Below are 60948 nucleotides of genomic sequence, written 5' to 3'. Positions count from 1 at the left end.
TGCCCTTGAAAAAGTCCCTCTCCACCTTTCTCACAGGTCCCCTTCAGGTTCTGGGAGGCCACAGTTAGATCATCCTGAAGCCTCCTCTTTGCCAGGCTGAACAACCCCAAATCTCTCAGCCTTTCTTCATAGGAGAGCTGCTCCATTCTTCTAATCACCTTGAAGACCCTCCTCTGGGCTCACTCCAACAGATCCACGTCCTTCCTGTGCTGGGGACTCCAGAGCTGGATGCAGCACTGCAGGTGGGGTCTCACCAGTGCAGAGCAGGGAGAGCAGAGGGGCAGAATCTCTTGCCTTGCCCTGCTGCCCACACTGCTTTGGATGCAGGATAGGACTGGCTTTCTGGGCTGTGAGTGCACACTGCAGGGTCATGTCCAGCCTCTCACCCCACAAGGTTATATAGGATTGGGCACTGGTACAGTGCTTCTACCCAATCTGTCATCAGCTCTGTTTTTCGTCCAGCAACAGATACTGACTTTACCAGGAAAATTAAACAAAAGAATCTTTTATCTCTGTATTGAACCTTCAGCAGTTGCTATAGCAATAACATTTCTCAAAATGCTAAGTTCAAAGTAACAGCTACCTTTGCTCTTGAGACTTCATCTTTTATATTTTTCAATTTCTCTCACACTCTGTTTAAAGGAGCTGTGAGTCTGTGCTCCCATCACCAAAATATTCAAAGTTAATTTTGAAAAGAAGAAAAAAAAGGGATTGACCTATTTTCCCACTTTTTTTGCACCTCCCACTGTTTTAGCACTTCCATGACACATTAGTGATACGATGTGTGTACTCTGACATTCAGTGAGATGCTGTAGGACACACACTCTGCTGTACAGAGGCTGGATACAGGCTGTAAGCTATACTCTGCTGGCAATACCTCTAGGCTGGCAGAGATGAGAATCTGACTCTCTCTGTGCAGTGTCTTTGTAATTCACCTGGATCAGGCCTTTTATATATCATCTAATGCAGTCTTCTCCTTAATGTTTTCTCTTTCATTTTTTTTTTTTTTAATTGGTTTGTGTTTCTCTTTTCTGAAGTTCCAGTTCAGAACATACTTTATGTCTTTCTAAGGCATTAAAAGATTTAGGTGAAATAGCTTGGTTATTTTTAATTCATGTCTGAACAGCCAAAAATTCCCTTTGTCAGCTTAGGCTAGCAACTTGTTAGCAACACAGACACTGTGGTGCAGCCGTAAAATAAAAAATATTTATGAAAAACACATGTACAATGTGTTTTGATTTTTTTCCCTTATCAGTACTAGAGCATCACATATCAGATGCTGCCTTGGATCAGCGCCACTGGGGACCCTGCAGGTGCTGAGGAGTTGGTGGCCTTGGGCAGGGGCAAGTGTCTCACAGGGCTTGGAGACCTCCAGGAGAGCCTTGGCAACTGGCAGCAGTGACCTGTGGGTGCAGAAGCTGCCCTGGCTCCTGCTGAGCTCAGCGCTGTGCTTCACTTTCCTTCCCTGCAGCCTTGCTCTGGGCAAGTTGGTTTTCTGCCACTGTGGTCCTGCTGGTGCCAAGCATCTTATACTCCCATCCATGTTCTCCCTCTCTGCTATGTGGAGGTGGGACCAAATGAATAGTTTGGTTCTTTACCACGTTAGAAAACAGAGAACTAGATTTAATGATGAAACTGGTAGTATGGAAATTGGAACATGACTAAACTATGGCCCACTGCTCTCTTCTCTACTGGTATTTAATCAAGAGTGACATCACTGAAGACTCGTCACTAGACTTATCAGAATGATTTCAGCAGCATCATTCTCTGTGAATCCTAACAGGAAGTGCAATACATTATCTTTATAACTAAAATTCATACTTCATCTTTTTCACTAGTTCTGCAGTTAGATGTGTTAGACATTCAAAAAAAAAAGAAAAAAGGAAAAAAGGCACAGGCTAGGCAGGTGTCTCTGTCAGTGACCTTGTGAGTCAGGACTGGCTGCACTGACATTAACAAAGTGAAGCTTATGTGTAGGTACTCTGTACTCTGTATTCTGCAGAACAGAATAATGATCTGCAGGGATGCAGGTTGTGGCTGATAGTTGGACTAGATTATCTTAATGCTCTTTTCCAACTTTAATGATTCTAAGATTCTGAAAAAAAACCAAGATTAAATGATGTCTGGAATTCTACCAGCTAGGTCATCACAATTCACTGAAAATCCCTCAACTTATGAAGCTGAGCTATATATTTGCTGAACTTTTGGCAGACAGGTTCTGTTTTAAGAGAATTATTGATAGACAAATTCATCCCTGTTGCTATTAAGCTGACAGCAATATTCTTTGGCACTGACATTTCATGCCCTGTGGATATTAATTAAATTACCATCACAGGCCTTTTAATTATCCATATTCTTATTACATTGATTTGAAGTGAGATAGGAACTATGGTGACTCACTGAGACTGTACACTAATGTTTGTAGGCATTGTCTGTGAGGAAAATGGAATTTGAATGCATGCCTTTCTTCTTGCTATTAAATAGGAAGTGAATTTCATAAACTCATTTGTGCAAGGAATGTAATTTCTTTGGGAAGAGATCCTGTAGCTTAGCATTTGTTTTTTACCTGCAGAGCCATCAGGAATTCTAAGTGGAATATTCAATAACAATAATATACAGCATGGATGACATTTTGGAACCTGGATTACATTTTCCATATCCTATGCAGGGAGGTACCACAGGAAATGATGCTAAGAAAAACATCCACAGATGCCCATGAAAGTTGGTCCATGCTATGGCTTTCATGAGCTTTGGTGGAATATTAAAGAACATAAAATCTCAGGGTGAAATTTTGTGGAAATTAAGCTTTTTGCAGAGGCTAAGGGTCACTTTACCAACAGAGTCTGTGATCTCTTCTCCTACTACATTAGGAATGAACTGCCTGTGCACAGGCCAATGCTGACATGGTGCTGCCATGTCCAGCCTTGTACCTTTGCTGATCCCAAAGCTGCCTTCCTGACTTGGCTTCCCAGCTGACCTCAGACCTGCCTTGTCACCAGAGGTTTGTCTGATGATCAGAGAACAGTTGGCCAGACCTGCTCTTCTGCCTCGCTGGGGTGCCGTGGGACTGTGGTGTGTCGGTGACGATGCTGCCCAGTCTGCCTGGCTGTCACACTCAGCTCCTGGCTCACTGCCCCTTTCAGAGCTGCCAGCTCTAACTACTCCCTGACACAGAGGTTAAATTTGACTCAGTTTTGTTGTCTAGCTTTCATTTTCATTATTTTTAAAATTAATTCTTAAATTCCTTAAATTAAAAGCCCAAATAGAATTGACTTTCCAACCTTTATGGCATGTGAAAGATTTAAAAATCAACCTCTGAGTTATTTTTTTCCATAAAGTTATACTGAATTTTGGTTCTGCTTTCATTTCAATGCTACTGTGAAATTTCACATTCTGTTGCAAAATGCATAGGTCAGCAGTGGAAAAAATTCATGATGAAGTAACTTGCACCACTGCTTGCATAATTCTTCCTTCACAATATATAAGAAGGAACTACAGAAAAAAAATCCTAAATCAGAAACACAAACCCACATCAAAACAAAATCCAGTAAATGGAAACAAAAAAGAGAAGGGAACATCATTTTCTAGAGAGGAAGGCAACAGCCAGAATAAAGACTACCCACAGGATCACAGGAAAATTTTGGTTTGAAGGGACCTCAGGGTATCTCAAGCGCAACCTTCTGCTAAAGGGAAGGTCAGCTACAAGGCCAGATGTTGCTCAAGCTTTGATGAGTTGGGTATTGGAAACGACTGAGGATGGAGCACACAGAACATCTTGGTGCAACCTGCTCCACTGCTTGTCAGTTCTTCATAGCTCAAAAACTCTTCCTTGTATCAACCCTGACCCTTGCTTCAAGTTATACACGTGATTTCTTGTCCCTCCTTGTCCTGGCTTCAGCACAGGTAAGGTTAAGTTTCTTTCAATAGCTGTTACAGTGTCTTGAATTCAGAATGTGTGTTGATAACACACTGATGTGTTCTGTGTTTTGTTAAGTGTTTATGATAAGTAAAGGACTTTTTACTTGCCTCCTGCTCTGCCAGTGAGGAGGTTTGCAAAAGAACTGGGAGAGGGCATAGCTGGGACAGGTGACCCAAACTGGCCAAAGGGGTATTCCACATAATAAAATGTCATGCCCAGTATATAACCTGGGGGAAGTCACCCAGAGGGTGGCTGATCTGGGCTCAGGAAGTGGGATCTGGAACTGGTCAGTGGGTGGTGAGCAATTGTGTTGCATGTCACTTGTTTTTTCCCTTATTATTATCATTGTTATTATGATTGACCATTATTACTGTATTTTTAATTTATTTTTGATTATAAAACTGTTTTTATATCAACTTACAAGTTTTACTTTGATTCTCCTTTCCATTCCACTTGTCTGTGGAGAGACAGAAGGGGGTTGAGCGAGTGGTTGCAGGTCCCTTTATTTCCAGCCAGTCTTAAAACATATCACTCCTGCTATGAGCTCTTGTGAAGAAGCTCCATCTTCTCAATAACCTCTTTGCAGGATTTCAAAGCTGCCATTAAGTCCCCCAAAGTCTTCTCTTTTCCAGGCTGAACAAGTCCAGCTTGCTCAGCCTGGCAAGGTCCCATTTGTACAGACACACACAGCAACTCATGAAAACAATGGAAATGCTCTTTGCAATGGAGAAATTTTTAATTTACACACAGAGGGATCTTCTCATAAGAAATATCTTATTGTTTGTGACCATTTTATGCACATCCTCCATACATAATGTCAGACCTAAAAAGGTGCTGAATTTGTGTCTTTCCACCACACAAATGGCTAGAGGGCAATTTTTTTTTTTTACGAAAAGAAAAATTCTTTCCCTATGAAATAAAAAACCCACCATAACCAAATATTTTTTTTTTCTGGGAATTGAGAAAAAGCAAAAAAATTGTGAGAGAAGAAAAAAATGTAATGTTTTAACTCTTTTCAGAGGGTCATGTGTCTGGATGGGACAGGGAACCAGGAGGCCAGGCAGCTGTTTCTGGGGCCTGAACATGAACAGGTCCCTGAGTTAACAGTTGCACTTCTGGTTTGTGCTAACATCAACTCTTGCAAAATGTGGGTTCTTTTGCTTCCATTCTTACTGTTTCTTGGTACATTCACATTCTTTGCTGGTTTGCCAGTATTGCTGTCTGGCCTGTTTAATTTTCTTAAAACTGGCAGACTGAGAGCCCTGGAACCTCTAGCTGAGGCCTCCATGTGCAGTTAAGTAAATGGATGCAAACCTTAATTTATTGAGTCTGAAAACGGAACCACATCCCAGATTTCAGTCATAACAAGCAACTCTAAAGGCTGGCCCTTTACATTACTGAGATGTGAAACCTCACTTTTCTATCTTTCTCTTCCTCCTCTGCATGTATCAAGGAAAGTTTCATCCAAGTTAAAGCAGTGCTGGCTAGAATTTGCTTCTTTATGGGCACTTGAATTAATGAATCTTCAACTACCTGAAACCCAATACTGGTATTGTAATGAAACTGCATCACATACAGTTATACATTAGAACATATATTTTTCAAAGAAAACAGAAGCTTAAGGGCAGGTAAGTGCCCGTACATAGGAGGTAAAATTTTTTTTGAGAAGTGTCTGCTCTCAGGGGTATGCTAAAGAAGAATTTGAATCTTTAATGAAACACAAGGACCATCACAGCAGCATAAATGACACCATGAAATTACAGAGAAATTTACCACGCTCCCTCTGTCTCCTCCTTTGCTAATCAGGACAAAGAGGACTCCAGCTGCAACAGGAGACAGTTCTGTGGGGGATCCTCAGTAATTCTGTCAGCATGTCACAGCCATCCTTCTTAACTGAGTGCTTGTTCCTTATCACTGATTTATGTACCGTACGTGATTTAAACTTATGTGTTGATACTCCATTGTTTTCATCGACCCTATATGAAGTTCTTATTGGCTCCAGCTACAGGTTTTGTTTAGACTGGTATCTCTGAGTTTTGGGGCATTTCCTAGGTACAGACTGGAGAGGAATTTTTCTTTCTTTTCCTTTCAGGTTATCCAGTTTTCTTTTGCATGTGCTCATTCAGGAATTTTTGACAGACTGTGTTTCACAGGCAGTTCTGTAGGTGGTCAGTGCAGTGGTTTTTGTAGCAGAACTGCACAGAGCATATTCTTTGGCTTGGTCTTCCTCACGCTTTCGCAGGCACAAGCAACACCTGAGCAAATTCACTATGTCTGTTCGTGCGGTTTCACTCACAAAGCAGTACAGAATGGGATCCGCAATGCAGTTCAAACTTGTTAAGGCCTGTGTGACTCTGTAAACCTTATACATCAACAACAAAAGGTGTGGGTCAGAGGTGGAAGGTTCTTTGATGCTGCGGATAAGCAATACAACGTGATAAGGAGTGAAGCAAACAAGGTAAGTAACTGTGATGTTCAGAATAAGTTTCCTCACTTTTTTCTTTTCTTCATCTACTGTGGCTTGATTATACCTCACCACTTGGTAGATTTTATGGTAGCAAAACACAATGATTACCAAAGGGACCACGTACCCTGAGCATATCCGGAATAAATTTATGTTTGCCTGCCACCTTTCCAGGGGGTAGCTGTCATAGCATAATGTATGATTAGTGAAATTGCAAGGATCATTGAATACTTCTTTGTACACCAATATGACTGAATTAAAGATGCTTTCCAGAAGCCAAACAATTATGCTGACAACCAATGAAAATCTTCTTGTGCGCAGGTACTGGAGCTTCAAGGGGTGAACTAATGCCAGGTACCTGTCAAGAGAGATGCAAGCAAGGAACGCAGTGCTGGTGTAGAGATTCATATACATAAGGAAGGCAAAAATCTGACAAAGCAAGGCAGAGAGCCTCCAGTCATCTCCATGCCAGGCATAATCAATCCACAGCGGCAGAATCAAAGAGTACAAAAGGTCAGCCAGGGACAGGCTAAAGATGTAGACTGCTAACTCATTCTTCTTCCTCACCTGAATGCAAGATACATACAGGGATATGCAGTTGATGGGAATACTGATCATCATCACAGTGCTGTACACAAATGGAAACAAATACTTATCCAGGGTGTGATCATCATGGCACTCGGTGTTGTTCATTGTCCACCCCCGTAGTAAACTTGAGATAATTCCAGCTTGGGTGCAATAAAACCCCTTGTCATCTGTTAGTTCTTCAGAACCTGATTGACAAGATTCCAGACCTCTGTTACCAAAAAGAAAAAATGTCAGCTATAACATTTCTGTTGTTTTTATGGGATTCTTGGTGTGTGACTTTTTTTTTTTTTTTAGAAGAAAGAAACCGTGCTTTTAGGAGATCAGAGGATATTAATGCTCCCAGAGTTAAGATTGCATAGGAAGAGGAACCCAAAATCTAAGGTTGCCAAGGTCAGTTAGATGGAAGCTTCTACAGCAGAAGCAGGATGAATAGTTAAGATACTTCTTCTAGGAGTGGAGTGGTGTCCTGCAATCCTGGGTCTCTCTTGTGGGAGAGTTAAAGGAGATCAGAAAGTGAACCACAAATAAAATAATAGATGTGCACTTTCTATTTTCCTGGTAAGCACTGTTTTGGGAATATGAATATGGTAGATTTCTTATCCCAAATAATCTCCTCCCCTCCAAGGCAATGGGGAGACAAAGATAGAAATACAGGCATTCAGGTACCACTGGATGTCGGGATCTGCTCAGAAGAGGAAAATGTGTATCTGGTATATTTCCCTACTGCAAATCGCTCTTGTCTTGTTTGCGTCCTCACGCACCCCTGCTTCCTCTCTCCTCCTTTGTATGTGATCCCACATGAACTTGCCGTCAGCTGTGCTCTTCCAGCACAACTCACTGCATGTACCAGAAACCCTGGTGTGAATCCTGCCAGGCTACTGAGTTCCTGCCTGCACATGACAATCTGCTGGGCTGAGCAAGTGAGGTGGAGACTGGGTACAGTTTTTCATTTACACTTCTTCCCTCTAGAAATTGCAGCTGTGATGCATGAGCTTATAAAGACATTAGCAATTAAACTTTTCTTAGTCACTTTCAGGACTGTGGTTATCAACAGCTTCAACATGAAAATATTAGTAAAATGGCAGGCCTGACTAAAGCAGTGGGACTGGAGGAGTTGTGTGTGTGAGCCTTAGAAACACAAAGAAGAGCTGACCTTTCAGTAAGAAAGGGTGTACAGCTGTAGTGGTGAGACAGCTGGTACTCACTGATTGTGTCACAGCTCTGACATTCAGCAGCTCCCTTCTCTAGAGAGCATCTAATTGTTACGTTCAGGAAACACAAGAATGGAAAATATTGGGTTCGGTCCAGTTATACTGTGAAATATGCCAACTGCTTGGGAGAATGCTGTGATAGCTCATCTGTGCTTAGAGCCTGGACTGCAGCAGAGGAGGTGAAGAACCTGAAGAATAAGTAGGTTACAAAATAGCACATCTACAACTGTTCCACATGGGAAAGAACTCCAATGGAATACATCCTGTCTGCAGAAACTTTTTAAAAATATGTGGTAAGAAAAATTCATCCTTTTGTAGGTTTGATATGTTTGTGGGTTTATCAGAAAAACCCAAACAGGTTTATTGCCTGTGCTGAGAGGTTATTATATGGATTTCTTGTCCACAAAAAAACCCTTTCATTATTACTCATAAAAAAAAGGAGCAGTGACAAAACTACCCAGAAAGCACATACTCAATTTTACCTGCCAATGCCTTATTTGGTCAAGTTGCCTAACTTAAGAGTCAGCGCTAAACTCATTCACAAGCTTGAAAGTCAAGGAAAACTCTTGAGAAGGACTTGCCAATTTGGTCCATTTGAGGGACTTTATCAACATGATGACTAATTAAAAAAAATGCCATGTCTATATATAAGATAAACATAAAATGTCTGCATTTCAGCTTGGTTTCATAAAACCACACAGTAAATGGGGCGGTATAAGCTTATCAGTATATGTGATATACTGATTTTTTCAGATTTCAGTAAGTACCACAAGATAAAAATCTAGCTCTAGAAATTGTATCCCAGGGTATTGTGACCCACTTCTCACCAAAATGAAATCAAATGTATGCAGACAGACCAGATGAATTAAAGATAAAATACCTACCTCTTTTCCTAATCACACTTTTCCTATGACAGGTCTCTTCAGGTCTGAGAGGGAAACGTGCCCTTTCAGAAGCATGTGTGTAATGCAGCAAGTGTATGAGGCAGTGTTTCCTAGTCTCATGACTGAGAAATTTGAATTCCTTCTCCCTCCCCCATAAACTATTTCTCTTTTGTTAACTTGTATTGCAGACTTGCCATCCTTATAAGCTCCCAACTTCTCTCTTTATTACTCACAACAGCTTCTTTTGTATCTACCCTTAGATCAACATACCAATTTCCTCATACCACCTGGGTTTTTTTCAGCTTTATCATTTTATCTCATTGTTTCTGAGAGTTTTGCTCTGTTGATCTTACTGATTATAAGGTAAAACACTTGTCCTTATATTGCTCTTCTCTGAATAAACCACAAGTTCTTTGCTTTGCTCGTCTGCCATCTGCCTTCAGGAACTCATGTCTGAAGGTGTAATTGGCTAATGGCAGGATGGGACACTAAAAATGAAATTCAAAGAAGTGAGTTGAGACCACATGAAAATTTTCAGCTCAGAAAGGTTTTTCTGTCCTTCATATTCACAAGTCCCTGTACCCCACTGCCTTCCTTTCTTAACCAGTATGTTCATTAGTTCCTATGAACGCAGCCCTGGAGGCTGTGTAGCATTCCCCAGGTAATCCATGTCCGAACTTTGATGACACATTGATGGCACTTACATGAGGACATGCTTTCAATGATGGGAATAACGAGAAGTGTGTCATTCTGGCACGTATTGATGACCTATACTTAAGTGTGTCAAAGAGCCAGCAAATGAAGCTTACCACAATGCATGCTGCAGTTTCTTTCACAGAAATATAAAAGCAGAAAGACCTGATTATAACACATTTCACTCAAATTGCTTGAGGCCTTATTTCAGAGGAAGTAGTCCATATCACACTTTTTGCTGAGTTGTTTTTCTGATAATTAGGACTTTGTAATGCAAGACGATTATTCTTACTTGAATGCATGACCTGAAGCATTCCCAGGTTTTCTCTCTGCTACTGAGTACACCTGCTGGTTTTGCCTAGGAGGATGGTATTGGCTTACAGCTATCCTAAAAAACAATATTTGATAATTTCCCCCAGTTATATATTTTTTTTAACCATCAAGGAATTTTGGTTTAATGATTTGATTCTCATGGTCCAAAACTACTATGACTAATTCCATATACTTGTGACTTATTTTATAGACTTGTTTTTGGATTATATGTTTCAAATAAAAAAAAATAAATTCTCAACAGTAACTTTTTCTTTTAGTCACATTATTCATTTATTATCATACTTCCTGACCCTGTCATTTTGCTACAGAAAATCCACTGTACAAGAATTCTGAAGGGTCAGTGAGACATAAATTTTAGAGAAATGAACTAGCAAATGTTACGCTTCAAGTACTGTATGCAAACAATTCTGCAAAGGACCCTTGTGAGATTTTCTAGAGAAAAGTAGTCATTATATACTGTATTTGTATCAATACATTTCTACAGCATCTTCTTCAGGTTCACAGAGAGCTTTATGTGGTCTCTCCTTTTATGACATTTTGAAAGTCGCAAAGTACAAAGCTAAACTTTCATAAATATAAATACAAAAGGATATTCCATACTCTTATCTGTAAAAAACTTTGTAGGGGAAGAAGGAAACAATGCTGTGTGAGCTAGAGCAGTAGCTGTGGTAATGGTGATACTGTATATCAAATGTAAGATGGAAAGTCAGATTGTTTTCCTTTTTCTCTTTTAGAAACTTTGACAAAGTAGTTTGCTTTGTGTTCTCAAAATAAGTTCTATTGCCAAGCTGAGTTCTTCGAGTACAGAAGATGTTCCATAGCTAATTCTTTTTACTGAACAAGATCTCCAAAGTCAATTCTGAAAGACTTCACAGTTTAGGAGAGTTGAAATACACCTTTCAGAAATATGGCATTTTTTGCTTAAAATTAACAGTATTTTTCCTCATGCAACATTAAATTTCACCCACAGGTGTCCATGAGATTCTGTAGAAACTCAAACAGGTCTAAAAGGGCTTTTTAACTAAGATATACTTTACGGACTGTTTCATTAAGCATAAACATTCACTTAATGTGAGAAGATAGGAAAAAAACCCTACAGGTTTTATACATTGTAGGCCATGCAAGCAAGTATTATTTTGCTGTATCATTAAATGTATCATGTTTTCTTCTATGCATACAGAAACATACAATATATTTTCACATACATGATATTTGGCATTCTAAGAAGCTACTTATACATGATATTTGGCATTCTAAGAAGCTACTTATACCAGAGTTTATTTTTCTGCTAAGTATTAAGCATTCTGCATATTAATATAAATAGCATTGGGTATCTTGCCAGCGTCTGAAAATACTGAAGAACACTAATAAAAGAGTTACTGGAACCGCTTGTGAGGCCTGAGGTACTTTTTGCAGTGAAGTGAGGGACAGCACAGAATGTTAAAAATTCACCCCCAAACACAGTTTTTCTCCATTCTTTCCCCTTTTGTAATCAACAGTATTTTGATCATGGCAATGCCATTACAACAAAAAATGAATCCAGCTTTCTTTCCTATTCCTAGGCACGTCTTTCCTAATTCAATCTTTTGATATCTTTAGCCTTAGTCTCATGTTTTGGTTGTGCTGGGATTGAAATAATCCTTCTCCCAAAGCAATCTTTTCCAGCCCCTTTTGTGCCCCTTCTTTCAGATGTATGATGTCAGCATGCCATTGGGGAGAGCTAGGTTGAAACCTGTCCCAGAATGGCATTGTGTCCCTGGCTCCTTGGATCCCGAGCGCTTACCTTGGCAGCCACGTGTCCCCTGCAGTGGCTCCTGTTGCACCATTGGCAGCATAACCTGTATCTGCCCCTAAGAAAAGTGTCTGCTACTGCTTGATCAGATACAAAGACAGGAAGCTGCTGTTAGATAAACAGGCAGCAGTTCACACATCTCTTGGTTTTGCTTCCTTTTTTCTTCTGTCCCAAATTCCTTATTGAACTAAGCTTATCCATGAGAAAAAAGATGATGAACAAAGGGTGGAAGCAACCTCAGTAGATGCAGGAATACTTTGAGAGACTTTATAAAAGTTTAATTTACAATATTGCCCAATTATATGAGCCGAGTATTTAGGTGTATATTATACACCTCTTATCTAGGAGACATTACATTCTACAGAGAAATCAATTCACAGAAATAAAATGCTGTGTTTTACTTGTGTTTACATGTGTAAATTCAAAATGTGTATGTTTTCTGTTGACTGAAGGATCTCACCTGCTTTTCTCTACAAATTGATCACAGAATCAAATAAGAATCCACTGAGAAGAGGTGAAAAATGTTTTACAATGACTTTAGGAGGTTGTGGAAAAAGAATTATTTTCATAATTTATGAGAAGTCCATGAATAGTTCTACTTAACAAAGGATAACAATATTTTATGCACTGTGAAAGGTTAAATATTTATGTATTTTTATATAACCTGAGGTTGGATGCAGTTTTCAGATAAGTGATTCTTTTAACAGATAATTCTATTCAATTAGACTGGTGGAAAGTTGTTACATGAGCATATTTCTCTTCCACCTCTGTGATCAGAATACTTTATTGTGTGTATTTTTTCTTAAATTCTGCTTGGAACAATACAATTCTGCTTTAAGAAAGTGGGTACAATTTCACTTGGTATGTCCATCTGTTGGGTAACACCAAAACTGACCGGTTTGATGATTCAGCTGCTAAGGAGAAATGAAAGAGAACAAATGGAAAAGTTCTAAAATTGGGGCATAGTGGCTTCCTTGAGAATACCAGGCAGCTCTGTAATATTAAACTACTGTATACAGAGATTTGGTTCCTTTTTTTTTTTTTTCAGTCAGTGTGACCTTTTAATCCACTGATTTTTAAGTACTGATCTGATTGTTACACAAAGCCTAAACTATCAAACACTTGTGGCCATTCTCAAACTGTTATAATAGCCTTTTCCTGTTTGGTGAATGGAAGATCATTTGCTTAGATAAATTTCTAAAATAAATTTCAGTCACACTTTCATTTTCACTTAGAGAAAAGTCATTAGACGAAGATCTGCTTTCATAACTTTACACGTGCCTTTTCCTAACATGGTACCTACTAAGTGTGCAGTATGCTGGTCCTGGTATTTTGTTGAGCATTTCTATACTTTGCCGAAGAAAAAAATCAGTTCTTATCATTATTAGAAATAAAGAAACATCTACAGTTCTTTGCTGTGATGACAGCAGAACTGAAAGATCAAAGAAAGCAAGAGAGATGATGTCTTTTATGAGTTCTGGAAATAAAGCTGTATGTTAAAATAAATTCTTGTGTCCATATGCAAAAACTTAATTTCTGATGTAAGCAGCACAATTTTCCAGAGTTTTTGTGAGCTCTGGACATACACAGTATCTCAGATCAGTCATCCAAGAACAACAGGTGTTATTAATGTTTGCTGAAAAAAAAAAATCCAACCCTGAAACAGAAAAGCATTAACAGTGGAAAACAATCTTACCTAGAAAAGAAGCATTAAGTAAGTCCTCAATATGTTTATTGGTTAAATTTGAGTTTACAAAGGATCCATGAACAAAGGTATTGTCAGGAAAATTAATCCACACATGCCAGAGGTTTATGTTCAAAAAGAGGACAGAGAAGTCCTGTAACTTTATTTGAATAAAGGGAGAGGACATGGGGTATTCCCCACGGGGTCTCTCAAAATTTTTAGGGGAATTTTTATCCTTGTATTCTCACCACATTTCCCTCTCCCTACTGGCTGAGGTACTTGAGAGGTACAAGCTTCCTGAAACACCTAATATCCCCTTTTAATGTATACTCCCCCACACCTTTTTCTTTTTCCTTGTGTCTCTATTATCTTTCTCTAAATCCAGACAAGCAGCACAGTCTTGAGTAACAGTCTGTGTCAATTAGTGGAATTCCTATGGAATTTATGGTTCCCCCCACTGCTTCTTTCACCCTGTCATAGCTGGCCTTATCTACCATCAGGCCCAGAATCTGTGTGTAAAGACACTTCTTTCTCATTCCTTTCAGTGTAAAGAAAAAAATGGTTCAGCACAAGGTCAAGATGCAGAATGAACATTGAATGTAAATATTCTTTTCCTTCCACCAAAGCCGATTCTGATAATGTTTTTCTGTACCAACTGTAAAGGGTGGGCACTCAGCACATCACAGGATTGCAAATATAAGTTTTGAAAAATGACGATTTTAGGATCTCATGAGTGAATATGAGACTGAATTTCACAGCTGAAGCCTTTTACATGAAGTAAATTGATGCACTGATCAATGAAACGATAAAAATGAAACAAATAATAATTCATAATGACTTTGCAAACCTTCCAGGTGTGCAAAACTGTACAGTCTGCTGGAATGAATCTGAAATAGGACCTGGAGCATAATGCTACCTGTGTCACTGACTCACAGTAGCCCTGAGGAAGTCACTCTGACTGTCTGCATGTAATAATGCTATCATATAGCTCATTTGGGTGTGAGCAGGTTCATTAGTTAATACTTGATATTGCTGTAAAGTGAAAAATGTTTTGCGAGTGCTTCGTATTGTTATTTAAAAAGAAATAAACAGGAAACGTCAGTCAGGTAATGTCATCACTGAGACATTAGATCCCTCAATGACAGTGGTAGACACACAATGACAAGGAGTGACCGAGGCTCGAAAAACAGCATTCTTTATGGTTAGAAACGTGCAAAACCGGGGCTTTTTCAGAGGTCTTACACAACGCAGGACATTAGCCACTGCATCTCCTCATGGCTCATTCCTCCTTTAGGCGCATGAAGCATCTCTACGAAATACAGAGGTCAACAGACAAGACAGTTCCCCAATCAGGATTTTTTACACGATAATTAAGCTGATTGCTGATCTCCGGGTTACTTTTCCTCCGAGCCGAATGCTTGTAGGAGCTGGAGTCTGAGGGCACACCCCGACATTCCTCACGGAAATTTTTGGCGTGCGGCTCAGCACCACCTCGGCTGCTCTCATTTTGAGGCGGCCGCCCTACAGCGCGCCCCTGAAGGCGTAAACAGGCTCGTTCAGCCCATCGTAATTTAAACTCCACTTTCAGCATCTCTCTCGGGTCCTGCTGACACAGTTTACGGATCTAATCCCAACAGGGATTCCCTGGGAAGGAAATTCCCTGGGAAGGACCTCTGCGGGCAGGGCCTGTGCGGGCCTGGCGCGGGGCCTGGGGCGGCTCCGAGCATCTGCCCCTGCGGCGATTAAAGATCCTCCTCAGGGCGCGCCGGAGCGCGCTCCTTCAAAGCGCCGCTTCCTGCCGACTCTTCGGGGAGTTTGGTGGCAGCCTGAGAGCGGCGCAAAACCAAGAAACTGTCGGTGCTGGGAGGGCCTGGAAATGAAAGACGCATTAGGAAACGCCGTTCTTCGCCCGGGACAAGTATCGTGCCTTGCCAGAGACCCAAAAAAGGAGAGTCAGAGACCCCGAAAAAGACAGTCAGCTTGACTCGGCCTCTGCACGCGCCTGCTCACGCTGCACTGAACTCCGCTGCCGCCGCGGTCCCACACAAACCCCGCCTCGCCTCACAGCCACGCCGCTTTCCCACACTAAGGATGGGCCCGCGACAGCTTCACTCGCTGCTCCGTGCCCAACTCCAGCATGGCGACACGCGCCTCACCAGCTTGCCCTGCCCTTTCTCAAAATGGCAGCTTGAGTTCAGCGGGCGGGGCTGCCCGTAAAGGCTGGGGAGCCTTCCTGCCCTCCTCTCCCTGGAGCAGCGTGGTGGAGCCGGGCGCTGCCGCCCCGCCCCGGTGCGGTCATGTGCCGCGCGTTGCCGGGCACTGCGGAGGCGCTGCAGGGACGGGGCGGCCGCGGGGGGCGGTGAGAGCGGAGCTGCACCTGGACCGGAGCTGCACCGGGACCGGGACCGGGATGGGCTGCGCAGCTGTGCTCTGGGGCACGATTCTGCTTGCCTGCAGCTGCGGCCCGGGGCCCCCCAGGGTCGGTGCTGCTCCGCTCTTGGCGGCCACCTACGTGCTGGACGACGCCAACGGGCTGGGCAGGGAGTTCGACGGGATCGGGGCAGTCAGCGGCGGCGGGGTGAGCGGCTCCTCCGGGGCTGCCGTGCTGGTACCCTCCCAACGCGGCAAGGGGCTCCTGGGCTGAGCATCCCCTCACGGGGAGCGTGTGGTGGCTTCGGTGGGGCCTGGGCCGGGGGTGTCGCGGAGGGGAGCCCTGAGGACTGGCGGGGTGTGGGGACACCCACACGGCGGGAGCGGGGCTCGGGCCGGGAGGCCTGGAGGCGCTGAGGGGAGCGGTGCGGGCAGTAGTCCGGCTGCGGGGGAGATGGAGCCGGGCTCCGCTCTGCGCCAGCCCTCCGGCCGCCTGCGCGGGGGCTTTTCGGGGTGCCCAGGGCCAGCCGGGTCTTGGGTGCTGGTGGAGGAGAGCTAAGCCAGGGTGGATTTTTAGGTAGAGGGTCTTAGTTTTACACTGCCCTGTGTTTTAAAATGCTGGACGAGCCGCAGCCGCTTGTCGTCTTTCATGTGGTCCAGGCATCAGAGCCGTGAGATTCCCGGAACTTTTACCTGCTGAGATGCTTTCTTTAGCCTCCTGCCTGTATGCCTTTGAGATCCCCGTGCTTTGGCATTTGGTGAGCAGGGAGAGTTGAGTAGAGCAGCCGATGTCCTGCTGGGAGGGAGCTGCCTTTTGCTTGTCATAAAAGCCGTATGATCTCTTTGTTTCTCTGTTCTTTGGACTCTGTTGGCAGTAAATTCCAGATAACTGGAGTAGAAGGAAGTTGCAACCTGTGAAACCAGAAATGCACAGCTGAAGGTTTAGAGACAATCTATGTCGGGGCTTAGCTGGGTTCCTGGTGCTATAATTATTTTTGTAGGCTTATTAGCTATGTGAAAGGCATAGACTGAAAAGCTGGGATGTACTTAAAGGTTTGAAAGTTGTGTTTCCACATTTTCACGTTTTCTTTCCATTTTAGGCCACATCTAGACTCCTGGTGAACTACCAAGAACCTTATCGCTCCCAGATTTTAGATTACCTGTTCAAGGTAGAGTTGGTTTCACTGCTACAATGTTTAAGTTCATGCAGAATTTCTTATTGTGTAATATTGGAACTCCTATAGTATATTCAATGCTGCTGAAATGAGACAAAATCCCATCTCGTAAAGCATCTGTTTTAATGTTGATTGTTATCAGAACCTTAAATTTTTGGTGTTTTGTTCAGGAGTTTGTTCAGGAGACTTTCTTCATATTGTTGTGAAAATTCCTTTTGTGTTTTCACAATGTGGTTTGAAAATATGTTTTCAAAAATGTGTTTAACCATATATTTGATCATCTGTGTGGGCTAAATCATAAGTCTTTTCTGATGGGGGGTTTAGTTGTTCGTAGTGATTGAAAGCAAGGGGGTCTTAGAGACAGTTTGGATTTTTTTGGAGTACAGATAGATTAACATAGCATAAAAATGACAGTGCAGACTGCAGGTTTGTAACAGCAAATCTATTCCAAATTAGTCTCAAGAACAACTGCAGTGGGTTTAGAAGGTATAGGAAGTTCATTGGTTTGTAAGCTGTGTTAGTTAGCAAGTGTAACCTGTGGAGTTACCCAACTTAATGTATGGTAAGATTATTGCAGTGGACATTAATAGCTTGTTTTGCTTTTGGCACTGTAAATTACTCTGCTGGAAGAGGATGTCATGTCACTTTCAAGTAATGCAATCCAGATGGCTGGAGGGGAACAATTTACTATGCAGTTTAAAGAATTAATTTTCAATGGTAGAGTAAGGCGTAATATGTGCCTGGGGAATCAAAGCTGGTTTTTTTGAGACTAAAGCTGTGTGTTACTAATATGAATGTTCTGATTAGGCATGTGGTAAAAGAAAATCTAGAGAGATCATGATTTTAAAAGAATTTTTGATGTGCTCTTTTACCAATGTTGATGTTACTCTTAAACTGTCATGTCTGGGAGGGGTGTACCTTGCCTCTGTCTCCTTGTCTTTTAGAGTCAGTCAACTTTCATGATGGAAATGGGAGAACAAATGTGTTAGAAGTTTAAAACAAAAAATGTCAAAAAGAGGAACGGTAAATTGGTAATACTTATTTTGCTGTAAAAAGCAAACAAAAATCCCAACTTGTAAGTCAAAAGACATGTCATCTGTGCTGCATTTTATGCAAATCAAATTGCATTCTTATGTCTTAAAACATTTTTTTAGATACCAAAATTATACTTGGGTCATTCCATGCAGGAGGCCAGCTTATTAGTGGTTATTAAGATAATGATTAATTTTAAGTTCTGACTTGAGCAGCTCTTAAGCCACTAATGGCTAGAAGAACATATTGGCAGTAGAATCACTTGTATGAGCTTGAATTTTGTATTTGGCTTCACCAGTCAGATGCCAGGGGAGGGGTATAGTGGACTAGCCAATTGTTTTCCAGTGATGAGTTTTTTCCTCTCTTGCCTGTTTGTAGTTTCCAGATTATTCCTGATCCGTCATGTATGCTCTTTCACATAACCTGTGTAACACTTTACAAAAATGAATAAAAAATACCAACTTCAGCAATTTGATTTTAAAAGGAAACAAGTTTGACTTCTAATATCATTAAAATACTGCTGCTTTCCTCATATATTCTCTTCTGCTTTCATAGTACTTTGGCATTTTCTTGAGCACAGCCTATTTAAAATCTGCATGGTTGTGGAGAAGTGTTGTTAATGGTGCAAGAGTCAATGAAATTATTGAAAGACGAGTGTACTCTTTATCCTGGTGGATTTTCTTTTGAAAAGCAGAAATTTATATAATCTCTCATTACATTTATAATGTAATTTATATTACATTTTATGCATATTATTTTATACATATTATTTTATAATATAATTTATAATTATAAATTACATTTATAATTAATTTTATAATGGTTTAAAAAAGTAAAACAATTGCAATTTCAGCATGCTCAAAATTATACACTTATCTTATTCTTCTTGTTAACAGCAGGATTCTATCTGTTCTTCTGTCTCTTTTTTCCACAGCCAAATTTTGGTGCTTCTTTACATATTCTCAAGGTAGAGATTGGAGGTGATGCCCAGTCAACAGGTATGGATTTTGCATGAGCAGCATTTAACTGCTCATTTCAGTGATGCTGTAAGTAAGGTGTGCTGCACATGGAGCTGAGGAATGGAGATAGCTGAACTGAGTTGCAATAAACCCTAATGCCTTGTACAAGAGAGATTTACACCAACATTCTGGAAGCAGTTCTCACTATCATATGGTTAATAGGTTGCATTCTAAAGCAAGTGAGTTCTTTTTTTTCCCCCTACCATAGTAGGTACTAGGTAGGTTTCTGAGCATTTCTCACACACAAGTTTTGCAATACCAGCTACTTAGTCTTAAAAGCATGAAATGCAAAGGCATCTGATCAGAAGCAGTTACATTTCTTTTGTTTAATTAGCTGCAACATTTCACTGGAGTGGCATTGGCTGGCAGTAGGCAGTATTTTTTTTCTTCCAAAGAAGGGTTGCAAATGAAATGTCTTGATGTAATTTGCCTAGCCTACCTACTATATTTACATACAGGAGAAACTATTTAGTAACTGGTTGTGACCAAAAGCTGAGGAGCAGAGACTGCAGCTTGGGTTTTTTTTATTTTTTTTGTGTGTCTTTTTCTCAAAGTAAATCTGGCCACATCAGGAACAGACTTAAAACCAGACACAGTTAATAAATAGAAAGCATAGAATCTGATTTTGTGTTGTTACATATGTGTATATATATATCTGTGTATATATACTTTTATGTATATATATATACATTTTTCCCCTGTAATGTCTATGTTTTGTATAATTAGATACTGTTTTTCGTTCTTGTGTTTACTTCACAAAAATTGACATGATGAAAAGTACTGTACTGGGTTTAAGAGCTTGGCCATGAATTGCTGGGTGGGGGTAGTGAAATCGTCTTCAGGCATGCACAAACCTCTTCAAATGTTCTTACTGCTGGCTAAGGAGAGTGTCACATACTTGTGTGATAGTTTCCAGTTCTGAAAAGGAGAACAATAAGATACATATATCTCAGTGCACTAGACTGCAGCTCTTCTTCTGGCCTCACAGGTGTGATCAGGAGTTCATTTGAAAAATGTGATACAGAGCCTAAATTTGGAATCTAGTTGTTTCATGTTCCTGACAAACTTACATGTAGCCAAGTGTTGGTAAGGTAAAAAAATGAATCCTGTTTTCTGTAATGAAATGTGCTGTTTCAGCAGGCTTCATTTAAAACAAAATCTCATTAGAAGAGCTCTCTGCACACAATTTAACATCAGTTGCATAATTGTTGCAGTCATGTACACAAGTTGCAACTTGACTTTTGTGTGTAAGGACTTTCCATGCAACACTGGTTCTTTTGCGCCTTTCTAGTTTGTTTACCTTTGCCTGAGGAAATTCAGCACGTAGCATTCAATTCCAAAAAACTTTTCCTGCAGTCACAGAACACAAAAAGTTGTAAACTACATATTTTACTGTAAAAATAAAAAACCACACACCCTCTTTCCTGTAATTGAAAAAAAATTCATGGTAGTTCTGTCTTTTCTCTCACTGGATTTGCCTTGTGCGGAAGAAACAAACTATAACCTTCTTTTATTTATTTTTTGGTTTAGAGATATCTTGCTTGTATAATAATTTCTTTTCCTCTTAATCTTAATGCTGTAACATTCATAGTGGTTGTTAATGTCAAGATATGAGACAATAGCAAATAAAAATTTAGTGTTATCATAGCTAGAGATAGAAAATGCGTAATAGCTAACCACATCTGATGTTAAAAGCCAGCAAAAACCCTTCAAAATAAAAATATTAAAATTATTCTAAGTTAATATGCTAAGAATGAAGGGTATTTGCATTTATGTCCCACTATTCCCTTGGCTTTGAAATACATACCAAGGAACTTGTGAACCATGTTGGAGATATGTGCTTGCATACTATGTTAATGAGCAGTGCAGAAAACTTCATGATGTGTAACAGCTTATGACACAGAAGATAATTGTGAGCTACCTGTCTCTTTCCTTCCTAGATGGTACTGAACCCTCCCATATGCACTATGAAAATGATGAGAACTACTTCCGGGGCTATGAATGGTGGCTGATGAAAGAAGCTAAAAAGAGAAACCCCGAAATTAAACTGATTGGTAAGTTATTTTGAGCTTTTAGATTTAAATGGCTTTTTATACCCCTGACTAAATTACCTGTCTGTCCCTTAATTAACATTTTAATTGGGAGATGTTTTGATTTTTCAGTAGACAAAGTAGAATCTCTAATATTTGTTCAGCTTGTCTTGATGCTTACCGTGTTTTACCCTGTACAATAGTACAACATCCTGACAAGAAGCACAACAAATATCTAATAATTTGTTTGTATTAAGTAAATAAAGTTTTTAGTGTATCGCAGCAATGAACATGATTGATTTATCATGAGAGATAAATTCCCAAATAATTGAGTAAAAAAAACTGGGAGGGATAAAGTAAATCTTACTGCAAGTATAAATGTGTAAATCTTTCACACACTGCATTTGATTAAATGTTCTTATTACAAACCAATCAAACACTTCCTCTTTACTGTAGTGATTCTGGTCTTCTGGTTTGTCCTGCATCTGTAGTTGAGTTGTAAGAGGAGTTTCCTTTCTTCCTGTTTTAATTGTGAATTGTGTGTGTGCTGTGACAATGCAAATGTGGAACCTTAGGTTGTTTTTTTGTATTTTGGAAATACAAAATGTATTTCACACGAAACAAGGTAAGGAATCTGTCGGTTAAAAGATGTCTAATTTCCCCACCTTCCAGTGGGCTTTACCATATCCAGCCATGAAGCAAGGCTTGGTGCAGGATTTGCCAGTCAGGTTCTGTTAAGCTTACCATTTATGACTAATTGTAATTACTAATTGTAATAATTAATAATCCCTCTTCCCTCACATCAACTTCTCAACAAAGGAAGGATGATTTACTTTTGAATTAGCCTATGGTATCATATACAAGTTGACTGGACACGTAGCAGCATCTGGTTAGATTAATTTGTTTTTCTTACTTACTGCAAGATCCAGGGAGCAGCTGAGACTTAGAAATGCTTTTTCATGATCCTAATCTTCCTTCCTCTCTTATGATCAGATCATCATGTCTTCTGAAATTCATCTCTGGGAGAGAAACAATTTTTCATGTTCTGGATTGACCCTTTGTCTTTAGCTTTGTAAATTTTTATCTTAAAATCTTTGGATTTTTAAACCCGTTAGAGCTAGTACCATAAAATTGACAGATTATATGCAGTCAGTTTTTCCCTAATAACAAATGTTTCCTAGCTCAGAAAACAAAAGTAGCTATTAATTGCTTGATCATAATTTGTATTAGACCATACTCTGCAGTAAGATAAGTTACATTTCATTGTCTTCACTGGAACCAAGCAAGTTTCAAGTGCATATCTGTTCCTTCATTTTAGGTAGAGAAAATTACAGCTTGCTCTTGAAGCTTGTTGAATAATGTAGAGCAACCACTTACCTTATTCATTTGGTTTTCTTCTCTCTTTCCAGGATTACCTTGGGCATTTCCAGGATGGATAGGGAAGGGAGAAAATTGGCCCTATGACTATCCAGATATCACTGCTTACTATATTGTTTCTTGGATATTAGGAGCAAAACAGTATCATGATTTGGACATTGATTATATTGGGGTCAGTAAAGAAAAATCTTCTGTATATTTTGTGTATATTTTATCTATCTTAACTCCTAAAATCTTGGTCTTGCCTCTCTTTATTGATGACTGGAGGAAGAGGAGGAGGATTGCAACAGAATTTTTTTTTTTGTAATTGCAGATTTGGCTTGTACTGTTGCTAGGGGAAAGGCAGCAGTTGTGTTAGTTTACAGTCTTCCTGAAATTATGGCTGTTAAAGTAGAACAAGTGTCAAATGGTTCCTACCTTCCCAGTTTTAAAACAAAGTTACCAAAGAATTTGAGAGTTCTTTTACCTTTTCTACCTTGTTTGTTCTGCTTGTGTTTCAGCAGTTATCAGATGACAAAAAACATCAGTTAACAGTTTGAAAGTCAGCTAACATGACTTAGCATAAAACATGGTTGTTATTTTGCAGAGGAGCAATCTTTTACAACTTTTTCCATTATTACCTGCATTATTAGTAGATAAAAGTGTGTATTTTACAGTACAACTACTGTGTTGTCCTATAGTGCATTATATGGAAGCAGTGAATGAATGTCTGAGAAAAAATGTCATAAATTGGAGATGAGATAGAGAAGCAGACAATCTGAAAAAACCCTTCAAGTTCACTATTTGAGCAAGAAAGTATGTCTAGGATTCCTCTAAAATAAATCCTGTACTTACTGGACACTTATTTTTGACTCTTAAATGTCTTGATATGAGAAGTTTAGCTGCGGAAAAGCTGAAAATCACTTCAGCAGTCCAGAACAAAGCTTCAAAAACTGTGGTTCCTATCCCTCAGAAGTCCGACCTTTCTGCTGCAATGTGGGAAGGTGTTCCTCACTAGTATCTCCTCAGGAATGCATCCCCTTGAGGCTGCTAGCTTATTTCAGTTAGATCAGTCCTGCACTGTGGGTAACATAGTGATACTTCAGCAATTCAGCTGTGGGGACAGGGAGAGCAATTGCTGTTAGATTTTTCCCTGCCCTGTGTTCTTTTAGTAGAAAGTAAGTTCTGCACTTCATGTATTTGAGTAATGTTGACTTCGGTGTTGTTACTTCACAGTGATTAGCCTTCTAAATTTTCTCCTTGTAAGAAAAGGGAATTTTGGCTTATCCAGATATGGTCTCATTTCTTTGTGGATCTGAAAATAAATCTGAAATACAGGGAATCAGTGAGAGGTCTGTGAAGGCTGAGAAGCTATCAAAACAATTTCAATGCTATTATGGTTGTACATGGTTAGCCTTTACCACTCTTTCTGCTGTAAGTATATGTTCTGTATCACTATTTGCTTTATGATGAGATGAGCCTTTCCTTAAGTAATGTTTTGATTGGCTGATTTCTGAAGTTTTATGTTAGCATTTATAGAAAGATATAGAAATATCAAAATCGATATTACTTACCCTATCTATAGGAAAGTGCTTGTACCTCACCGGGTAATCTAAACCTTTACTGGTGCATGTGAGTTGCAGTGTTCATGCTGTGGTTGGAAAAGAAAGAAACAAGATTTCTGCCTATGTCTTTTTGGTAGAAAGGCAGACCAGTGTTCAGGCTTTTGAATTTTGAGCTGTGTTTTGTTTAAACTCTCTTTCCATAAAAGATGAAAATTTCGAAATGAGTTAATTTTGTGTCTGTTTACTTAAAATATGCTGTATCTCTTTTGTGTTCAAGCTTGGATATAGTCCTGTGTAAATTAGAAAGAACAGTTATCTTTATCGATTTGTTCAGTGTGTGAGTTACTCTCGCGCTTATATGCCCATGTATTGCAACAGCGGCCCATTCATTAGGCCACGCCTTGAAGCCACAATGAATTTCTCAATGTTTCTAGCAAACTATAGGGCCATTGGTAATGTAACACTGCTGCCATTGTAGAGCTCAAGCAGCTCTAGCATTCTTGTCAGCAAGAAGGAAATCAGGGGACCATAGAGAAAGATTAACAAGCACCTTACTATGAACTTTCATAAAGAATTTTCCCCAGAAAAGCTGATAACAAAACCAACCAGCACTTCCCTCTAGCACACGGAAACCGTAGAGTTGATTAATGGATTCTATAATCTTACAGATATATATATATAAATGAAATCTTTAATTCTCCATTGACATATCCTGATTTTTCTAAATGGATTTTACTTTCTCTTTATAGATATGGAATGAAAGGGCATTTAATAGCAAATACATTAAGGTATGTATTATTTTCTTATTTCTGTGGAGTGCTTGTCCTACTGTGTGCAAACAATTAGCTTTTCTGAATTTGCGTAGGAAAGGGACCTTAATTCTGCAACTATATCACTTACTGAACTCTGTTTCTTGTGGTTGCATGCATGGAAAGATAACATGTTCCGATATTTAGATTGTTTATTTTGTGTATCTGAAACTGTTATTTTGGACTATTATTTTGGGCACGTTAGTGTATGCTAAATGCTAGGTCTGCTAAATGTTAGTGGAAGCTTTAATGAAAGCTAGTTGATGCTACTATCATACAAACTCAAATCATCTTTATACTGGCTTGGATATAGCTAGAAGCTAGAAGATCTAGAATTGCTTGAAATTCTGTCTCTAAGTTCTGTGATTACAGTGCCCTTAAATATTGCTATTAAACCACAGTAAAGGCTCTGTGTTTTTAACTTTGCAAAATTCAGTACCATTTGTTTGAAAAAGCTGTAGGAACACAGTATTTCACATAACCAACCTTGAGATAGCTCTAATATTTTTCACTACTGAATGCTCCTGCAGCCCACCAGCCCTGCTTTGAAAACTCTCTTCTGTTTGTTACATTGTCTTGCAGTGAAATCTTAAGCAAAAGCTTCTGCTTTGTTCCTTTCCTTGTTGTTGCTTTGAGACTAAGACACAATGGCATTACCTCTTAAAAACAAGCAAGACTCAGAGAATCATAGAATGGCTTGAGTTGTAAGGGACCTTAAAGATCATCCAGTTCCAATCCTCCTGCCATGGTCAGAGACACCTTCCACTAGACCATGTTGCTCGAAACCTCATCCAGCCTGGCCTTGAACACTTCCAGGGATGAGCATTCCCATCCATTCCCCCTTGTCCTATCATTACGTGCTTTTGTAAACAGTTCCTCTCCATCTTTTCTTGTAGGCTCCATTCAGGTACTGGAAGGCAGCAATTTAGTCACCCCCAAACCATCTATTCTTCAGGCTGAACAATCCCTAATCTGTGTCATGTCACCATGAGGCTTTCTCATCTGCTTGTCTTGGCTTCCTCAGTGGAGAAAAAGAATATGAACAAACTGTTGAGTCTAGGGGAAACATTCTACTTCATAGCTTTTTGAATACTGTTGAATTGGGACTGAGCATTTGGCTTCTAGAGCTGAATATTTAGTTTAAAATTTGACCTTAAAATCACACAAATATTTAATGAAAAGTTTTCATTAAACATCTCTTTTACCGTTTATTCTCTTACAGTGTCACTTGGCACCACTTCTCTCATCAGCACAATAGTTCTGTTTGCACTCTGCCATTTCACAAGAGGTCAATATACTGAAATGTACTGCTACACACCAAACTTTTTTTGTGATTCCTGTTAAGTACATCACAGATAAGCTCTTAGTTATCTGGCTAAATTTTTAGTTGTGAGATGTTATTCTAGATACTTCATCCACTGAGATGCTAGTTATGTTTCTTAATAATTAAAAAAAAAAGAAGAAAGAAATGGAGGTTCTAATGCTTCTAAATTCTTCAAGAAGACCCTGTTCTTTTAGTTATATGAATAGTGGGTGTGAGAGAGCTATTCTGCATGTGTTATTGTGGAATGCATTTTGGGTGCATGCAGTTCTGTGCCCTTGGTACTTCCCTTTCAGCATGGAAATTGTGCAGCCATTCATTTTGTTTTTCTGAGCTGTCTCTGTGGTTAGGCAATTTTTCTGAGCATCTAGGTAGCTACAATGCTTTAAATTACAAGGACCTTTTAATATTATGAATTTTGCTTTTGGTAGACTTTTTGTTTCAAAGGTTTCAAACAGCTGAACAGAACTTCATTGCCACTTTTCTTAGTAAGTTTTATGTCTTAATTAGTTTTAGATCTAGATTGTCATCAACATTTAGATTTTGATTTCTGTCCTTATTTGATTACATGAAAAATGGAAATGCTCCCTATTTATCTTCACATTGCCAGAGGGCTATTACAAGAAATTATTTAAGGGTTCATGCCTACTGATCTTTGAATCAAATTGAAAAATCTTATATGCATGCATGCATACACACAGTTCATCATTCTTTAAAATTGAAAAATGCATTGGGTTTCTTCCCAGATGCAGCTATATGTGCAAGCTGCTGAAAATATATTTTTTAATTTTTCTCTTTTTCTTTTAAATTTTTGGTTTGAGTTTTTAGATAGTACCAGCCCTCTATAAGGCTGAGTATGTTTTGTGTGGATAAATTTTATCTAAGAAGTTCCATGGACAAATGTGAGCTGTTTATCATCTTTAACGGTGAAATACTAAAGAGAAACTGGAAGGACAGGAATTCTTTTCTACTGGCATGTTTGAATTCAAAGTTGGTTGCCCTCAGTTTTGTTGTAAATATGCAATTCTATGCTTATTCATTGCTTTCCTTGAAAGTCAGTGAAATATGAGAACCAAGCAGTGGGTAAACTTAAATATTAAACACCTAAAACATCAAGGTTTTTTTTTTTTTGTTCAGTGAAATAGGCAGTGAAAAAAATGTTTTGGTGCTCTTCATTTGAATAGGACTGGTGTTTGGCAGAGATTTCTGTTCTTGTAGAAAGCTGCATGGATAGGTCTTTTCTATTTTAAAACTTCAATCCCTGTTTTTTCAATATACTTTTTTTGGGTTCAGGTTAACTTTTGCTTCTGATCACTTAGGGAGGTGTGTCCACTTCCATAATTCAGCTAGCTCTTATTTTTAGATTAGCTTAACATGACTGACTTTATGATAAATCCATTACTTTTGTGTAAGGAATTACATACGTGCCAGGGAGTCAGTATGCTGAGACTGTCCAAGTGGAGTATATATGTACACATGTGGTGTCAAAAGTTATCCAAGTGCTGAGAAGCTCATTTTTGTGTAATGACTATCTCAGTGTCAATGAGAACACTCCAGTTTAAAAAATACTTTCCATTAACTTTGTCTTAGTTGCCACCATAGCTCTTGTTTGAGATGGGAGAACTTTTCTTATCCATCCTGGTCTGTAAACAGAGGCTTTCACTGACTCCTTCCAAAGTTCTTGTTTTCAGTCTGAAATTTCATGTTGCCTCATTGATGAAGGCTGTATTTTAAGTGGTGTTATCTGTTACTAAGGTGCTTCGACATTATTTGGACAGACTGGGTCTATGGAACGTTGGCATCATCGCTGCGGATGGAAATTGGGACATCTCAAAAGAGATGATAGCTGATCCCTATCTTAATGATGCTATTGAGGTAGTCGGGTAAGTGTGGGAGAAGGGAGACATTTTAAACATTGCTGTTGCTTCCTATTTATAAGTCTCCATCTCCAATTTCAAGAGTCATATATTCTTATTTCATACTTCCTAGCTGTTTCCATTTTTTCCATCGTGTCCAGTGGTGATGGATTATTCTTTCTTGTCTTTCTCCTTTCAGTTTAGTACATGTGTAAGCTGACCTTGTCACTCTTCCATCATTTCTTTAAAGTGTCCATTTAGGGGCTGTGTTTTAGGCTTCTTAGCATTAGCAAATGACAGGAAACTTCTAACTAATCTGCATGTGCATGTTCCAAGTCAGAAAAACCTTAGGATTGAATTCTTGGTCTGCAACTGGTTTTCGTTTCGGTTGAACTTGAACTTTCAGAGTGGAACTTATCACCGTGGGCTTTTCTGTGGCTGCAGCTGAGATTTTTCTGGTCAGAGCTAGAAGAGCTAGAGCTAGAAGTTTCTTTTTATTGCTTGTATCTGATAACAGATAATATTAGAAATGCATGCACTTACAGTAACACAGAAGTAACATCAAGCACCTAAAGTTTGTAAACTAATACAGCCTATCTCCATTTTGGCAGCTGGGAATGCCTTCTGTTGGTGTTTCAGCAAATGTCAGTTCAACTGTTTGCCTCTCTTGTTCCATAATACACTTTATTACTTGATTTTGGCAATTTATTCTGCTGGTTTTGTTCTCTTTCTAATCTCTGGTTTCTCAAAATTATACATAGTTTTAAAAAAATTACATGTTCCCAGTGGAAATGTTGTGTACAGATACAAATTGTTCACTTGTGTTACATTTGTTAACTTGTTTATCTTTGTTGTTAACCTTACTGTGATAAGAACATTCTTGTGGGTCACTCGTGTACTGTTTATCCTCTGGGTGTAAGGAAGCATGATATGCTCTTCATAGTTTATATGAATGTGTGGTTCAAAGGTTATAGCAGGTCAGTTCAGCAGGGATTTTATAAAGAAACTGCTTTTGTATTTGTTGAGCTTGTAAATATCAATCATCTGAAAGTGGCTGCCTGAGAAATGCCAATTATAGTGTCAGTAGTGAGTAACTCATTTGGTTTAAAATAGACTTAAAAAAACCTTTCTTAGGTTAGGCAAGACTTGCAGCTCAGCAGGTGCATTAGGAAATGTTTTAGTAATTATTTCCAAGACAGTACAGCTTGAAGAATGACTGTGTACAGTTCTTGTTTCTTCAGGAACTTGGCAGAATCAAGGATAGAAGTACTTGTTTATGTTTGTGTCTTTAGAACCACAGACATGTTTTAGTTGTTGTTTAAAATGTAAGTTCTTTTTGTCAGAGGTTTTTCTTCAATGTGATACAGATTTTGCCTCAACTCCCCCTCCACCACTGATCACAAAAAATGGACAGTTAGGTTTTTTCTGTGCAGTGGTTTTGTTATCTGTCAAGAAATTAGGGTTACTACAAAATGAGAACAACATGTTTCTCAATCAATGCTGACTTTAAGGTACTACCTACCCCAGAGAGTTCTGCTGACCTAGTGAAAGATAATAGTATTTAGATGTCTGTCCTTCAAATGCTCAGGTTCAGAAAGTTCATAAACATTTTGTAGTTTAGCCATCAGCCCTGTAACATCTAAGTGGCTAATCTGCAAATAGAGTATACTGCATGAAATGTGATATGCTTTGTCTTAATCTGTACTTTCGTGTCTGTAAGAACAAAATGTTTTTAATTTTTCCTTTTCTTATGTATTTTGGAATTCAGTATGGTAGAAGAAGGTATCCTTTGAAGTCACTTTGTATTTGACAATCTTGTATGTATTGTTTGGTGTAACAGTTGTCCAAGTTGCAAAAACCTGAACTGAAGCATAGTAGTTTTTTCAGCTAGTGCTGAAGAAGATGCTGCCTTCCAAATATAAAGTTTTGACAATTTGAAAACCAATTTTTTTATTTGTTCCTTCTCTCTGTTCTTTGCTCTCCTTTTTTTTTCCAAGCTGTTGAGGTACACATTGGATAAGCATGGTCTGGAGCAGGTGAGGATCATAGCCAGCGATAGACTGTGGGAGCCCATTTCCTTTGTCATGATGATTGACTCTGAGCTCCACGGAGTGGTCGATGTGATTGGGTAGGGGGTTCTCTCTGTTCTTCTTTCTTGGTGGTTTGTTTATAGTTTGTCTTCATCTTATTTATAACTAACACAGCCAAAGCTTTACCTCTCTGTACTCTTACCTGCAAGGAAAGGATTGATACTATAAAACTTTCTTACTAACCCACATCAAATCACACAGCTCTTGTCCCCGTAACAGCCTCAACCTTTCATTAAATCAGGAGTCTTCTGTCATGTCGAAGATTCGTGTTGGGAGTGGTTGCGCTTTTGAGGGATTGAAGGTTTTTTGGACAGCACTGTTTATTCTGAGAGTTTTGGTTCCTCTAACTGGTATGCAAAAAGTGCTTTAGCTTTACAACTTAGTACACGGCCTTGTAATTTCCACTGGTTTGTTACTGAAATGTTTGTTATGCAGAAATGAATTTGGGCTGTGATTCTTCTTTGAGTTACAATGGTTTGATTCTTAGTTCTTGTTTTGCTTTGATGACAAATTTATATTTGGAAAAGATGCAACCAGCTGACTTGTTTTGCTAGTTCTGGGTTTTGTCATAATAATATTTTACTAGTAGACTAAATTTGAGATTGAATGACTTGTTGGCTGAATGGAAATGTGTATACAAAACATTTATTAACTTTTCTTTTTACAGTTGCTCTAAACTTTAATGACTAGGTGCCATAAACTTGCCCGACCCAATCACATGCTTAAAATGTGTCAGTTCCTTGCTTCAATTTGAGTCTTTTCCATTCATCTTTATATATCTGAACCATAGGAGGTGTAGAAATGAATGCTTTTTCTGCAAATACAGATAGGCAGTCATTGTCATCAACTTTTGCAATCAGTCTCTCCCCTCATTCTGAACATGAACAGTATCTTGACAGCTTTTCATAGGTGGAATCTTGGATCATGTCTGGATGAAACTCAATGGTTTTTACACTGCCTAAGTAAGCTGTATTTGCTTAACTCTTTATAAGTCTAAGTTTTACATCCCTACTCTGATTCAATCTTAACAGGGAAATTATTACACTCTCTTGTGTATTTCAGCTTTTAATGGGATATTAGCATTTAAACACATTTTCAGTAGCGTAGAAAGACAAATTATTCCTACTTTGCTTTGTTTTTGAAAGCTGTGCACTTTATGCCATTACAAAAACCTTTTGCTTGGTACTAAGGCAATACCTAGGTTTCCAAGCCAAAGGGGAAATACACAGTAAAACATACAGGAGAGCAAAATGTTGCTAAAATCCCTATTATCTGTCACATTTCCATTAGTGAAGCTATGTATGAAGGACTGCAACACTGGGAAATAGCTCATTGTCCACTACAGGGAAAATATTGGAAAAAAACCCAACAGTCAGCCTAGAAAAACTGGCGTTTCTTGTATTCCTGCCACAAATGTATCAATTGATCAAGTTGCAGGCTAATAGTAAAGGAAATAGTTTCATTTTAGTGTACGTATTGTGTTCAATAAATGTGCTAAGTGAGGAGAATCACAATCCTGTTTTCTGCAAGTGGTTTGAAAGGTTTTATTTCAGTCAGCAAACCTTGCACTGCATTTGGTGGGTCAGTGTCTTGATTGAGTATAATCAAAGTCTCCATTGGGTGAAAGGATCTGTCCTCATATTAAGGAAGATCTTGAAAAGAAAATTAGCTCTCATTATATGTTTCAAGTATTGTCAGTTTATACCTTTGTAACTTCTCTAGTCCAACTACCATGTTTTTTTGAAACCTGAGTTTATTAATAAAGATGTACAAAATCAGTCAAGTTCATGTTTTGTTCTAAGACATTCATGCAGCTAAATTCTTAGGATAATGCCTAGTGCTGTATCTTACTGTTGGTTTTACATTATTTATGGTTTTGTTTAAGGTAGTATGAGTTAGCATGTATTTTCTCTATTCAGCACATTATGGTAATGACCATATTAGCTCATAATGACAAATTAGCTCAATTTCAGGACAGAGATTTGCTTTAGCAAGCTGTGAAAATTGCATTGTATCTGTAATACAATCTAAGTTTATCTATGTGCTATCATGTAGCAGAAGAAATAATCTACTGATGTAAATACAATGAGCTCTAGAATGTTACAGCTCCCCCTTGTTCAATTTTCTTGTATTCCACTTGTGGTATTTTATTTTTCATTTTCAGTTTGAAGGAAGTGAATCATTACTGCTATATGTACTTCCAAAATTTGACTTTCTCTTTGTACTAAATGCTCTTTCTTTTCAAAATATTGTGTAGGGCTCACTATCCTGGGACAAAAACAGTGCAAAATGCTATATTAACTGGGAAGAAACTGTGGTCGTCGGAAGATTACAGTACTTTCAATGACGATGTTGGTGCAGGATGCTGGGCTCGGATCCTGAACCAAAACTACGTGAATGGAAACATGACCTCGTAAGTGTTGGGCACTGTTGCACACTTTCACAACTCGAAGTGTAGGAATTATTTAAAGTACTGTATAACACATCCGTCTGCTCTGGTGAGAAAACAGCTAAACTGAAAGTGACCCCAATGTGGTCTGAATTCAAATATAGTAAGATAGGAAGTCTGCTGTTCTGACCTCTTTCTGAGGTAGAAGTTCCACAAGTTTCAATGTATTCTTGTTCCCCAGCACTCAGTAGTTTATGCAGTTAATTTCAGATGCCTTTGAGTCTGATGATAATTATTAAAAAGAGAATGTTCTTGAGAAGAGCTAACAGTTAAAAACATTGGAGGAAAATAACAATGTAAGTAATTTATCGTATTTTTCTTAAGGTCTTTATCAGATTGTATGTCTTCAGTTAAACAGAGAATTACAGATGTAGTTATCTAGTTTTTCCATACAACTGCTTCCTCAGAATCAATTCTTAAACATGCTGTAGTGTTTTGATAATTTACTGTTTTCTGCACATTTTCTTTCCAAACTGAAAACTGTAAAAAAATGTTCTCTCTACTGTGAAGTTACATAACTTAGTTTTAGAAAAGAATAGAAATACAGTTCATTTCTGGTGCAACAACTGGCAATCTGAAAGAAAAGGTTTGGTTAAAGAAAAGGTAGGCATCAAGATATATGCAAAATTGTTCAAATCTTTCAGATTCTTTATAACTTCATTCTGGAAAAATAAAGAGAAATCTTCTAGTCTGTTGCTTCAAGTGGAGTGCTGGAAAAATTACTGATACTTGTAAAGGGAAATTTTTTTAGTCACCTGGTTTCTACAGATATTTTATCTTCTCTGCAAGCTGAAATTTTCAAACAGATGAATATTTCTTGCTTGAATTCCTGATCATTCTGCTTCCTTCTTAATCCTCATATACTTTAATATCTTTATTTGGGGTCCTTCTTTTTCCATTGCTTTGCTATTTTTCCAAGTCCTTTCAAATTATAAATGCCCCGTTTCTTTCACAGCCTGACAGCTAGGCGTATTTAGAAATTACTGTAGAATATTTCCAAGTCCAGGTGTCCAACAGTGAAGTTGTCTTGGCTTCTATACTGAAAACAAAATCTTTCTGACGAAGGGTAGCTTATCTTTCTGCTAAGTTTGTTTCCTTTGAAGTTGAATTTCCTACTTTTCTTTCTAAGTTTGAAATCAACAGAACAAGTTTGATGTGAGCAAGCTGAGTTTACAGTTCAAGAGTTGTTTATTTTATGATCATGTTTTTGTAGAATTCCAGGATCTCTTCTGTGTGTATGTATAGTGTGATAAGTCTGTGGCAGTGCCTTTAGAATGAGGCCTTTGTACTCACCTGTACACAATAGCAAAACAGATTGTCAGCTTTTGCCTTCTGCTTAACTGCTCTGTTAGGCTATATTTCCATATTTAAGGCCTAGAGGTCTTAAGTTTAAAGTCTTTGCAAAATATTTTCAGTGAAGCTCAAATCAAAGTGTGTGAAGTGATTATCCTTGTCAGGATAGAACAACAACTCCTTGAGGATGGCTGGTTAAAGTTGTTTTCAGTTTGTTACTTACATGGATAAAGATAAGATCTTTTTTTAGTGATGGTACTTAACTGCTTCCCTAAAAATCTCCACCCAAAACAGCTACCACCATGCACAGAAATAACCAAGCAATCACAGAGACCTGAACTGAACAACACCCAGCAAAAAGCTGTAGACTTCGCTAACAAACTTTTTTCCCATCAGAACAGGAAAAAATCCCAAACAAATGGAGTCTTTACCCTCAATACAAGTTTATTTTAATGTACAACTTTTTGTGGGTTACAGTCAGAGAATTTGTCACCAGTTTTGGAAGTTCTCAACATTGGAAGCTGATTTGCTTTATTTTCCTCTCCTGTGGGTTTTCTTTTTCCTTTTAGCTAGACAGATATTCCTTCCACCCTCCAAATTGTTTTCATTGTATGCTGGAAAAAAGGAGAAATGGATTCTTGTATTAAGTTAATTTAATACTGTCTATATGAATGAAGAAAATATTTTTCTTCTAGAACAATTGCATGGAATCTGGTGGCCAGTTATTATGAGGAGCTGCCCTTTGGTCGATGTGGATTAATGACAGCACAGGAGCCATGGAGTGGCCACTATAAAGTTGAATCTCCTATCTGGATTACAGGTGAAAATTTTGCAGTTATAAGTTGGTGATCTGACACTGAACATCACTGTACTTTCCAAGGTCTTTATTTATTTAGTGGTTTTATGTGTATTATTTTTTGTACCAAATTGAGGTAGATTTCTGGAAAGTTTTGTGAATACATTAAAAAAGAAGAAAATAATGTAATTTCAATAAAAAGCAGAAAGATATAATAGTAAGGGAAATATTTATACTTGATGTTTAGCTGTATCAAAAATTAAAAAGCTACTGCCTTTATAGTTGCTACTATTAAAATATTTAAATCTGAAGTGCCCATAAAGGTTAATGTGCTTTCTTGTTTCCTTTCCCTTTTTTATTTTTAATCTTTGAGTGTCAATCAATTCCATTTGGTACTTCTCAATTTGCAAAAATGGAACAAAGAACCTCTGTATTCTTTTCCTGCTTGACATTCTTGGCTTGGGTAAATCACCATTTCCTTGAGCCTGGGGAAAGGGAAGAATGTTCATGTGGTGTCCATGGGCACATGGTTTCACTGGCTACTCTGTAGTCCTGTGATATTTTACTGCCTTTGCCGCAGTTTTGTAGAGCAACTATGCAGTGCCATGAAGGAGGAACCAGACAAATGCTTTAATTTTTGTTCTTCTTCTAGTTACCTATAAATGTAAAAGCATTAAAGGAAAAATGGCCGGGTTTGCCATGTACAGAACAGCTGAACAGTTGTTCCTGTGTCCATATTGCTCAGGATTTTCATGATCTGCATCATATTCTTGGATAGTTTCACTTACTTTCTGAAAACCCTACTTATTTAGTTATTTCTCATGGATTTGCCCATCTGTGCTTTCGCTGCCCTAAATGTTTCCTTTATTTTAAGATAAAAAAAAAAAGGGAAAATCTAAACTGTGATGAATATTCAAATTGAATGGACATGATTACCTTATATAGTTTGTACTTAATGACTGAATAATTATAATTACTATCATTTTAACTGTTTTGTCTGCCACAGTGTTGATATTTTTAATTTTGCTGTAGTATAATTCTTTAATCTTTCCTCTTATATAAGTAAATATTGTTTTGGAAGTTCTATTACTTTCTTCCCCAAATCAGGTTTCAGTTTTGTCAGCATGTATGAGAAAGAAATTTAATTAAGCCTACAAATGGTACCATTTTTATTAAGTCTTAATTATTGTATTCTGATTTTTGTCTCAGCACACACCACACAATTTACTCAACCAGGCTGGTCATACTTGCAAGTGGATGGACACTTAGAAGGAGGTGGCAGCTTTGTAGCCCTGACAGATGGCCTAGGGAACCTTACCATCATAATTGAAACTATGGTATGTTCATCAGCAATTCCAGCGGACTAGAAAAGTTACAGGAAATGTTTTATTATGAAGAACCTGTCTTGATCTATGTTATTCAGTATCTGTGAATGTTCTTTGATACTTTGTAGCTTTATTTATGAGTTCACTAGAGGTCATTTTTTCTATCTGAACTTCAAGTGCCTAGTTGAGACTTCCTGGAGGCCAATATATATGCCATCTTTATCTTTTTATTACACATTATCTGTAATTGGATGACACCCTGGGAGGAAGTTATATCATGTGCTTTCTTAAAATCTGTATTCATAATAAAATTATTAAACTACTGTAATTGCAGCTATTAAGATAACAGAGAAACAAATTATTGCTCTTTTAATTTCAGTTCTATGCTGTTGGTTTTTCATGAATTTTGCCATTTGTTGCATTTTAGTAATGTGTGTCTCTTCTGTCTCTTTTTCAGAGTCATAATCACTCTAAATGTATCAGGCCTCCATTGCCAAATTTCAATGTCATACCTCAGAGAGCAACTTTCTACCTCAGAGGGTCATTTGTAAGTAGACTTTGAATACATTTGATCAGCCTTGTAAAATGAATTGCCATTCTTAATCAAATACATACAAGTCAGTATCACAGGTTAGCAAGAAATTAACAGTCTCCAGTATTGGAGGCTGTTTCATGCCTGGTGAAGTTTTAAGCGTTCTGTTTCGGTTTTACCATGAGATGCAATGTCATAACTGAAATGGTAGAATTGCTGCCTCCCAGTCTCATCATCTGTATATTGAAGAAGAAATTTTACAGGAGAGAAATGCAACTGAATTTTTCTTTAGAATTTATTCCAAGGCTGGGTGCTCTGACATGCTGACATAGTTCGTTGGGCCAGCACAGACATGATCTTTTTAGTTATCTGTTCATTTTCAGAATAGCTGTAGTTGATTTTATACTATAGATTTTGTTGTCGCATCCTGTGAAGAGATATTTGAGAATCTCCCAGTTGTTGATTTATTTATTTTCTTTTTTAATCTTGCTAAAGTAAATTTCCCTCTAATGTTTTCACAGTGTAAACCGGAGGGAGTCATTGTTAGTTGATTTGGATGATTCCTTCTCAGAAGCTGACATTTACTTATTTGGATTTGATTTTTATTTTTTGGCATCAGTAATTTCCTTTAGGAGGAGATAATTTGGATAATACTTTTGGCAGCAAAATAGTTCACTGGGGAAAAGTAGTTGAATGTCAATTTGGATACACAGCTCCCTTTTGGGGAAGTATCAGATGGCTTATCCAAACCAAGCTCTAGGTCTCTTGCTTTGTTATTGATGTTGGTAACTGAAAAGAAATTACGGGGGTTATATATGGTTGATAGGGTATTGCAGAAGGATGGAGACAAAGCAAAATACTTTGCTCAAAAATTAAAATCAAAGAACTAGCAACTAGACTGAAGGCCACATGAAAGTGAAACCAGTGGGATATTATTTCAGTCCAGTTACTTCTTGAAGGAGAGCTTGTATCCAAGGTGTATTGTTGGTGAAAGAGAAGCTAAAGATTGTGTCTGTGTTTGCAGTGCTTTCTGTCTTTGTAAGCAACATTAGGGCATGTTAGGACAATGCTTGATTAATGAATAATCTATAAAAATGTAAGGCATATGTAATGATTAGCTGAATAGAGTTGTGGCCTCTAATGTGATCAACAGCTTTGAAATAACAAAAATTAGACACTTATAGAGGACTGGTATTTCTCAAGGCATATGTAATGATTAGCTGAATAGAGTTGTGGCCTCTAATGTGATCAACAGCTTTGAAATAACAAAAATTAGACACTTATAGAGGACTGGTATTTCTCAAGTTGAATATTCAAGGTTGTTTATTTTGCTGTTGTTGTGTTTTAAACTGTATGGTGTGTTCCATTGTAGTATATGGTGGAAACCCTTCAAGTGTGGCACTCTAGACTTGATTTTGAATCTGGACACTCCAGTCTTTTCCAGAAACTCCGTCCTATAAAGGTAAGTTGATAGTTTTGATTACAGTCCCTCTGCAGTTTCAGATGTGTCTTTCCTCTTTGGTGAAAGTCCTCAAATTTCACACTTAAGCTGCATATTTAGGGCATGTTTTAATGCTGTTTGAGTGCAGTTTTACTGGCTATGTACAAGATTACCTGGAGGTAATAAAGAATTTGGGGAAAACGAGTTCTGAAAATAGTCCAGAGATATTTAAATGCTGTGGCAAGAAGATGGGATTTTTACTTAAATCAGAACTTCAGAGGATCTTCTTTACTTCTGGAACTTGGGTATTTTGTCATTTAGTGGGTAACCTTTGCAGCTTGAGCTTTCTTCAATTCCAGGTATGGAAGGGAAGATTTACTTTAGATCTAAAAGTGGATGAAGTCTACACTTTAACCACACTCAAGACAGGACGGAAATATATTTGCCCAGAGCCGCCTCCTCCTCAGCCCTTTCCTTCAAATTACAAAGATGATTTCAATATACGTAAGCCAGAATTCTCTTATCCAAAAACTTAATTCACACACAGATATAATTGTAACGTAGGAAGATAGTAAGTTATGTTATTTGAATCCTCTACATGAGGTAGCCTGAAGATCTATTTTGGTTTTGTTTATTTATATCTGTTTTTCCAACAACTTATACCTGTATGACTGTACACCTTATGTCGCTGTTTGACAGAAAATGATTCACATGGACACATCTCAATGTGTGATAGGAAAAAGAGAGCGATTTATTCAGTGATTCCAGTATTTGTAGATTCTCGACAGCGACCAGGGATTGGATAGTTAGGTTACCACCTTCCCAACCACACTGGTCGTGAGAAACATCCATCAAAGACATTTCTTTAATGGAATGTATAAGCATCTATGTTTATAGTTAGTTTCCTGGGAAAATGGCTAGAAACTATGAAAACAAGCTCAGAAGGCTTAATTCTTACAGCGACAACCTTACACTTGCAATGAAGTGTATTTAATGTAATATCTTATGTGGTGTTCATGTGTTTGCAAAACCAGTGCTTAAAAACTTCCATTTTGGGGATTGCTTTGATATAGCAAGTCAGAAATCTGGAGAAAATTTTCAGGGGAAATTTTTGAGAACAAGTATACTAAAGAAAAGTAATGTTTTAGAGTTGATGTGTATTTTATTTTCTGAACAGGTAATCCACCTTTCAGTGAAGCCCCAAATTTTGCAGATCAGACAGGTGTATTTGAATACTTTGTAAATGCTTCTGACCCTGGAGATCATGTGTTCACACTCCGCCAGGTGGTGGTTCAGCGGCCCATCACTTGGGTTTCTGATGCAGACCAGACCATCAGTGTCATAGGAAATTTTAAGTGGTATGTAAATACTATTTTGTAGCAGCATTTGGGGAAATGTCTTCCTCACCAGTGTGAGGAATGATAAGTTAATCTGTCTCAAGTCTCATTTCTCTTGGACAGAGGGCTTTTGCTTTTGCCTCCAGATTCTCTGTAGTCATGTAGGAAGGATGATTCAAGCACTTCTAAAAGTCATTGAGCCCTCCTCAGGGCCAAAGGTCAACTGTGTCTGTCTAAATGACTCTTAAAGGATGGAGAATCCACCACATTTCTTGGTTGCTTAGCCTAATGCTGCAGTGTCTTAGAATGTTTCTTTTTGCTTATGTCCTGCTGGGCATATTTGTTCAAGGTAATTTTTTACACTAATGGATCTGAGTTGGCATACTAGAAACACCAATGTGTGCCCTGAGTTTCTTATTTCTTAAACTGGACTAAGAAAAGGATTAATTTTGAGTTACATAATTTAGAATTATTTGTTAGCAGTTTGATCAGTCTCATAACTCTCAGACTATTTAGTTGATAATTCAGATGTATTTGTTGCAGACTGCCATCTTCTGAGCAGTTCCTAGAATTGTATGGATTTGATGCCAATGCTACTTCAAACTCTTTTATTTCTGGGTGAAAGTAACTGGTTTACTCTTTTGATGAAAGTGTGGTTACAGTTGCAATTCTTCCTAGGAGATAAAAAATTGCTAGGCGCTACAATGACGGGAATTCAGAACCAAGCATCATATTTTAGAATAATGTTTATTTAAAATTAATAAGTATTGGGAAAGAGCCTGTTAACTAATTATGCTTTTAATAGTAATAATAAACTTCATACTTAAAGCTTTCTCTTCTGCTTAGAAGTCTAGCCTAAATTGTTTTGATATGTTCTTTAAAATAGCCGTTCTGTCAGGTTTTTTTCACTTTAATTAAATCATTGATCTGGCAAATGCTTTTTTAGAACATGTTTCACACTTCTAATTTCAGGCCTATAGTCGTGATTGAATCTCTTTGGTCCAAAACCTGGAAAAATAACACCCTCTTGTACTTGGAGGCTGTTCTTCAGTTATCAGATGTTTTCTTTTGCAGCCCTCTGTTAAGAAAAAATCTCACATTCCCCCTATAATCAACTATCCCTCATTGAGTAAATCATACTCAGTGATTCCTATAACAGCTACATAGGACATATTTGAAAATTACTGTACTGAGATTCCTAAAAACTTCCTGTTATTTTATTTTAGTTCTGTTTCTTTGCGTCTTCATCTTGCTTTCAAAACCAAGCTTGCTTCCTGAATATTCAGTTTATTATTCAAGTTTTACTGGCCTGTAACTTTTCATAATGCTAGTCCTCAATTTCAGGCCCTCAAGTTTGTTTGCTTCATCCTCAGTTTAAGACTCAACTTGTCCCTGGCAGATATTTTCAACAATGAGCACCTGCTACTGAAATTCTGAGCCAATCTTGTGTTAGATTTCTCTGTGGGATGGTACTTCAGTTGTCAGTGGCACTTTATCGTGATTCAATTTCAGGATTGTTTAGTTGGTTTTAGTTTTAATTTTAAACTTGTGAATGTGAAAGCTTTTTACTCTCTTATCCTAGATTTGTTAGTGTTCTTCTCTGATGGTTTTATTGAACCTAGGTATATTCTGAAAGTATTACTATGTAATTATTTCTGTATTGCTTTGAGTCTCTTTATAATGGTTTAAGGAAAATGTGGGGGGTTTCTTTTTTGATAAATGGGGAGGCAAGAAAGTAATCCTGTTTGTGTAATGGCTATATTCAAGAATATGGAGCATTACATTAGAATTAAAACTCAGGTCACTCTTACTACTATGTTAGAGGTGAGGAGAAAAGTTGCTAGAATAGATATTCTCTGATTCAGTTATCAGCTGAGCTGCTGTCAAAGAAAGTCTTTTCACATTCTGTAAATAATTCTGGATAGTTATTGCTTAAGTAAGTGCCCTTGTGGCTGTATCTGTATTACAAGTGCTTTCAGACATGGGATGTAGATCAATTAATAGAAGGAGAGACTTCTTATGGTTAAGAGCCTTGTAGTGCAACTCTGGGGAGGAGGAAGTTGTGTAAATTTTCTAGGTGCAATTTGATGGTTCTGGTATTATTTCACTTTATTCTTTACAGCTCTCACTGCATGCATAATGCAGTGCTTTACTGTTGAGTTAGAGTATAATCTCAGGAAATCAAATAATTTCTGCGTACTGCCTACTCCAAAAAATTGATTCCTTCCTTGTTAAAACACTAAACTTCTCTTACAGGGTAAACATGACAGTCACTTGTGACATCTACATAGAAAAACCTCGTGATGGAGGCGTGTTTATTGCAGGAAGAGTTGACAATGGTGGGATATATGTGCGACGTACCAAAGGAGTTTTCTTCTGGGTTTTTGCAGATGGCACCTACAGAGTCACTGGTGACCTAGGTAAGCAGCTCTTTGCAAAAGTGGATACTGGCATATGGACATGTCATTTTGATAACTTGGATAAAAATGGGTAACACTCAGATTTTATAGTTCATTTGTCATGACTATGAATTTAACCAGTTGTGCTCTAATGATGGTCACTTTTCATAAGTAGAAAAAGCATCTGGAGGCTACTGGCTGGCCCATTTCTCAGGCTCAGCTTTCTGGAGTTTTTGGTTTTCCACTAACAAAGTCTGTTTTACACTAGCAAATATGAGCTATTTTGCTTTTCATAAATACTCTGATAAAATATTAATTACAGAAAGATTTGATCTGTATTCTTAAACTACACATAAAAAAAAAATCCTGCTTGACATGAAATGGCTTCTCTTAGAGAGCAGTTCATCTTACATCTGGCTTAAGTGATGATCATAAGTGGCCTCCTTTTTCCTCAAATTATGCATCCTCCTCTTAGTGTAGCTCAGTGGAGCGAGCACATGTTCTGCTTGTGATGCTAACGTTCTTGTGTGTTTATCTGTAGAGCACTTCACAGGCACATGGAAGAGTGTATGATAATACTTCATCAGTAGCTAAAAGTTCTTTTCAATTTGTTTTGGCAGAGTGGCATATTTAGTTGTTTAAATGCATTTCCTGTCATTTCATGAGTATAAATTAAAATTTTCAATAGTTTCTGATGAGTCAACTGTAACTTCCAGATCTACAGTATATCTGATCTTATGTTTTTTTTTGTGTATGTGTGTCTGTGTTCCTTTCCACTTTTACCATGGAGAGGTAGCATAAAGAGGGATTTACATAGCTTCTCTTAATGTACCAGTGCTCCCTATGGAAACTTTACAGTGTGTCATTCCATAAAAACTTAAGTTTCAGCTGTATGAAAATACATACTTGTGTTTAGGGTCAACTCAATTTTTTATTTGTAATAAGACCTAGCAACATTACCTGATTAGTTTCTCAGGCTGTCAGAAATAAGTTTTCCTGGATGAAATGAGTAGATTTTGATCAACCATCCTGTTATTTCAGGCTGAGACTCTTGTTACACAATATGATAATTTTTTTTGTACAGTTATTTTCAGTCATCTTTATATTTTTCTAGAAGGGAGCCTGAATGTTAAATTATCTTGCAGCAAAAACTGTCTACTGAATAAATGAGGACTTCTAGCACTTAATTTTTTTTCAGGTCTTCATCTTCCCTCCAGGTGTCATTCACACCCCACTTTTGCTTAGCTTAAATTTTGGGTAGAGCTAAGCAACACGACGGTGTGGCAACTCAAACCCTGTGATTTAAAATAGTTTCAAACAATACATAAACAAGAAGATCTATAGAATGATATATAGCTACTATAGCTATAGCTACTGTCACACTTTTTGAACTTGTACTCTCCATAGAGTGGATCCAAATCTCATGCCAAATTGCCAAGAGCATTGAGGATTTCAGTGAGAAAACAGTTCTGGCAAAACAAGAGAAGGTACTGATAATGCAGAGTCCAGGTTTACATGTTAAGCCTTCCAAATTGGTAAAATATCAATCCTGAAAACTTCTGAAAAATAGATACTATTATCCTTTCACTGGCTTGGTATTTATCAGTTTCAGCAAAGGGCTGAAGTTACACTTTGCTAACTTAAACATGTTTTGCAGCTGGAGAGGAAATACTAATGAAAGGACTTGCTGGTGTCCGGGATAATGCATGGCACACACTCACTCTCAACATTCAGGTAAGGACTCAGGCAAAAAGCTAGAAAACCAGTTTTGACACTTCCAGTCCTAAATGGTTTACACAACACTGTGCTATGCTATTGATGATGGCTTTGCATTAGTTTAGCCTATCAAAAATATAAACAATATCTTTTATATTAAACCAATGCTAAAATAACTATACCAAGTTCTGCTGCCTGTATTTTAAAAGAGATCTTGAGAATTTGTAGAAGGTGCAGAAAATAACTGGAAAGATGAATTGAAAGCTAGAGGTAGAAGGGTGAGTCTCATTTAATTTGATGGAAAGATGATGACCTGGCTTTCTGTTCTTAGGACAGTGAGTAAATTACTAAGGTAGCCTGTGTTACAAATCTGTCTCCCACCAGTTCCCTTTGCAGGCTAAGGCCATGTATGGGGAGCTAGTAAAGGACTGGGAAACTCAGGTAAACTGAGTTCCTTCTCTGCTGTGGTGGAAGAGCACAAGCATTATGTTACTGTATAGGTGGGCTGCAGTTCATGAGAAGCCTGTCTGCATTTTTTTCCTTCCTTCCCACTCCACCCTTTTTGACCACAGTGACCTGGGGAGGAAAGTAGCCCCAAACAGTGCTTTAAATATCCCTGTGCGATTCGATGGGTGTGACATTGGTGCAAGTACCTAAAAGGCTTGAAGTTCCTCTTCTGAATGCCTTTGTCTAATTTAGCCTTTGCAACTGCAACTGGTTTGAAATGTGGGGAAGCTTAAATCCTAGCTGGGGATATTTACTATGGAAGGTAATGCTTTTAAAGTTATGCACTGAGTCCCTCATGCTAAAATGCCACTGAGTATTAGAAGCTGGTTTTTGTCCCTCGTACTATCACTTTTGGAGACAAAGGGACACTTGTGCCTAAGGCATTCACCGGAATGGATGTTCAGTTTTGGCTTTGGTACACCTACATTTATGACAGTGCATGCCATTCTGTAAAATGGGCCAAGATACTGGGTTACTGAAGATGAACATTAATCACTTAAAACAGTGTTGGGAATTTTAAAATCACAATGCTTCAAACTTCCATCAGTGTTGTTAAAGTATTTTGTACCTAGTATGCCTTTGATGTAATGAGCGAAGTACAGACCCATCTTTATAATTCTCACACTGAGTCCTTGAAAGACATTCTTGGAATTTACCTGTAATTGTCTTTCAGATGAAGAAACACAGGTAAACTGAAGTACTTTTTCCTAAATACTGTTTAGTGGAATGCACAGGAGATAAACTGTAATTTTTCCTGAAACTGCTTTTAATTTCTACATCTTGAAGTGGCTTGAGTGATACTTGAAGGTTCTGCTATCTCCCCTTTCTTTTGGCTTAATGACTAAATTACATCTTTCTTTACTTTTGACTTCTGCCTAATTCTGCAGAATCAGTGCCAAGTGTATCATATCACCTTAAGAAAGTTAGGCTGTTTTGAAAGTGTCTGATATAAGGAAGAGGAAAACCAGTTTACCCTTCAGGTTCTACACTGAGTTAGCAAAGCTGTGAGTAGGAGAAGAGGAGCCTTTAATGTATTCACTGTAAAGACATTAGATCTATTTCAAAGAGCTGATAGACACCAGAGGATTCTATGCAATATTTAGATGCATCTTTGCATGAAAAATGTGTGAAATGTAGTTGAAAGTTGACTTGACATCCTTCTGCTTTGTCTTGTCTCCCATGTGAACAGGCTCAGTGTATACACAGCCCCTGGAAAACAAAGCTAACATTTTCTTTTTTGTAACAGGGCAACTCCGCCTCAGGACTGTTAAATGGTTATCCACTCTGGGAGAATGTCACCATTTCTAAACCGCAGAACGGCTGGGCTGCTCTCGGAACTCGCTCGTTTGAGTTGGCACAGTTTGACAACTTCCAGGTTGAAGCTTGCTGAGGTGGCTTTGGCATTTGGAGAACCTGGTTCTCATGTTACTTTGAAAAAGAGCCAAGTCAAACTTGGAGGAGAGCTGACTGCCAAACTGTGATTGATCTCTTGGCAAAGAGTCTGGATTCGGTCCGTGTTATTTGTTAAAGGTTTACTTGAGTAGATATCAACATGATTGTAGCTTTATCCCTGATTGCTGTGGGATTTTTGCCCTTCAGTTTTTAGGGGTAAATTTTAGTTCAAGGTAATGATGAAAACAAATTCTTGGATTTAGATATCTTTTAATAACAACATCTTAACTTACCAGCTCACTTCTAAGATAACTTTAGAAGTTAACAGAAGACAGATGCATCTTAAGCTGCATTTTTTAACACTTCCACTATTATGTCCATTGCTTTCACTGTGAAAGAAAGAATTAAATGCCAGTAAGCCTTATGAGCCAGTGGACCCCATACTTTTGTAGGTCTATCATTCTCAAATTTCATTTGGATAAAGTACCTAGATTTCCTATAGTAAAAAAAAGATGTTTTGTCTGTTTTTTTGGTGCAGTCTGTGACTAGACATTACAGTACTCCAAGTGCATTTGATTACTTCTTTCAGTTTCCGTTGCTAGCCCTAAAATATATCCTATTTTCAGTGGAATGGAAATGTGCCTTATGACTGATCAGGGAGTGCAGGATGTGGCTTATTTCTAATCTACCTCCTCTTTCCACTGAAAGGGTTGAAATGGATGAAAAGATACCATAACTTACAGTTTGTTGATGATAATATTGTGGGGTTTTTTGCATAGTGCAAAGAGTGAAAACATTGCATCATGGATATTTTCATGTCAGGAAACTGGCCTTTTGTTCCTAGAAACTTGGGCAAACATCTCTCTCTTTTGATGGTTTTAGAGCTTTGAATAGAAAATAATTAAAGCCTAACAATGGTATTTAGTTTATTATATTACTGTGGCACAGAGGTGATGTGGCTACTATCACTTCCTATAAAAGAAATTTTAAAAAAAAACCCAAAAACCAGTCTTGGCCTTTAAGAGTTTGCAACCTGATCATAAGGTGACATGGTGGACACAGAGGGAATGGTTTAGTGTGCCAAGGAGTGGAAATGACACAAGAGTCTCTTTTTAAACTTTTCCTAGCCATCATGGAGTGAAGTTCAGAGGATAATTCAGATCCTTGGGAATGGAGGGATTCTGTTTAGCTGTTGCTTCGTTTTATTTTTTTCCCAAGTTACTGTGTTATTAAAAAAAACAACAATTAATTGAGAATATGAAGTACTGAATGGGTTTTTCCTCACATACATTTGCAGTTCAGTCAGCCCCAGAATTTTTCATGTTTGTTATTGTTCAGTTTGAATGAAGATGTTTATTCCCATAACGAAAAATGCTTCCTGTGTCCATCTACTTTTCACATTCACATCCTGTTTAATTGACAAGCAAGTCATTCCACATACTTGCTAGGGCTCTACTCTAGCTGTATGAGGCCCTTTGTAGCAGGCAACATCTGGAGAAAAAGATTTACAGTGTACTTCGATTCATAGAGATTATTCTTCTGATCCCCTTTATTTTGAAGGCTGAGTCCAGTAATTGTTAGCTTCAGTCTTTGAAGCTGTCATCTTATATAAAGTTAATGTTATACAGATCAATCCTGGAAAATTTTTATAAAGTTGATCTTCTGTTTTCGTTTTTAGAGAAGAGTTCTTAAAATTCCATCTCTAATAAGTAAAAATGTTGTGTCTTTTAGCTGTTATATTAATACTACTTATTCATACTTGGAAATTTCATACATGACAGTAACCTTGGAAAATGGTTTAAACCACTAAACTTTAAAACTAGCAGAAGGCTTCCAAATGTGAAGTAACTGTTTGCTTAAGTGGGTGAAAAGTGAAAGGCAATTTTCCACGTATGGATCAGATCTATTCATTACTTGCTTGATTTCCTAAGGAATGTCACTGGTCACTCCACATGTGAAGAAATCTAATTTTAGGTCCTCATATTCAAGTAATATGAGTATAATAATCTGAGAATAAATTTATTTTAGCTGTGAGGATTTTCATTTGGATGCTTCTTGGAGTCTTCCTAGTAGCTTCTGTGGCTGCAAGCAGAGAGATCAGCAATGATGTAGTTATTCCAAAGGAGCTGTCTGTTTTTTTAACCTTCTAATGCACTAGTGTAATGAACTGTACCATTATATTGTGTACTAAACACAATGTATTTTATCACTGGAAATGTTGATTTTTTTTTTTTTCCCCTAATCTTAATTTACAGTGTTTGAGGATTAAAGTGTTATGAACAGAGTAAGTGATTTAATAGTGACATAATGTTATTCATCTTTATATGTCTGTAATTCTTCACCCTTCAGTAGACTGTAATATGTTTGGCAATAACAAGCTGTCTGGTTTTTCACTGAGGAGTGGATTTATGTTGTTGATTATAAATGCTAATCATTCCAAATGGACAAATAAAACACTTAAAAATGCTTTATTTGTGTAGAATGCTTCTGTAAAATGGGTCTTGGTTTTCTTCAGCAAGAGAGCTGACAAGTTTTCCATTGTGATTTCTGATAATTATGCTCGGCATTAACTTAATTGAATTGGAAGAGTATAGCTAACCAGTCCTTATTAAAAATACCTCAAAATCCATATGCATTAGGGCTTGTGCTATTGATAAAATGAATTTCTTATACCATTCAATATACACTTTGCTTCTTTCTGGTTTCTTGATTTGGATATTATTTTTTAATTTAGTAAAGGGAATTAAATTGTATTTCAGGACCAGTGATACAAAATTGTATCACTCATAAAACTAAGGTCTTATGAGATTTAGCTGAAAGCTAGGTTTGGAAACAGTGTTGTAAGGGTGTACTTCTGTTGTTTAAAGACCCCTTTATCTTGAATATCCTTTTGAATCTATCTTCAAACACCCTATTTTTGTTTTTTTAAGCTAAATTTTAGGGTTTGATTTTACAAGGAGAAATTCCATAGAACTAGTTACGTTTCCCAGTCCATCATGCCAGTAGATATGACTTACCCAGGCATTATTGCCTTCCAGTAACCAGGTACGTGCTACCACCTACACAAGCACTGCATCAAAATCAATTCTGTCCCTTCTCTGCCACCCTACCTTTTGAGGTTAGACATGAGCAGTTGTCGGGATTTTTTTTGCTCCTGCAAAACACTATGATTCCTTTGCTTTAAAATTACAGGAGACTCTTTAGGCTCCTTTTGCAGCTGCCTCTTTGTATCTGTATCAAAAATAAATATCTACTTCCAGATTTGAGTGGTGGTGGTTTGCTTTTGCCTTGTACAATCAGTTTTACTGCATCGTAACAACAGGTTGTTTTCACTTAATAAATGTTCATTGGTTTACCTGGAGTTTCTATCCAGAGTCCATTTTCTGAGGGGGAATGGGTATTACGAAATTAACCATCATAATTATAGCTGTCTGATGATTTTAGCAGTATGGCCAAAGACAGACAGTGCTTGGAGGCTTTATTATCCTCTCTTTGATGTTTTGGTATTTTTGTTTCTTTGTTTTTTGTTTGTTTGTGTGGCTTTTGTTTGTTCATTTGTGGTTTTTGGCTTGTGTTTTTTTGTTTGTTTTTGTTTGTTTTTAAACCCTTTGTAAGTACTCCATTCATACAAGTCTAGCACATGCTGGGAGTGGCAGACAGGCAGGTTGTAAAAATCCTCTAGTTTTGAAGACTTCCTAGGCTGGTAGTGGAATCACCAGGTAGCTTTTTTAGAATTCTGAGGGTAATGTGCATTGAAAAATCAGCATGAGCAAATTCCTCTTGCTGTGCTCCTTCCATTTATGCCCAAGTGTCGCTGAAACAATAAGGGTTGTGTTTCTAGAACTTGTGTTCTAAAAAAAGCCCAAAACGCCCACTAGTAATTGAGCAGAGGAAAATGTGTGCTGCAGCAGTGTTGCCAAGCTTTTTCTGTGTGCCAAGATACTTCTCTGCGGTTTTCATAATGGCTAAGAAAACAACTGTGAAACTCTGCTTTTCCCCTCAAGGAATCATATTTGGATAAGGTTAGAAACAGAGACACAACCCAACACCAGTTTTGTCAGGGGCTCCTGGTACCTTTGCAATGAGTGCATTAAACCTGACTCTTTTATGTACCCCAGGTTAAACCTGGACATGTCTCTGGAAAGCAGAGATGAAAGTATGCTAAAAGTATTTGTTGGAGTGTTGACTTTTTAATTTTTTTTAATGCTTTTTCTGTTGGTATCAAGTGTACCTGTCTGAGTTTCACTTGACTTAGTGCAGGAAAACAGTAATTTTTGGTTTTGCTGTGCTCACAGATGCATTTCAAAGACAATACTGTAGTAGAGGGGGGTTCAGTACAGAATTAACTTGAAGGTATGTAGCAGGAAACTGAACCTAGTGTGCAATATTATTCTAATTTTATGCAGCCATGGTCTGGGAATCCTTCATGGTCTAAAACAGAGGAGGTAACACCAAAATGACTATTAAAAAAACCAAAAAAAACCAAAACATCACCAACAAAAAAACCCAGACTGCACACATGCTCCCAGATAGTATAGGGAAAAGTTAAGAACAATCTGGATTTAACTTGGCATCCTATGCTCAGTTTCTGCTGGAAAATACAGCTGTCTTCCTTACTCTTTTCCATGGACAATGATTCAGTTAAAAAGTTAAAGTGCCTATAAAGAATACAAGACTTCATTGTTGCTAAAAGCAAATGTTTATCTAATTATAGGCACTGCTGTTTCCCAAAAACAGTAGAATCAGAAAAGCTTAGAAAACATGAGAATAGGTTATGCAGCTGAAAGGCATGTCTGTGATGTGTGAATCATTCCTGCTCCAGCTTGCAAAAGATTCCTTCCCTGTGAGCATAGCAGCAGAGCTCTATGGGAAGGGCAAATATTTCTCTGTTACTGCCACCCCCCTTCCAAGTTTTTGGGAAGTTTTGTGTACATTGGCCAATCTGAGATCACACAGGAATGACTCTGTAGCCTCTTAGCTTGATTATATAGTGTTAACAGAGTCATTTGAAGGAGCAGCTGGCAAGGGCTAGCAGCAAATCTTGTTAAGGATGTCCATATTCCCTTCTGATGTGATTGCTCTTGTAGTGGGAGCAATAAATGGGAGTGTTCACTGGCAGGAGATCCGGGAGGTTTTGTGCTGAACGGAGGTGCACACAAATGGCTCAGTGCAGAGATCTGTAAAGCTTCACTGGGATGCACAAGGTCTCTGGCATAAGCTGTCTATTTCCTGTTCAGTCTAAGATTGCTGTTTAATGGTACAACTGAATTTTTTCCTTGCTTTTCTTTCTTATGAGCTCAGCTGATCCTTTGTCCTAAATAAATTGTTTTGCCAGCATTATACGAAACGTGCTCTGTGCAGGAGGGCAAGCCTGTACCAGAAGGAGGAGGCTGAGAATACTCTGCTGATGATTCAGCCCATCTTGCTAGATAGACTGTATGTTTTTTGGGCCTGCCTTAGTAGAGTGCTGAGACAAAAGGCTGAGAGAGCTTCCACTTCTCTTTTGTAGGTGGCTATTCTATGGATTTTGAAACAAACAGCATCACTGCTTTTGTTTGTGATCTGTGTAATGGATGCAGGGAGATCATTCAGCCTTTCTTTCCAATTCAAGAAAAAAGAAAAATTCAAGAAAAAAATTGATACTGCAGAATGTATCTTGTATGTATTCAATTGTAGGATGGATTGAGTCCTTCATGAAACACCTGTGACTCTACCTTGAGAGATGAAGTACTTTTGTTAGATGAATGCTTTCATACAGATATATTAACGGTGAGCACCCAGTCCCCAGGCCAGTGGGAGTTTCTCTTATGATGTTACTTCACATAGGAGACTCATTTCAAATACCATAGTATGATAAAAATATTTTTTCTAAATATTAGTTCTAGTGGATCTCCACAACAAAAATTCCAGCCTCCCCATATGTAAATACATTCAGTACATACCTTGGTTTCATTCTCCTTTCCTGTTGGCACTTTTAAAATTGTTAATACTTAGAGATATCTGTTGCCTTTCTCAAGCAAATACTTAGCCACATGAAAATGCAACAATTTTCATCTTTTGAACAACTGAATCTTTTTACCTCTGTATTGCAGCTAAGTATATTTTGTTGTGCTGAATCTGAATATTATCACTTCACTTGACGTTTATAATAAATAAATAAATAAAATTAATCTATGCCAAGATCTGATGCAAGGAAGCATCAGAAGGGCCATGTAGGCATCTAAAATTTCCTGTAGTGTTTTAGCCCCCAGGACACAAGTCACCTTACCTGTATTTTTCATTTCTCCCACACTCTCTCCAGCGCCATACAGGGTGGCAACCTGGGTAACATTCTCAATGGTTGAAGGTGGGTTTTTTTCTTGTGTGTAACAAGATCACTTTTATTATATAATCAGGCACTGGAATATAATAGTCTGGAGGAGATTCTTTCTTTTCCTTTGACCCATGTTTCTTTGGTATTTATTTATTTATTTATTAATTATTTTTTCTTCAAGAAGCCTGATGCAGAGAGGGTGCTTGGTTGGTTTTATTACATCAAACTTGATTACAGTAATTCTGTGTTTAGCAATCTCCCTGATGAGCATATACTACATCCTCAGATGCCTTTGAAGACTTCTGCTGGGTTAGTTATCTGTGCTAAATCATTTCAGAAAGCAGTTTCTCTGAAAAAGTAGCTATTTTCTGCTACAGTAATATTCTGATTCTAAGTGTGGTGGTGTTTTCTGCCCTTTGATCTTTTTGCCTTGCATTTTGTAACTGAAATATCTTTTCCTTCCAATTTCTACCACTTCAAAAGATGGTGGACCACATTGCGCTTTAATCTGCAAGGACCTTGGCACCATGCAAATATTGCCAGTGTCCTCCACTGCAAATGAGAGAAACGTGTGTTGCATGTTGCATTTTTCTGATGCTCTAGAGACTCTCTAGGTTTTCTCTGTTGGCACAGTGCTCTGAAATCAGAATATAATGAATTTGCATATGAACCTGTACTGAGTTTTCAAAATGTACTCTTCTGGTTTTAAGTGATTATGGAGCACTGTGTATAGTCCTTTTTAAAAATTCACCATATTAAAATTCACTATAGTTTAAAATTAAATAATTAATAATTAAATTTATATAGTTGCCAGAGCTTTAAATGAATGGTGGATGGAGGTTTGGAGTACATTCTAATGTTGTTCCTGGGTTCACTTCACATGCCTCAGTTTCCTCACGAGGAAACACACAGGGATACCATGGCACTGAGCACCCTTGCTTAGTGGACCTGAAACAGAGCTGCTGCTGTAACTTCCTTCCTATGAAGACTTAATGCCTTAGTGGGGATAACGTTGATTGAAAGCTTGGTGTCACCTCCTGTTGAAATTGTGAGGAAATGACTGCCCTGAGAGCAAGCCACTGTGGGTGTGCCTCAGCTCTGCATTACAGCTGGTGGGGAAGGGGTGACTTTATTTTCATTTGAGTCTGCCACTGAACATGCTGCCTTTTTTACTCTTTGTATCTGCATAGAACAGGGCTAATGCTCTACCTCTAATGATGGTCACAGTATGTGTGGGGAATCTCTTCACAGAGTTTTGGGAAGGACTCCATTGATTCAGTGCACACTGGAATCCTGTGGGTTCACAGTCTGACCGTCTCACAGCAGAGAAAAAACAGGCAAGAGTGGTGGAGTCAGTGAGCTGAAACATAACGTCACTAACAGCTGTCCCCTACCTGCAAGGAGACCTTCTGGAAAAGGTGAGGGAACATGCTGTACTTCACAGAGCTGCCTTCTTGAGGAGCCAGTAGAATGGAGATGAGTAGGGTTGGAAGTAGCTTTGTTTGATACAGAAACACATAGTGGAATGATGTAAAGCTTGCATAGTGTCTTCCCAGGCTTGGATCAGTCCCTGTGTATTTAACATGACTTGAAAAGATAGGAGGAGTGTTATTGCATCTGTACAAGCCCGAGTCCATAATATGCTCCTCATGTCCAGGCTCTCTCCATTTTTTTAGTGAGAAAAATGATGTAAATTGTACCCAGCAAAAGAGCAGAACGGTAGGAGAGAAAAGCAATGCCAAGTCCACATTTCTATCTGCAGTCACCTTTCCTCAGTGTTGTTTTTCTGAAGCTAATGAGAACTGCTCACATTATTGTGTGACTATAGCCACTTCTCCTCTGGAGATCCAAGTCCCTGTGAAAAGTCTTTCAGTCCTAACCAAAACCAGATAAACAGCATTGCTATTCCGGTTCACTGAGTGTGACTGACACGGTATTTGAAATCACCACTCAGCCCAGACAGTCAGGAGGGGTAGCTCATACTTCAGGCTGCAAAAAAAACCCCACCTCATTACAGAAAGTCTGAACTGTTCTCAGAAAAAAAAAAAAACCCTAAAAAAATCTATAGTGGTATCACAAAGATTGGTTTCCGAATGAAAAATTGAGGTTTGACATGAACCTTAGGACTTTTTATCTTTTGTGACAAGTTCGTAAAGCAAAAGAGGCCCTTGCAGTCTGTGCTGGAGGCTCTAGATGGCAGCGGAGGCACGGCTAAGAGCTGTCTTGCTGGCTTTGGGGCCAGCTTCTCTGAGCCATGAAAAACAAGGAATGAAGGCAGCTTTACTTGAGAAGAAAGATAAGGTTGAGACTACGGGCTGCTGTCTGTGCACAAAACTCAAGGCTTCCCTTACAAGGAATGCTAATTCCTCCTTTAATAATTTTGCATCTCCTTAAGGCAGATTAACCTATAAAAACCCAAATGCTTTGTAAAGCATCTATTACCTACAGTGGATTGTCTGGATCAAAACCCTTAAATGAAGAAAAAGCCAATTTCCAATTGCTGCCAGTGGCTCAGTTTTTGTGTGAGTCTTGGTAATTTTTAACTCGTGTTCAAGCTAAGAAAGGATCTGCAGTGATTATTTTTAGAGTACAATGAGTTTGCTCTTCACTGCTACAGCCTATATCCTAAAATCTTCCGACATGCCACAGCCCCACTATCAGAAGGTCTCCCTGCGAGCTGCGTGCAGCTGCATCTGCTCTGAGACTGTCTGGGAGAGCTGTGCTCATGCACAGGTGGGATCACAGGGTGAAACCCCAGACTCGAGCAAAGCAGAATGCTGTGCAGGAGCTTTTTACAGTCTACAGCTGCAAGATGGTTATTTCCCAGCAGTTTGAGGTTTTCTGAGGTGTGGGGCTCATGTTTTCTGCTGAAGTTTTAAAATTTGAAATTGATAGCTTGGGCAGCTGCAAGGGATGGAGACACTGTGAGAAAGAAGCAGCATATTTGTACTGAGAAGAATTGTCATCCAGCTTAGACTTCAGCAAGGCAGTTCTTTACTCAGTGGGGTCTGGAGACAAGGAATAGCAGTACCCCTGTAAACATGTGGAGGTGGGACACAAAAATCACATTTGAAATTGGAACTGACTTTGGGGCGATGGAGAAACTTGTGAAAAGAAAGAAGCCAACAGTGTGAAAGCAGGGGAGGATGGGTTTGTCCATTATCAAGTGTCTCAGAGCACCATAATCTGAAATATGGGAGAGGTAAATGAGCAGTGATTACAGGGAAAGCAATTCACTCCCTCATGCCAGGTTTTCAAAAGCTTTATGTGCTGTAGGTTAATAGCCAGCTATTTGCTTTCACTCTGGATTAAGCCCCAGGCTTCCTGAGGTGATGTCCTTCCCTGTCCCTCACAGACTGCCACGGTCAGGCAGCTCAGCTCTGCACAACAGTGTGGGCCAGCTCAGCTCGGCCTCTCCAGCAGCACCTTACTCAAGGAAATCCTTAGTTATGGGTTCCCTGGTTTTCTTTCTGTACCTTTTGCATTATCCTAAGAAGAGACTACCTGGATGTATGCAGGGACTAGGAAGCAGAAGGTCTTTATGTAAACTAAAACAAAGATACAAGATCCTGACATGCCTGACATCGAAAAGTACTGCTATGCCTTCTCTTCAGTAAAATGAAATGAGAAGTGTTTCTGATTTTGACAGAGATTATTACAATACCTAGAGGATGTGTGAAACTGAAGTGGGGATTTTCTGTAGCCCTGCTTTTATGTAAGGCATCCATGAGGTTTGATTCTCTTAAAGGGTGGATATACCATTTGTGGGGTGAGGAGAATGCACAAGGCAAGGAACTTGGTGCTTACTTCCCTTATGTGGCTAATAAGACCAGTATTTCATGTGAGTTTCTGTGGGAGAAGAAGATTGTTTTCTCTGGGAGTGTCATGACCCTCTGTCTAATGAGAGGTAATGCTTTTTTAAAAACTACAGAAATTTTGATTATTGGTTTATAATCTTAACACTGTCTGTGTATTTTTTGGTCTGCTTTCTTTATGAAATTCCTCTGAGTGCTGGTTATTTTTACAGGCCTTTAGGAGCTCTGTGCTTCTGGATCATGGCTCTTTTCCTTGTTTGCTCTGACAGAAAGTCATCTTCAGGAACATCTCAGGTTTTCATTTTGCTTTTCCTTGCTATAACTTTAGTCTCCTGTGCAGAAGTGAGAAAGAAATGTGGTGACTGAACTTTGACAGGTTTTCCCTTTCACCCACAGCTCTTTGAAGGCAAATCGCTTACCAAAAACGTGCTTGGATAAGTGAAGGATATGCAAGAAACCAAAAGAGAGATCCCAAGATATCATGTGGCCTGTTGAGGACAGTGGTTATTTGCATCTATCTTTGGAGCAGGTGAGTAATAGGGCCCTGTCTCAGCCAGCAGAATAACACCAAGATGACTGTGCTTTGTATAACCAGTGCAGGCATGCAGCTTGGCAGCCTGTTAGCAATGTTTTGAGTAATTTTAAAAAGCTCCTTCTGCATTATTTAGTGAGTGAATTTTTTAAGACAGAGCCTTTAGCTCCTGAGAGAGAAGGAAGAGCCAGGGCGAGATGCTGCTGTAAATCTGTTCCTGCCAGTTGCTGGTGCTGCTCCTGTTGCTGGATTCCCCCCCAGTGATGCAAACCCAGCTGTTTGGGCGCGGTGCTGCGCTGCTGGTGGGCGCTGGGGCTGCCCTGTGCTGTAAGGCAGAGCACAGAGCGGTGGAGTTGAGGAGGAGGAGTTCTAGTGAGAGAACAGGTGCCAGTGCCTCAGAGGGCTGTACACCACGCTCAGCAGAGCACAGGCTTCGCAGGGCTGCATGTGGGAAACACCACAAGAGCAGAGCTTGTGTCAGCCCCTGGGCCAAGGGAGTGCGGTGAGCTTCCTGGGAACAGCTGGCTGAGGAACAGCCCTCTGCTAGCTGTGGGGTGTTTTGAGTGAGGGAATGGAGCTAACTCCCAGGGGGAGTGAAGGCAGGGGTGACCTTCAGCAGGAGCTGAGGGTAGTGAGCCCTTCTGCAGATTGTTCCGTGATTTCTGGTTAGGCTGCATTTGTCCGATCCTTACAACTCACTTGGGGAAGAATTCAGACTGAGAAGCCATATTAGTGCACAAAAAAATGTGCAAAAGTAAGTTAAAAAGTCTGATAATTTTCCCAGATTTTCTTATGCTTGAGCTGCATAAGAACTTGAAAATAGAAATTTTTCATTGTGATTCTTTGTTGAATCCATGGGGTGCATCTGGCACATCTTCCTGTCTTAGGTTCAACCAAAAGCAGCAAAATAAGTGACTTCAGGCATGACTTCCCATCAGTATTTCATGGTAGACATGGGCAGCCCTTTGTAATGCTGATTTTAGAAGTACATATTATCATTCCAGAGCAGAGCAGGATTTTTCAGACAGAGGAAAGAAGAACTCGCACCAGAGCAACACCCAGCCTGGCAGTTGAGTTGGTGGGTCTGGATCTGGACCCTTCTTCTCTGTGCTTTACTCCTGGAAGTTGAACTGACAGTCTGTTTTTCCATAATGTTGAGGCTGATTGCTATTTTGGGAGGGGATACATGAAGCTTGACTCAGGACTCAGCCTCATCTTATGTTAGTTTACAATTGTTGTCAGATGAGTTACGATATTTGAAATGAGCTGTTGTAAAAACATATGTATGTTCTTAGCTGGCAACAAATTTTAGTATTTTAATGATGCTTAAGACAGCTCCAGCACAGAGAAGACACCCTATTAAAAACAGTAAATCAAGCTCTGCAAGCACGATAGCTGAATTAGAGTTTGAGCTATTCTAACGTCTTTGCATTCTGCTTTGTTGCTGATGTGTACACACACAGACATATAAACTATTTGCAGTTATAGTTTTGCAATTCAGTGTGTTGCTTACAGCAACAATACATTTTAAGCAAACAACACAATATTGGATCAGCTATCACCAATAAAGCTAGTTTTGCTTCATAAAATCCTCCTCAGCACATTCCTTCTTTTCTAAACTGAGTACCTTGTAAGCCACAATTGGAAGAAACATCTTGTAGAAAGACGAAATACCTGGGAAAAATATGTTTCCCATTTACCACTGTCTGATATGGATGAGGGGCTGGGGAGGAAGGTCAAGTAGTATGGGGTGAAAACTACCATTCTTGGTTCTGCACTGAATGACTGTGGCAGTATCCATATCTTAATAGACTGGACAAAGGAGAAATCTCAGGTACTCTGACATGAGAAGGCATCTTGAACTGTGCTCAACCTTAAATTCTTCTTTTATGGAATATGAATATTAAACGTCAACCCTAACTCACTCTGACAGATGAGGTTTAATTTATGGGCTCTCTGCTCTCTGTGTCAGAGATCTAAACCCATGTTATCTCAGGCTTCAGAACAAGCTCAGTAGCTACTTCTCCATTTACAGCTTCTCATACTCTCTCTGTATCTCAAACTACATGTAAACAATGTCCTTCCATCTTTTGCCTTTCAACTACAAAAGGCAACACTGCTTAAAATTCTGGTCTTTCATATTCCATGAGCCCCTGGGAAGTCAATAAATGTCAAAGAAATGTTGGGTTATTTATGTATTTATTAGGTCTATGCTACATTTCTGAGAAGGCCTTGTGGCATTTGGTCATCACATTCTTAGAAGATATGTCACAGGATAACAGTACTGCACATATATCAAAAAAATTTAGATTTTTCCCACACTGCAGTGAATCTGTGTTGTTCTTGAGACATTACTGGTTGGAAAAGCACTTCCTTCTTCATTATATTTGTTGCCAAATGACTTGTATAGTTCTCCTTTATTTTTTTTTTTGTGTGCTTTTTTAAGGATTCATAAGCAAATTTTAGTGCAAGAAGGAACCAGGCTGATTTCAGAATTTGTGCATTTCACACAATAATTTTTCTCTGAATCAGTTTCAAGTCATGAGTGCTCTCTCATAGCAAAGGCAAAAAAGAAGAATCTCGTCAGGATGATGCTTAAACCTTTTGGTAGGATTCAGGTAAAAATTTATGGCTCTAGCATTGGTGATAGCATCTTTCTGGCTGCATGGCTGGTACTCTGTGATGAATTGCAATCCTTCACTTACACAGTTTGGCCAGGCATACTCTGGCACTCAGCTTTGGCTAGTTACAGATATGGTCAGCACTGCCTGCCCCACTGAGTTTGAATCAAATGGTGCAGACAGCAGCTTTCTCTTCAATCTGGATGTCCCACCCATGGATGTGATAAGCACTCTGTTGTCATACCCTACTGTAGTCCCTCTGAAAAATCATGCAGCATCAACAGCCTTGGAAACAGAAGTTATTTGTAGAGACTAGAGACTACAATCATAGTGGCAGAGGGTCCTAGGGGTTCCCCTCTCCCCCTCCCACTGCACCCCATCCCATAATTTCTGTGTGTCCCTTGTTTTGACTGTGGGATGTATTTTAGAATTCATCTGAATTTGGCTTATGGCTCATCTTTTGATTTGAATGGCAATAGCAAACTAACTCTGTGTCCATTAGTGATGTTACCAGTGAAAAGTCAGAACTGTAGCTCCTGTGGTCTGCACTAAGCTTTCAGAGCAGTGTTACAAGGCAAGGGACTACAGAGAAACAGAAATGTGTGGTTTGTGTAAAATAAAAAGCCGCTCTCCAAAGCTTGGCAATGAGCAGAAAGATGTGAGTCACACATAGCATGCTCGTGCTGGACTTGAAGAGATTGACTAAGGACACTGTTGACTAATTCTTTTCCTTTAATGAAAAGCTAATATGTGCTTGTTATTATCCCAGCAGGAAAGACTGCTTTCTAAGTCTTATCTACATTCAGTAAACACCCAATATGTGGCTTATCATCCATAAAGGGACAAAATGTTATGCCTTATGCCTGGATTCAAACCAGTAGTTCATGGGCGTTCGAATACTTCAAATACGTTGTGCTCAGACTACTGAGCCATGTCTTCTGAAATCCATCATCTGCTGCGGTGTGATAGTTAAAGCTGGTAAATGGGTAATGCTTATTTAATGAATTTTAATAACTTGTTTTTATGAGTAATCTGTCAGGAGGCCCCATTCTCTTTATGCATTTGTCCATCGATCTGTTTACGTGAACAGCTTTCGCTCTGTTATTTACAAATTACTCTCAGATTGTGTTGTTCTCCATTTAGAAAGTGCTGACAGTTGAGTGGACAAGATGATGTTTTTGATCAGATAATCAATGTCCAGATCATTTATGGCTGTAAATCAGAGGCCTTCCAAAATGGTCCCATGGATATTACTGGCCAGTGGCATGTGTGGTGACATGTTTTTTCTCCCAAATCACCCATGTACACAAATACATAGTTTATGATTATTTTAAAATCAAAGGAAAATCTGACGCTGTGCTAAAAGTAGAACAATTATCAGCTAATGGTTTATGGTAGTTTGGTATTGTTTTTAAGCTTTCTGGATGTGTGTTGGTTACTTTGTAGGCCAGTCAGGGACACAAGAACACATGCCCAGGTGATTCTGCAATAAGACATAGTGTGAGTTACATCTGGGACAGCAAGGAAGAGAAATGTAAAAAGGAATAATGGTTACCTCCAAGATATTAAATACAGGCAGATCCACATCTTGATGGCATACTCACTTAGATGGAAACACATTCACCTGAGTGTGCATAAAATATTATTACTTTTTTAATGGGTCAATTTAGCAGTAAGCCCAAGAAATCCAAGGTCAATTATTTGTATTTTTAATTACCGTAGATAATAAATAATATGGCTGCCAATGTCATTGGGGTACCATTTAACTGAGTATGAAGGTAGAGTGCTATAGGACCTTCAAGGAGGAGATAATTTCTGGCGACACAAGACTGCAGTCAACTGGGAAAGGAGTTTATTACTGACAGAATTTTTACTATGCTGGCTGTAAGTTTATTAAGCAGTATACTGCATAATTTCTGTCAGCATATTGTGTCATTTTCTGAGCTATATAATAATATTGCTTTGAACTTCTAAGTGCCTTCCATTTCTGTAGCTTCCTAAAAAGTTATGCCCATCTTAATTGCCATGGCACCTCAGAGAGGCAAAGAAATATTTTCTTCCTCCTGGGAGATCAATACTACTTTTAGCAGTGAAATTGAAGAGAAATGACAGGCTCAAAATCCAGCTGAAGGTTTGTCAGGACTGGGCTTGCAGAGGAAGCAGCATCTTGTGTCTTAGCTGTTGGATTGACAGGTCTCAAAGCAGCTGGTCTTGGCCACAGACTTTCTGCACAACACTTAAGTAAATTCCTTTTGCTTCACTTTGCAGATGAGGCTGTATTTCCTGCTC

General features: G+C 38.6%; 2 protein-coding genes and 2 long non-coding RNA genes across 5 annotated transcripts; 2 read left to right on the top strand and 2 right to left on the bottom strand.

Annotated features, from left to right (window-relative positions):
* Positions 1-4636: 4636 nt before the first annotated feature.
* Positions 4637-12058, bottom strand: GPR65 (G protein-coupled receptor 65). The gene is made up of 2 exons (XM_023927735.2): positions 11876-12058; positions 4637-7179 (listed from the first exon to the last, which is right to left on the bottom strand). The coding sequence occupies exon 2, from the start codon at positions 7074-7076 to the stop codon at positions 6042-6044; it is 1035 nt and encodes a 344-aa protein (XP_023783503.2). The 5' UTR covers positions 7077-7179; positions 11876-12058; the 3' UTR covers positions 4637-6041.
* A 257-nt stretch (positions 12059-12315) lies between these two features.
* Positions 12316-47845, top strand: GALC (galactosylceramidase). Of its 2 annotated transcripts, none has more exons than XM_086895936.1 (17): positions 12316-16146; positions 17039-17107; positions 19080-19143; positions 21105-21218; positions 22604-22743; positions 24865-24903; positions 30099-30229; positions 32449-32604; positions 34629-34753; positions 35939-36066; positions 36512-36601; positions 37959-38048; positions 38387-38531; positions 39205-39385; positions 41621-41784; positions 43421-43497; positions 45233-47845. In XM_086895936.1, exons 1-17 carry the CDS (start codon positions 15706-15708, stop codon positions 45374-45376), a joined length of 2298 nt encoding a protein of 765 aa, XP_086752062.1. In that variant the 5' UTR covers positions 12316-15705; the 3' UTR covers positions 45377-47845. The 2 variants fall into 2 exon arrangements, with proteins under 2 accessions (XP_086752062.1, XP_086752063.1); XM_086895937.1 differs by lacking the exon at positions 30099-30229 and adding an exon at positions 28001-28128.
* LOC111929920 (uncharacterized) lies at positions 20027-21014 on the bottom strand. Its single transcript, XR_002864939.2, has 3 exons — positions 20972-21014; positions 20465-20514; positions 20027-20082 (listed from the first exon to the last, which is right to left on the bottom strand). It is a non-coding gene; the product is annotated as an uncharacterized LOC111929920 (long non-coding RNA).
* Positions 47846-52942: 5097 nt separating the features above from the next.
* LOC147652683 (uncharacterized) lies at positions 52943-56035 on the top strand. Its single transcript, XR_015288789.1, has 3 exons — positions 52943-53109; positions 55719-55800; positions 55903-56035. It is a non-coding gene; the product is annotated as an uncharacterized LOC147652683 (long non-coding RNA).
* Positions 56036-60948: the final 4913 nt, after the last annotated feature.

This window comes from Cyanistes caeruleus, chromosome 6 (genome assembly GCF_971803275.1).
Source record: "Cyanistes caeruleus chromosome 6, bCyaCae1.hap1.1, whole genome shotgun sequence".
NCBI lineage: Eukaryota > Metazoa > Chordata > Aves > Passeriformes > Paridae > Cyanistes > Cyanistes caeruleus.
Note: the sequence above shows the minus strand (reverse complement) of the source record. Positions and strands in the feature narration are given on the sequence as shown.

Bases quoted from the DNA above. Each gene is read 5' to 3' on its own strand.
- GALC (XM_086895936.1), top strand. From the start codon at position 15,706: ATGGCGACACGCGCCTCACCAGCTTGCCCTGCCCTTTCTCAAAATGGC. The intron at 32,605-34,628 runs GTAAGTGTTGGG...TTTTTCTTCTAG, and splicing joins GTGAATGGAAACATGACCTC to AACAATTGCATGGAATCTGG. The intron at 38,049-38,386 runs GTAAGTTGATAG...CTTCAATTCCAG, and splicing joins AGAAACTCCGTCCTATAAAG to GTATGGAAGGGAAGATTTAC.
- GPR65 (XM_023927735.2), bottom strand. From the start codon at position 7,076: ATGAACAACACCGAGTGCCATGATGATCACACCCTGGATAAGTATTTG.